This window comes from Fundulus heteroclitus, unplaced genomic scaffold (assembly GCF_011125445.2).
Source record: "Fundulus heteroclitus isolate FHET01 unplaced genomic scaffold, MU-UCD_Fhet_4.1 scaffold_217, whole genome shotgun sequence".
NCBI classification, from domain to species: domain Eukaryota; kingdom Metazoa; phylum Chordata; class Actinopteri; order Cyprinodontiformes; family Fundulidae; genus Fundulus; species Fundulus heteroclitus.
Window position 1 is genome coordinate 215,828 of NW_023396629.1, and position 65,576 is coordinate 281,403.

The window sequence follows — 65,576 nt, forward strand, 5'->3', positions numbered from 1 at the left end:
CAGTTAATATTTATATATTTAATATTCATTGTGTTGGATGTGGTGTTAAAGGCAAAGTGAGCAAACATCAGGGGACATTTTACCATTCTTCTAAGCCAGGCTTCAATTGGCATCTGATCATCAGTTCTGGAGTTTCATACAAACAGGAATCACCAGCGGTCCGATTCTATCAGTTATCCAATCCAATAATTGCAGTTTCCTGAAAATCTGTAATAAATTTGAAGTCTGTAAGAATCGGAACAATTTCCCAGAAAATGTCCTGATATGCTATTTTAATGTCCAACAGAAAGAAAACACTCTTATTTTATAGTCACCTGAAGTAAACTTTACATGCGTCCTTAAGGAAATCTCCCAAAGTGATTTGACAATAAATAGCTAAACAAATCAGAGCAGAGTTATTGGTATGTGAAACATGAATCCACCCTTGTGCTTAATTCCCGCACACTGAGGAAAACTAGGTTTCAAGTAAAAAAAAGTCGGATTTGATGATTTATTGTACTGTGTTCCAGACCGTACCAGGAACATTTAATTGGCACTGGAACAATTGGAACAACTGGATTAGATTGGATCCAGAAACAAATCAGTACACAAAATACTCTCTGTATAAACAGCTAGAGATGAAAAGGGGACTGTCCAGGGCACACATGAAAACCGAAAGTTCAGCTTAGGGTCCAAAAAAGTTCATGCTAAGACGACCCAGGAATGCCAGTAAACTAAAAGCTTGTGTAAATGTCCTAAAGCTGCTTTAAAAAGTAGAACAACTGCCAAAATGTAAGCAATTAAATAGTGTCGAGGCAAAATTCCCAAACACTGTCATTCTGAAACTGTAGAAGGCTGAATCAGCTAACATCCTCTTGCTTCACATATTACACATCATTGTTCATAGCAATAAAATGAGCCAAAACATTTTCACTTACTATGTCTATCTTGGCATATTTTGTTTTTCTCTGTTAACATAAACTACCACAAGCTCACTTTTTTGTATCCAGCAATCTGTCTCATGATGACAAAGCTTGTAAAAGTATTCACACCTTTGAACATTTCCAGATCTTGCCACATTACAATTAGAAATACAATGTCTTTTTGTGGTATTCAAGTAACAGTGTCACGATCTTCGCACTAGTGCTGGCCTGATTCACCATCTGACACACCTATGCAGCTCCGCCCGTTCTCATCAGCCTTCACCAGATCCATCTGCAACGCTGACTATATAACCAGCTCTCAGACCAGTCACTAGTGCCAGATTATTATGCGCCACCGGTGAGTTTTAGCCAACGTTTTCTGTTACCTGCCTGCCAGCCAGTTACCTGGCCTGATTCCGCCTCCTGATTCTCTGAGCCTGCCTAACCCCTGTCGGTCCTGATTATCTGTGCTACCTGGTTTCCTGACCTGTTCCTGTGCCCTGACTCTGCCCCCGGATTGTGCCTTGGATTTTCCCTGGATCTCGGATCACCTGGCTCTGACCTGGCATCTGCTCTCGGACTTCGGACTCTGGTCATTCCCCTCGATCATCCTGCCTGACTCTGCCATCACGGTTCTGACCCTGTGCCTGCTTTTTGACTGCCGAGCTCCTGCCAGTCCCAGGAGTAAAACCCTGAGAACTTCCCCGACCGGACTCCAAATTGCATTAGGGCATCACCAGCAACATTCCCCACCAACGGGAGCCTGCATTCACCTTCCCAGCTCACTCCTGGATAGTGAGAATGGTGGTGACCACAAATTCAGTGACTGTTTCAACCCGCAAGTCTCTCTCTGGTCATTAACCTACTGTCTCTGTTTCCTGTGGTTCCGGTTCCTGACGCTGGTGATTCACCCGCAACCTGCAGCAGTTTACTTCACAATAAATTGTTAAACGCCATTTGTTTATCGTCTGGTTGAATTCTGGGTTTCCTGTTCCAAGTCATCACAGACAGACCAAGATTAAGTAATAGTACATAGTTTTGAAGTGGAAGGAAAAAAAGAATACACACCTTTTAACGGTTTTTACGAATGTAAATCTGAAAAGTGTGACAGGAGTTTATGTTTAACCATCTGGAATCAATACCGTGTAGAGCCACTTTTTACTACAATAAGAGCCACAAGCTTTGGAGGTACGTCTGTACTAGCTTTGCACCATAAAAGACTGAAAATAACGCCTGAGCAAGCAGACAGCAAAAACGAAGACGACATTGCATCCAATCCTAATGAAATACATCAGATCTGAGAGTTTATATGAGAAAAAGTAAAAAAAAAAAAAACCTTAGTAATGGGCAGTCGTTAAAGTCATTAAGCCAGCAGATTGAACGGAAACTGGTCCACTCCTCTATAACGAGGAGTCGTCAGGGTCGTTATTGTTCCGCCAAGCCGGGAATGTTATCATTCCGGCAAGCCAGGCCAATAACGACCCAAACGACACCTCATTAAAGAGGAGTGGACAAGTTTTGGTTCCATCTGCTGGCTTAATGACTTTAACAACCACCCATTACTAAGGGGTTGACCTGTTTCTGTTGAATTTGCATGTTGTCTAAGCCATTACAAGGCCGTTGTTTGGGCAGTAGTATAAAGCTTGACACTTCACATTACTCCAGACTTTTTGAATTGAGAAAGCTTCCTGGATAGGAAGCGAAATGTCTTCAAACTACGGAAAACACGTCTAGTTGCTTTGTTTTTAATTTTTTTTTGGAATCCCCCCGTACAGATAACTAATACACAACATGATCCTGGTGGGAAACTGTTTACAGAAACGGTTTGGCACTGGTGGAGAAACATCCATCAGATAGACCCCAAACCAAACACACAGTGGATGGTCATCTTTAATCTTCAAGTCATCAAGAAGCAACAATAGCTTGAGAAAATTGGTGAATACCTTCTAAAAGCTCAAAGTAACATGATCTTTTACCTGCTTTGTTTCAGTTTTTGTAGCTGTTTACTTGATGTTTTCCTCTATCTAATGAATGAAATTGACAAACTCTGTTTAATTTAACAGGAGCTTGTTATCACAGCTGCCCCCCCCCCACCCTTTGCACAATAATTTGTCCAAATCTCCAGTCTGCAACCAGTTAAGCCCTGTTGGATGAAGCTCGCCATTGTGCAACCCTTTACTGGAAAACCCTGGGAAATAAGGGTGCATTACAGTTAATTATTCTGCAAACAACCTACTGCTGCTGGTTTTTTTTCTCCCCCTCAACTCACACAAGTTTAGAAACTAACTTTGGATGAGATCCAGATGACATGTTCTAACGGTGCACAGAGAGCACGCTGAGAAACCTTGGGAGAGTGCAACATTGTTCTTCCAACAGGATTGTGAAACCTGAGATTTTACCTTTTTTCCCCCCATCTTTCTTTTTTACCCACACTATATAAACTGACACCGGCCTGCCTTAGTTTATGGCATGAAATGACAATGCAAGTGTGTTTCTGATCCAGCTGATTCTCATTTTGACATGCTCCAACACAAATAACTGAATTGTTTGATTTTGATTCCAAAAAGCTAAATACAGAAACAATCATTCTGGGAACGGCATCTGTGTTCTGTTCACTTTCTTTGTTTTATAGGTTACAGCATGTCAGAAAAAAAAAGCAACAGCAAAGAGTTTCTCAACACTCCTGTGAATAGAGGTATAAAAATCCCCCCCAACATATAGTCTGTTATTGATTTAGTCTGGTGCAGCTCTCTGCACCTTGAGCTCCACCAGGGGGCGCCTGTGTGCTTTCCAAAGCTAATACTTTTATCACTGGGAAAATGAGCATTTCTGCAGAAACTCAGTGAATTATGAGAAACGACATGGAGCAGAGAGCAAAAAAGTGCAGGTCTAAGGTACTGTAAATGTTCTAGGTTTTTAAACTTACCCAACATAGCTGCTTATTTAACTTAAATGTGAGGGCCCTTAAACAAGCAAAATAACTGTAAACTCATCCTTACTTTAAAATCCTTAAAGTAAGGAACTCTCGTAGGAAAAAATGGTCACCAACAGGCAAACTGCAAACATATTTTGTTGATTAAGTGGGAAAGTTCTCTTGATTTGCTGCGTCGACCCCTGAATAAGAGAGCAGTCGAAAGGAATTGGTTAAAAAATGTAAAAACACTTCAGAGTGACCCTTGAGATAAATAAACAGAAAACATAGAGTCACGTTTAATTTACCAAATTGACCTAAAATAGTTCTAACAAGATAAAACCATGAATAACACAAATGTCTTTAAGATCAAATAAAATAAATAAAAAATGCAGAGTTTGGATAACCTGCTTAAAAGTTTATGAACAAGTGATAAAATAAGACATAACTACTGATATTTAAGTTATTTTTCCTGCAATAAATTGATTTATTTTTGACTTGACTCAAAGATGACCGATGCTGCATTATAAGTGAAATAAAAGTTGTAAAATTATTTATCAGGACAATTTTTTAAAATTAAAAAAGCAAAACAAACGAACAGCCCCTTGGACGGGGTTGTGTACTTTTGAAAGCCCGCTGTAAAATTTTCAATCAAACCACCAAAACATCGGAGCGTGACAGGTTGCACTTACATTTTCATAATTAACAGAGAAAGAAAAGTTGAGATGTAAAACATTTAATTGTAATGTACAACTTTTACTACAGTTTCAATGGAGTCTCAAAACACAACCACGGTCAGAAATGGAAAGTGAAAGTTAAAGTGGACCCTTTGATCAGCTTAATGATTCTCAGGAAAACCAGAGCAATCTGCACTCCATTATTATCCCTGTTTTAGAAATACTCTATTTTTTTCCCTCTAATTAAAAAGCTTGGATGCATTAACATGCATCAGTGGCCATGCCAGACACAACAACACAAAGGAAGCAAGCTTTTAACATTTATATGAACTGCATCTGAAAACAAGAAAAACTGGGTTGAAGTTCTAAATTTCTTTTTTTTTTTTAACCTTTTTGAATCGTCTTATTGAATAAACCTTACACAACAGAAGGCTGACTGTGAGGTGCCAGATCCATTCAGGAACATTATTATAAGGCTCTCTAAGTCTTTAGGGAACCAATAAAATTAAACTTTTGAATGAATTCAGTTTGTGCTTTCTCAAAATGTTCTGAAACAACTTTTTTACATTGTTTACAGGCCTGCATTCTCCTCTGTCCAAAACTGTCTGTTTCTCACAGTGAAAGAGTTTGAGTATGCCCACAATGTTTTGTCATCCTTCTGGGATTTCATCGACTTGAGAGTGACTCAAACACCATGATGCAGAAAGACCATGGAAGACGTCCTGGAAGGTAAACCAGTACTAAATACTACACAGAACAAGCTACAACGAGTCCCTTTTATGTGAATTTACCAGAAGAATTGCTTGCAGCATAATGTGAGACTTGAAGAAAAACCTTGTGAGAGTAGCAGCTCACTGGAACAGGCTTAAATGCCTTCTGACCTGGGAACATCTGGATGTGCCACATAATAAGCTGGAGAGGGTCAAGGGTTGCTTGGGACAGGGATGTCTGGGTTCTCCTCCTAATCCTGGACAAGCCATGTATGTATCAGTGGTTGGAAGTAGGTGTGGATCACCTTGTTCTCGGTATTTTTCACCATTTTAACCTTTTAAATTTTTAAATTAAGCCACAACTAATAAGAAATATGACTAGAACACCAACATAAACTTTGTTGAACCTGAAACATTTTGCTGTAGAGGAAATTCTGAATATTCATAAAATGTCAGCGAAAAAGTATAATTAATATGATTTTACTTGAGTCCCCCCCCAGCAATATTCTTACATATTTATTAAGGTCTAATGTTAAATAACAAAGTCTCACTAGATAATTTGCACAACATCATCGCTGTAAATGTTAAGCTTCTATAATCACGCAGCATTGTTCTGACCCTTCTGTCATTTATGATCCACTGATCTATTTTTTTTTTTTCCAGTGCGAGTCTAAGAGTTTGAATGCTGGGGTAAAATGCAGAAAAGTTCAGGGGAATGAAAACCCTCTCTTCTTCCGCCTACACGGAGGCCAGTACGTTCTGTACGGACCTGTGACCTGCTGCTGCAATTCATCCCAGATCAAATACGAACCGGGTCACCAGCTCAACTACTGGTTCAAGAACGAAGGGCTTTAATCTCACCCACAAATCTGATCAAATGGTATAAAGATAGAAAAGCATTTATGCCGTAGAGAACAAATTCTTCAGAATATTTGCGTATACTTTAATGACGTGTTGATTTTAACATTGATGCAGAAGGAAAAGTAATTCACCAATTAAAGAAAAAAGTATACACATTAAGTTATTCTGTGCTTTAAATAAAACTAATGAATGTTCGAAAAATTCTTGAAAACACGTTTTCTTAGAAATTTCAAAGGCTATTCAAGCAGTAGCAGTTATTTCTTCTCTACTCGTGTAAAGAGAAACTCTGTTAAACATGATAGTGTTTATGCCTGGCACTTGAATGACGGCTACAAACCCCGAACAGGATCCGCCTGGTATCCGACACTGCTGTTTCCTCTGTTTGAACGGACGGAGCCTGCAGATGGATGGCTCCCGGACTCTGCCCCTGCGAACACGAAACCGCCGGGCCAGCAGAGTCACCACGAGTCAGCAGGATGTTGACATTATTCAGCCCTCCGACAGGCCCGTGCAGGGAGCCGCTCTCATCAACATCACTATTAGATGTTGACATGGAAAGCTGAGCCATCAGAATCTCTGCAAAGTGTCCTAGAATGTACGCCATGCACTTTTTTTGGGGTGTTTTAGTACTGTCCACAGTCAGTGATTGATGTTAAGGAATAAAGAGCAATACCGTCTAATGCACAAAATGTAGGAAGGCGACTTTGTTTCCCCACATCATTATATTGTGGATATGTTGTCAAGGGAGCACCTCGCTTCTCGCCCAGAGACTATTTGGAAAAGCCCGAGTGTCTCCTGTGACCCTTAATAGGATTAAACAACGATAGAAAATGGTTCCTGCAAGGCTAAAAACCATCAAATGTCAGATTGTCTTCGAAGCTCAGCCAATTAATTCATAAATCTCAATTTTGAATACTTTTTACCCACTTAAGTCTCAATAATCTTAGTAACTGTGCATAAATACAGTAAATACAGTTACAAATGGGTAATGGTTATTCAGGGGCAGACAGAGATCAAAAGCGTGTTGAAAAGTTAAATATATCGCTTACCTCTTTTTCCAAATTTATTCATGTTACAACCCACAAAATGTGTTTTATTGGGTTTAATTGTGATGCAGTTGAAGGAAAGGGATACTTTACAAATAAAGATTTATGTGTGGGTAGAACGCAATTCACCCAATATGTGTCAGCAGTGTGCAGATTCATCTCTTGCTGTATAGTTCCAGCAGGAAGTCCTTTGGGGTGTGTCTTTACCAGGTTTGCACATCTAGAGACTGAAGTTTCCACCTATTGCTCTTGGCATAACAGCTCAGGTTCAGTCAGGTTGGATGGAGTGCATCTGTCAACAACAATAGAGCTTTTCTTATTGTTGGGCCAGACTGCTGAAGTGCGTCTTGACAGATTCTGCTCCTGGAGATGTGAATCTTTGCAGCTCCTCCAAAGTTGCCATGTTTTTTGCTGTTTAGGCAGAAGCCCAAGTCTTGGCAGGGTTGAATTTGTGCCATACTCGCATGGTATGTTATTTTATAACTTACCCTTTCTTTAAACGTCTCTACCACTTTCTCACTGACCTGTTTGCTGTTCTTTTCCTTGTTCTTCACAAAGGTTTTTGCTCACTCGTGTTCTCCATCAAACCTCTGTTGGCTACCCAGAATAGCTGCTTTTATCTTAATGTAATGGTTTGCTCTGGATTATATTTAGGAGTAGCAAAGACAAAGTGAACAGCGATTACACATGTTTCACATGCTCTTCAGATTTCCTTATTTAAAAAAAAAAGAAAAAAAAGTGAAAACTGATTTAGAGGGGAACTTATGTGCAGAGAGCGAATAAGAAGAGTATTTGTGGTCAAAAAATATGAGAGAGTTTTATTAAATACATTGTAATTGATCTTTATATGTCTGCTTTTATTGAATATGAAAATTATATTTGACTATAACCCCAACACTTGAGTTTGAATTATTAGAAAAAGCTGGAAAAAGCTGCAGATAGTGGGAAAAAAAATCCTGTTTCTGCAGCTGGTCTGAGTTTAGATATCAAAACTAAATGTTAGGGTTAGGAAAACATCAAAGATTGCTTCCCTATCACTAACATGTCTCACATTTCTTCCCAGGAAACTTGGCACTGAAACAGCTAATACTCCTTAACAGTGGCTTCGTGTTACAGTAAAACTCATTATTCATATCACTGAGCAAAATAAATTGATTTTTGTTGAGCTTCAGTTTTAAACGATGGGATGAGGCTTAGCTTTATTGCGTAATACCTCGAAGGAATGTTTTTTTGTTATTTCAGACATGGTGGAAAAGAAACAAAATAAGGCAATAAAAAAAGCTTATCTTATTGAAATCATCTTTATTTCAAGCAGCTGCAGGCAAACACTACTTCCACCTTAGAAATGAACCGGAAAAGCAAAAACCAAGCAGATTCACAAATGATTTCATCACAACAGCGACTCTCATAAAGGTTGAAGATTCAACTTGCAAATCAAAGAAGTTGAGTAGCAAAACATGTTTTTAGGACACATACAACCAAGACGCTTGTATTGTGCCAGTGAGTCACAATAAAGAAAGAAAACAAATTATGCATTCAGGGACAGAGTCGTCCTTAAAAGTGCAAATGAGCAAACATTTCATTTCTACGATCAAAGGTAGCAATTTACTCTGCGTGTCCACAACATAAACAAGCACACACTCTAATTACCTCCTCATAGAAAATAATGTAAACACACAGATCTGGCGTTCTCTGTTTGTAGAAAACAAGGAAACAGATTTCCACAACGCAATAATTTCTTTTCCAGCCAGGACATGGAGCAGGGAGATCTAGAGCTGCATTCAAAAGCTTCAATGTTTGACTTTAAATTATCCCAAAAATACTCAAATTTACTGAAAAACTAGTTCACTTATAGACATTCCTTCTGTCCCCAAGCCATACCCGTTTGCATAAAAACTATACAAAACATCTATAAAAAAAATGCCATCGAAACAGAAATGTTTTCATGCTACGACAAAGAGCTTTCCCGTAAACCCTTAGCAACACAGCACAGAGGGGAAAAGCAGAGCTGCTTGTAGTCGTGTCATTGTACACACACGGATTAAACTCTAAAAACGGGGATCATTCTTGTTCCTTTTAGTCGGAATCATAAATAGAGTTGTTCAGAAACCATCACTGGCCAAAATTATCTGGGGCTAGTCCTATTTCCTAAGGAAAGAAGAAAAAAAAGAAGAAGGTCTGCACACCATCTGTGACAGAAGGGGGATAACGAGGCCTGATAGAGGCAGTAATCAGTTCATCAGTGGCTCGCACCCAAACAATGTGTGTGGGGTCTGGATATGTGCTTCAGTTCAAGGCTTTTCTCTGCACAGACACCGACATCGCTTCAGCAGCAGTTGTACACGTGTGGTGAACAGAAATCTTAAATGATTCAATTCATTAGCTTGTAGACAAAATGGAGGCAAACGTGTGATGAGTCATGGTGAAAAATCACACGAGCAAAATGCAAAAAAAAAAAGGTTTAACATTTACAGTTAAACAACTGGACTTCTATTTATCAGAATAGATGTCCAGTTGTATTATTTATTTTTTTGGATTGATCATGATCTGGTTGACTGAGAATCCTCACCAACACGCGAGCAAATCGCTTTGTTGCAAAAAACAAAACAACAACCAAAAAATTATAAAAACTGTTATTGTAGATATTGCCTCACAAACGAGAAACAGCAGGACTGATTTCAAAGAAGCCAAAGTAATAGAAAACATGTCCTCAAAAACTAGAGGAACTTTTCAAAATAGAACTTTCTCTGACAAATCTAAAAAGTAAAGGCTTTTCTTGCTAATCTGAACAAAACACACTAATCTCCTGGCTGCACCAGAGCTCAGCTACAAATTTCATAACATAACTCAGAAAATAAATATCCATTTAACATGACATTTTTCTTGTTTTTAACAACTGAATAATATACTGTAAACATTTTTTTTTCCCAGGAATACATTTCAATAGATATATTTCAACACTGTTAAGATGAATCACATGTAGACCACAGTAGAATAGCATCCAAAAGCTGTAAAGGATAAAAAGCTAACACAATCAAGAAAAAAAACTAAAGAATGAATGAATGGCTAGTTTAGACATATTAATGCTGTAAAATTCAGCTATTTAAAAGGTACTAGTTCATCTACTCAGTTTATATTCCTAAACATATTCTGTTTTTTACTGTCACATAATGATGTTTTCCAAAGATAATCGCTTTTAAGTTTTACTTCTACATGTATTTATTTGTTTAGCATTTCTCTTAATTCTTATATACCATCTTACAAACGTGTTTTTAATGCCTATCACTTTTGTAAAACTTTAAAAAGAATTAAATATTTTCATGGGACAACACTGAAGGCTTCTGTCAGACCTGTCAGAGACTAGGAGGCAAGGCCGCGCCGTCCTTCCTACTTCCGCATGAATTCTTTATTTAGGTCTAGGTAACTCAGGCGAGGAGAGCCATCAAGATTCAAGAGTTTGTGAATCCAATTTGCAGGCTGCTGTCAAAATACAGGACAAAGCCTGTCCGGTCGGGACGCCTCAATTTGGCTAAAATATGGAACATCTCGGCTAATACGGCACAGTTGGCTACCCTACTGAGGGGTGTACTAACTTTTGTCAGAAACTGCACACATATGGTTAATTTTATGCTGTCTCCCCCATTTTAATTTCAAAATTCCATGTATTTTTTTTATTATGAGCCAAGCTCGTTGCTAAAGCTAATGGTGCTAGGGGGCTGACCTGGTTTTTGTTTGCTAGTTGTTTTCTATTTGAACATAGATTTCTAAATACTCCATAGGTTAGACACACCAAGTGGAATACTCCATTCAGTTGGAATTGGAAATTAGATTTTTTTTTTTTATCAACAAAATGCAATTTAGATGAATCAATTCATAATAGTGATGATGATAGCAGAATTAAACTACATAGTGTTTTTATTTCTCTTGGTGTGTATCTAGAAATCAGTCACACAGAAAGCATCTATTGCATCTATGTGTGATTATGTTACTTCTGTGTTCGACCGTATAAAAATCAGTTTATGATTTTATCAGCATGGGTAGTGGGTAGCACTGTTGCCGTGCTGCAAGAAGGTCCTGGGTCTTTCTGCATGGAGTGTGCATGTTCTCCCTGTGCTTGCATGGGTTCTCTCCGGGTACTCCGGCTTCCTCCCACAATCCAATAACATGACTGTTAGGTTAATTGGCATCTCTAAATTCTCCTTAGGTGTGAGTGTGTGCGTGAATGGTTGTTTGTCCTGTTTGTCTCTCCGTGTTGCCCTGTGACAGACTGGCAACCTATCCAGGGTGTACCCCGCCTCTCACCCATTGACAACTGGAGATGGGCACCAGCAACCCCTCACGACCCCACAAGGGATAGATGTGTCGGAAAATGGATGGATGGACTTTATCAGACTCTATTGCTAAAAGCTAAAAAAAGCGTCTGCTAGTAGCTAACAGCTAACGTCTGCTAATCTGATCCCTGAGCAAAACTGCAAAGTCCTAGTTGTTTTAAATTTTTTAAAAGTAACAACTGTAAATTGGTTTCAATAAAGTTGCAGATGAGAAAAAACAAAATACATAAATATGGTTAGGCACATAAACAACATGAAGTATGGGTACTTACTTTTGAATGTTCATGAATTACTCTGTTATCTTGAGATAAACAATCTTTTTTATCCACTTAACCACAATGTTTTTTTTAATTAAATTTTTTTATATTTTATTCTATTCTCATCAGAACAATACACGTTTTTCTATCTCCAGTTGAAACAGGGTTGTTTTGAGCTGTTGCACACAGCAAAAACAGAACTAAAAATAAGTGCAATGAAATAAGTTTATTAATCCTTGATTTGAGCATGTAAATTAGATTATCTGCCAATGGAACAAGGGTTTTGCACTTAAAATAAGAACAACTCATCTCAATCATCTTATTTCAAGTGCACAATAGCTAATTATCTTATTTTAGGGGTCAAAATACTCATACTATTGGCAGATCATCTTATTTACTTGCTCAAATCTAGGACAAACTCACTAATTTCAAGAAAGCTTTACTTATTTTCAGTTCCGGTTTTGCAGTGCGATTGGTGCATTTCTAAGCAGCCCTTTCTCAGCTTTTGTAGGAATTAAACTAAAACGCGTCGAAAGTTATTGTTCTATTTACAGTGCAATTTATATAGGTGTACGTTTATCCTTGATTTGAGCAAATTCAGCCCTACATAACAAAGAGATCAATGCATTTGTGTCCTATTCAACAGCTGCTGCTGATGTGCCCATGTTTAAGGCACTTAAAGTTGCTCCAGCTGACGGTTGTGGATACCTGGAGGAAATCCCCCAATTTTTTTTAGAAACATGATGCACTGGAAAAAAAATAATAAACCCATTGAGTTAAACTTTCCTAGAAAAATAAAGAGTAAATCATTCTGCAAATTTATTCTTACCGACAAGCACGTACAAGCACAGAGGTGTCTGCAATATTCAGAGCATCCACAGGGACACACAACACGGTTACTCATTTGAAAAGTTATTTTGAGAAATGTGTGGGTCAGCGTCGGCATCTCCTGCCACTCCGACAGAGCAGGCTAGACTTGAGGTTACATGAGGCTGCCAGTCTAAAAGAAAGCCGCCCTAGGCAATCACCTCCCACAGAAGTGTAGTGCATTCTTTGACACATTTTCTTCTCTGAAGCCCCAGGCTCGGAGCTCAAGTCTGTCCTCTTCTTCCTCCTCCTCCTCCCCCACTCTGTCGTCTTCCTCCACATCCCCCTCCTCAAACAGGCTGGGCTCCTCCACAGAAGTCTCCATGTTTGGGTTGTACCTACCGAATGCCTGCGCCTCGCTGTACTCATAGATGGTGGGAAGACTGCTGCGGAGACCAAAGCGGCGCCTCAGGGCCACGAGCAGCGGCTGTGGGACGGTGAAGACGTCCACGTTGTTACCCATGTCGATCCAGGCCAGACTGGGGAACTTTCTGGGGTCCTTCACCGTCTCCGTCAGGTCTTTCAGTATGCCGGCTGTCAGGCGGTTGCCGTTGACAGCTAGCGTGGTCAGTTTGGGCAGGCGGCTCAGGCAGGGCAGCAGCAGGCGTAAGCTCTCGTCCTGCAGCTCGGTGAAGCTCAGGTCCACAGCGGACACCGCCTCACTACAGGTCTGAAGGTAGAAGGCTACACGGTGGACGTCACGTCCAGACAGCGGTATCCCCGACAAGTTCACCACATCACCGGACAGACGCTTCTTCAGGGTGGTCTTCAAACTGTTTGAAAAAAACAAACAAAACACAACATCCAAAGCTTATTAGGTCTCTGACGCACAACAGTATTAAAGGTATTAATTCTTCTCCACGAGCAGTGAGTTATCCAAAGACAAGCAATCTTTAGTTAATGATAGTGAGGTTATTGATTTTAAAGGGTCTGTTATAGGGTGCCACACAATCCACAAGAGCAGAGTGTGCATCTGCAAAGTGTGCAGAAAAATGAACTAAAAAAAGTAACGGCAAACAGCAGCAGGGCGAGTTAAACAATCAATAATGTGCAGAAGAGAATTTGCATTTAAATGTATGACTCAAAGCCACTCGCATAACAAATTGTGTCGCCTGTGCTGAAAGTCATCTGTGGAAAGGCAGCAGCTGTTTTCTGGCTTGAGTGTCACCTCTAAGCCAGCTGTATACTCAGAAAAATAAAAATAACCAGGGGAAAGGCAATAAATCTTAAAGAAATAAAAGCAGCTGAACAGAGCGAGGCAAACCTGTTTTCATTAGTCACACAATTGACAGAAGGTTTCAATTTAACCTCATACCAACTTTAAGTGTTTTTTTTTTCTAAAAACATGGGATCAGAAAATAATATTTTATTTTAATTATACCTAAAAAATGTGTCATTTGACTCTGTAAGAAACTTAAGCTGAGTTAATTTGTTACTTTCTTTGTAAAAATTCTCTCTTCGGGTTAAAGTTTATAAAAAATCATACCAGTGACAGAGAAGCCTTAAATGAAGACTCTGATTACTACTTTACAGCAGAATACTATTTTATATTCTGGAATTCTAAATACTTATCATCGGTCCATCGATTTTCTATACCTGTTTAATCATATTTAGCGTCGCTCAAAGCTGCCATTTAATAAAAGGATGAATTATTCCATGGGCAGGTTGCCAGTATGTTCAATCAGTTTGGCTGACAGGCTTTAGTTGGAGCTTGTTTCAAGTATCCTGTTGAAAGATAGCTGCTAACATATGTTTTTCTTACATTTATGCTTTCTCTCATCTACCAGAGGCCAAAAGGCGCAGAAATGTAATTCCATGGCGTTGTCTTAAGACAACAAGACAGCGTAAACTGCTACAGGCTTAAGCTGTTGGAGGATTTTGCACTTTTCCTCATTCTGCTGTTTTCTCCTACTACTCTCCATTTATGGATTATTTGCATTTACTGCTGACATCCATTTCCTGTTGTCTCAATCTGCTGTTCCTTTTTCATAGAAAGTCCTCCCGGTCCAGTTATTCTGTATTTATTTGAAAGGAGTAACTAATGGAGCAGTGCTGCTATTAACCGTGTGCGCTCTTTGTTTGTCTTTCTTTCTGCACCACTGCTTCGGTGGATGATCCTTTATACTGAGCCTGGTTCTACTGGAATTTTCTTTGTGTTACTTCAGTGCTGCAAGCCCCTTAAGGGTATTCATTCATATCAAACACAAAATCTCACTTTATGTTGATGATCTATTATTACTGTTTTCAGTTCCTCACAATCTGTGATGTCATTACATAGCTAGAGTGATTACCCCCTCAACCTTTAATTGGAAATCAACATCATTTGGAAAGCACAAACATTTGCTCAAAGGAAATATTACAAAGGTAAATGTCCCTGAGAATCTGAGGCTATCCCATTGGATAGTTTTATCAGAAACATTAACGCGTCTGAACAGGTTTGGAAAGGTTCACTGGACGTCACACCTTGAAACATCGGCTGCCAGCCAGAATGCAGCTGGTGGGGGTTGTTTAATAGAAAATAACAGGGGAGTCTTTTTTTTTTTTTACAAAAGTCTGTGTTGCTATTTGCTCTGCATTTTTTTCTACTAGGCAGCTAATCCCCATTCCTTAAACAACCAGTCACAATCCATTCCTATTGAGTTTTTCTCTCCTTTCTGGTTTTGATAAGCCTATAGTTCATGCTGTAATCTGACATTCCCTCAAACTGTAGTATAAGGTCAGGAAACATTGCAATCCTTACAGTTTTTGACTTAAAAGCCAGGATTATCTAAGGAGTTGTTCCAAACTTGCACCTGGAATGACATATTTCAGGGTTAGAAATATAGTCAATCTGAACCACCCTAAAAATCGGTTTATACAGAAAAAAAAAACTAGCATCATATGAGCAGCTGTTCAAAAACTCACTTTTTAAAGGCCTGCAGCTCAGGTATTTTCTTCAAACCTCTCCTTCTGACTTTCCATGTATGCTGGCCACCGATTTGGTTGACCTTTAACACTTTACCTGCTCTCTTTTGGTAGATGAAAAAGAAAAAAGGTATTACTTACATAAACCATTGCCTGTTCTCATTTGGTATCTTAAACTGCTGTCCTGCCCAACAATGTTCACTGGCTTTCAGACGTCGTGTCTTGTCTCAGTCTTGAAAAGACTCATTGTTCTATTCAGAATCAAAGGCGACAAATTTGATAAGATCTTGCACTTTCCTGATATATTATTCCAAGTCCTTGGCTGCATGATGTGCCTGCAGTATTATAATCTGGTCTGTTTCATATTGAATTGGGTTGATACCTTCTTTCAGCACTGGTTCATGGGGATACATCTATTGTAAGTATAAAATTGGTGTCAAACTGTAAGAACTAACATGTTTTGTGTGCATCTGTCAAATAACCATTTTCTTAATTTTTCCAATCATTCGTGTGTTTTCTCTCTTTTGTACAACTGTCCTCTGGTTAATTTGTTTTGTGTTTCTGGTTAAAATAAATTATGCGGAGTAATTTGTTACCCCGTGTTTGCTCAGGATGAGAGTTTCCTGCGAAGTCAACAACTTGATACAAATGTCTGGGCTTCCAAAGTTAACTTATTTATTTGGCAGAACAGGGCAAACTGACTTTAAATGTGTATGCTCATCACACTGAATTGGACAGCATATAATTGGATCTGAATCTGACTACATATTAGGATTGCATATGAATTGGATTGATATGGATCGAATTTGGACCTAATTGGATTGGATACCACTTGATAGAAATAGGATCCACTTGTCATGTAAAGTGCGTTGAGATAACATTTGTGAATTGGTTTCATAAATATGAACTGACTTAAAATTGAAAGATGAAGATAAAAGATAAAATTGAAAGATAAAGTAAAGTAAAATCGGTGTTATAGTAAGATGTAATTTTGACCTAGAAAACCATGTTTTCTCAAAATAGTTTTTACACCTACGCTAGAAATAAAAAAAATTTCATCACAATATCCGGGTGTGTAATCCGAAAGGAGGAGGACAGGAGAGATGCAATATTTGGTTGGAAAATTTTAAATTTGTTCCTGTTAAGCCGGGATTTACAAAAAGTTTCAGCCCGCAACCCCCAAAATAACAGAGCCAGAGACTGGTGACCCCCTTTTTAGGAGGTGGGATTTCTTTTTCATTTATTGGACGTTTTAAGAGTAAAGTCTTCATGTTATGGGAATAAAGTCGTAAGATTATGAGAATAAAGTATTATTTTTAAAAGAACTCTTAGGCAGTCTTCCCCTTGTGTTCAAATAAGGAATATTGAGCATCTTGTAAAGTGTTACTTTGGTATCGGTTTTACAAATAAGAAAATACTAAATGTTCTAAGCACATCAACAACAAATTATCTCACTACCCCCAATAGGTGACTTCCCGGGGGTCCTGACCCCCATTTTAGGGACTCCTGCTGTAGAGCATACTCACAATAGATTTAAGCCATTACTTGGAGTCTCAACTGCCTTTGATGCTCACATATGACGTTACTTTCTAGTGGCTGAGGTATTAAAGCTCACGGTATAGTGTGTAATCGCAAAGAAAAAAAAGGGTATAGAAATACAGGCTAATAATAATCAATAACTGCATAGTTTTTTTGGGCATGATACAACATTCGTATATTTTTTGAAACATGCTGCCCAACTTATGAACATAAATCAGGCCTAGCCTTGACTTGTGAAATTGATCCAAGAAGATTTTTTTAATGGACAATTTATTCATGATTTAGTAAGGGTAGTGTTTAGATATTTAGACAGGTTGGTTTGCAAAGCTGTTTAGCCTTATTTGCTGTTAACAAAACAGTCGGTTGCAACTAATTCAAATGAAAAACATCACAGAGAAATGAACCCATCAATAAATGACTGATTTAGCTCACTCCCCAGTGTCACGACTAAAGAATAAAACTGGATGAAACACAACGATGCAGCATGCTATAATCATCTTGACCTCTTAAGAAAAAAAGTATTCAAATATAAAAGCAGTTTCTTGTCTTGAATATAACAGAATATTTTTCCAATCCTGATCTAACATTCTCATCTAACAGTAACAAGGGGAACAATAAGTGTATCCCCCTGAAATAAGAAGAAAAAAATAAGATATTTGGTGAATCTATCTCACAGAGGAATATTTTTGAAAAAATGTCTCATTTTGGATCATGTCTCACTGCTTCTGCCCACAAAGAGCAGTCTCAAAAAATATGGTCTGTGTAACAGCGTGGTTAAAAATGTATAGGTTAGCTATGAGGAAGAAGAAACCTCCTTGTCAGCGCTTGAGGCACCATTTTAGACCTCTTTGTTTGGACTTGGAACATGTCAGAGGAAAATCATCTGCCCAACAAATGAAGAAGAAGTGTGGGAGAGTTTTTTTTTTTTTTTTAAACCGGAAGATAATATATATATATATATATATATATATATATATATATATATATATATATATATATATATATATTTTTTCTCTCTGTCGAACCTGTTTGGTTTTCCCTCGTCCCTCTGCCTCATCGGCCACAGAGAGGATTTCTCTGAGGTCTGACAGAGAAAAAAAAGAAAATATTATCCTCCAGTTAAGGAAGGATTCTCTCTGCATCTATCGCTGCTCCCTGCTCTGTCAGGGAGCCTCGTAAATCGACAGGCTTTGATATTTGCATCTGTCACTCCCTCTGCTTGGTTAAGCGAAAGAAAAATATCTATGGTGCAGCGTGGCGGCGATTGGATGGATTATTGATTATTGATTCCAGAAGCAGGTTATATTTCATCCTTTCCTGCTTCATGAGCTGAGAGAAGCTCACTATTCATCACTTTGATGCTTTTACTTCTTTTTTACCCTTATTTCTTTTGTCTTGTGTGGTCACATGGTCTGGACTTGATTCGCTCTGTTATCGTTCTACCCTAACCTGTCATAAGCTGTGAGGCACAGGTTGAACCAACATCCAAAAAAAAAAAAAAAATCCAAAAACTTATAGGCTGACACGAGTACCACAGAGCATGGAGCAAGATAAAACAGCAACAGACAAACACTAATGGATGGTGACATACCTTCTAATATTTGCTAAGAGAAGAAAGTATCCAGAAAGGTACCCCAACAAATATCTTTAATATGGCCACCATGGACGAGTGGAAAGTTTTTTTTTTTTTAATGTCTTTAACAATATTTTGACACCTGCGGTTCCAAGTTCATGTGTCAATTATCATACACAATTAATAGGTCATAACGGGGCGTCCTTTTTGCCTGAAAATAAACACACACCAAACACTTTTTTGTATTGATTAATAAGTTGTTGTGTTAATATTTTAAATAAGGAAGTGTGGTGCAGCAGACTACTTGTTAGTAGCCCTAAAAGCCTTTCAGTTTAGAGTTTTGACTCCGAAACAAAAATTTGCCTAAAAGGTAAAAGTGCTTGAGCTCAACGATCAATCTGTGGCTTTTGTTAATCAGATTCATTGAGTATAATTTCAGAATGTTGCGCATTGTTGTCACAGTAAGTTACATTTCTTTGGGTGAGGTCAAAAATCTAAATAGCAACAAAACATAAATAGCATTCATGAAGACAGCCATGCGAAATCCTAAAACAACTGCAAACTGGCTTATACTTACTTCTGATGCAATCACATAGAAACAAATAACTCTTTTGTCAAATGGAAATAAGAGCCAGGATTATGTACAGGAACGGTTCAGCACTTGTTTGACACAATCACAAATTGGGTCCCAGGCAGCGTTACGTAACTCCTGATGAGTCTTACAGTAAAGATCAAGTTGACATACGGACTGCGCTCTGCTGATTTGCACTCAACACAGCCTGCACTTAATTTAATTAGAAAAGGATTAATCATTTAATTAATTAGTTCTGACCTGCCCTTAGAGAAACACAGAGAAGGTTGCAAGAACATTTTTTGAACCTTGATCCACTCTGTATAGACGTAGCAATTATCTCGCTTATGTTTTGCTTGTGAATTTTGTGATTCTAAGAAGCGTTTAAATTAGTTAGCTATAGATCAATACGGCATTACTTTCCCTTGATTGACCGTGGCTGGTAATGGACAAGTCAAATACAGAAGAATCAGGTTTCAAAACTGAAAACTCCCAGTTTTTAAGTGAGTAAGTGGTAGCCTGCTGGTTAAAGCAGGGCACTTGTGTCCTGGCAAGGCTGCAAGTTGAATTGACTGCCACTCTGGTTCCTTGAGCAAGGATGGATTAAATGCAGGGGACGGATTTCATTGGAATGTACACATTTACGATGAAAAATAAAGATGACTTAAGAGCTAATTGCCTTAAAAACAGTTATCTGCTTCGCTTTTCTGTTCTGAGTTTAGAATACATCAGACAAAGGGGGAATATGATCTGCACAACTGCTAGCACTGATGCCTCGCTGCAAGAAGGTCCTGGGTTCGAATCCCAGTCAGTGCTCTTTCTCATGCAGTTTGCATGTTTTCCCCGTGCATGGGTCCCACTGTCCAAAAACACAACTGTTAGGTTAGTTGGTCTTTCTGAATTGTCCTTAGGTGTGTGTGTGTGTGTGTGTGTGTGTGTGTGCATGGTTGTTCATCCTGTGTGTCTCTGTGTTGCAGGGTGATGGATTGGCAACCCTTCAAGGGTGTACCCTAGTGTTAGTAGTAGCATTGATGCTGCTGATTAGAACAGGTTAAAATGGATCTCTGGACATTGCATTGATGATCAGATGCTGCCAACCTGCATCCTAACTTCCTATCGAAAGACAGTATAGGACCAGCAGGAGTTTCATGCTATGCCAGATTGTTTATCCTCCTTGTGTCTGAGAAATGGTCTTAATCCCAGATTCCACATCCTCCATGCTTGCTCCGTTTCCATTCATGTGCGATCGACGGAGCAGCTGCGTTGTAATGTTAACGCGTGAGGATGGTTCCATATTCTCCATGTTGATGGACCCGCTCTTCATCATTCACCGGCAAATTACAGAACAACTCCAATTTTCTGTTGCATCGGTTCCAAACAGGAACAAGAACACCAGCAACATCTGGTTTGTCAAAATTAAATAGTACATACAGAGAATGTCAACAAATTAAAGACATTTTTTATTATTTAAAATAAAGTTAAGAGTTTTATTAAATTATCAGATGCAAACCATTCTTTTAGCACCATATAAGGAAGCAGATTCCTCATTTCAGCATTTCATTTGAAACGTGGTAATCTTCTCCAAATAGATTTCCATTCTGCTTGTAATGACGATGATCGCACGTGCTCTTCTCGGGCTTCAAGAAACTTTGGAGCAGAGCTAGACGGAGTAACCGCAGATATAGCAGCCGTTGCTTTTCACGGACTCAAGGAAGCCGGTCTGGAACAGAACGGACACATACAGGAGCGGAGGATGTGGAATCTGGGGGTCAGAAGGCAACTTATCTTACCGTAATTCACCTATTTGTCTGTCCTCAGCAACACCTTCAGTCGCAGAGCAGCTAAACAAACCACTCATCTACTGTTATATGTCCATCTATTAGCTCAGCCAACAGTATTTCCTCAGTGTCAGTAAGAACTCTTCAACTAGTAAGAGCAGCTCATTATACAACCCAACCCTGATCCAACCTCTAGAGATTGACTAATTCCCCTCTCTTCTCATTCAAACCATTGCACAGACTACTGATTACGTTCACTGACTTTTCTCAGAGACATCTGCACATGCTTCAAAGTTTACAGCAAACTTCTTTATTACCCAAGGAGCTCAAATAGATAAGTTACAAATTCAAACTTCACGAACACATAAAATGGGGATTTTGCATTGCTTTCATTTTATACTGGATTCAAGAATACAACAAGAGATAAGGAACCTGCAGCAACAACTTTTCTTCTATGGTCATTTATACTTTTTTGTTTTGCTTTAGAAAATATGAATTGGTAGGTCACTCTTTAAAGGAAACCATAAATTGGTATTGGTCAATAAAATACTGATCGGTAGGTCTATCTCAAACCAAATGTAAGGCAACATTTAGATGTACATTAGTTTTGCTTTTTTTTGTTACATTTAAATGTTACAGATAGTTAAGCAAAATGTTATATCAACTAAACATAACCTGAATTAATACAAAATGCTGATTTAATTTAAAAGGAGGCGGTGTGGGAGAGGGCTATCCAAACTACCATATGTGAAGCATATAGGTTGTTTAAAGGTAATGAAAGAATATCTCAATCAGATATAAGTGCAAACTTTGACTAGGCCACTAAAAAAACTTTTTTAGCGGCTCAGAGGTGGACTTTGTGATATGCAAGATCATTGGATCAACCTCCTGTTGTATAACCCACATACACTTAAGCTAAGATCACAAACTGATGACCAAACAATCTCCTTCAGGGGTTTCATTATTATTTAATAGCAGCAAGTTGCCCAGGTCCTGATGAGTTGGGTTGGTCTTTGTTATGTTTGGCTGGTTTTGCGTTTCTTAAATTAGTTAGGTGTTGTGTTAGTTATTGTCTTGGTTGTTATTTGGTTTGCCTTGGCTTTGTCTGTTTTTGTTCACCCTGGTTTAAAACTTGTGTTAATTTAATATAAAAAATTGCCTTACAGACGGCGTGTCTCGCTTTTTTTTTTTGTCATATTCTCATGAACCAGGTCATGACGAAGCAAATGCTTTTTGGCACTCAGGTGACCAAACAAACATCATCGTACTTTTAAGCAGATTGGTGGAACCTATACGTTTATAGAAACTGGCTCTCAAAGTTATACAGATTTTTTTATTAGATTGTTTTCCACATTGCATATGGGTTTCAGCATTAACATTTTACCAGTCAGCTTCTGAAAGTGCTGGGAAAGTTGTCAACATTGTCTTGGCATGCTCAGTCACTCCTATGAGAGTTTTCTGTGCCTCTGTGTGTTTTACCGCAATAAAACTATAAATCAGTTTCAATTGACTTATTAATGGAGAGGGCTCCCTACATCTGCGGCTTTTCCAAGTCACCTGTGTGGTTGTGTGGTACGACCAACCTCAAGAGCCAGGCAAGACTGGGCTGCAGCTGAGTGGGTGGTGCAGTGGGAATGTTATATATATAAAGTGTTTTTAATGAGACAGCACAGATAACTTCAGGCAGGCTGGAAAATCTGCTGCCGCCAGGCTTCATGGACACAGTTCCACCCACAGGCTGTTTAGATGCCTGCATCGCCAGAGCCGCAGTACGTTTTTTTTTTTTTTTTTTTTTTTTTAATTAAAGCCAAGAGATGAACTACATCATGGTTCATCTGCATGAAATAATACCAGCAGAATGTCTTATCTGCAACATGCCCCTAAGCAGTGGTGCACACTGTACCTTTCAAAATTCATAAAGATTTCACTTCTTCTCGTTTTGTAATGTTCTAACCAGCAACTTCCTTGCATCATACTTGTATTACTATGTGATACACTAACACCAAGCAGTGGAAAACAGTTAAGAGGAAAGAAAATGACAAAGTTTTTAAAAATCTTTACAAACAAATATGTCTATTAAAATATTTAAAAATACAGCTGCTCAGTGAAGGAAGGCCTCAAGTGTTTTTAGAGGACATTAAGAAAACAAAGAACAGCATAGATGGGTCAGGGATAAAGAACAAAAGATATTGAAAAAACAAAAAGGAAAAACCTAAGAAGTTCCGTTTAAAGTTAAATCTCTATGTAAGGAACACAACAAATGTCTCGTGGAGGGTTGTGCTGTCAGACAGGATTGTGCTTTTTAGTATACACGCAAAACGCTGTGTGTGGTGAAAAAACCATCACCCTGGCACACCATCTCCACCATTATACATGGTGGTGGAAGCATCATGCTATGAGGAGGCTTTTCTTCCGCAAGGTCAGGGAAGTAGGTCCGAGTTGATGGGAAGATGGATGCAGATACATACAGGGCAGTCCTGGAAGAAGACCTGGCATAAACGGAAAAATGCTTGAAACAGAGTTGGAGGTTAACCTTCCAGCAGGATACTAAACATTTACAACACTATGCAAATCCATGGTAGAACGGCCTAGTCAAAGGCCACTATAGAATCTATGTCAAGATTTAAAAAAAAATATTCTCAGATGTTCTCCGTCCATTTTGACAAAGCTTGAGGTATTTTCTAAAGAGAAACAAAGAGGAAAAATGTGTCCTTCGAAGTGCAATGCTCGTCTTTTAAGACAAATCCCAAAGGACTTACAGCTATAAATCGCAGTGGAATGAGGTTCTACCAAGCATTAACATAAAAGGAGATGAATACAAATGGAGGTCACAGCTTTCCACTTTGTCTCTGCAAATGTTTTTTTTAAAAAACATTTTTCTTTTTCCTTCCACTTCACAATTATTTGCTACTTTGAATTCATGTGTCATATAACATTCCAATAAAGGTTGGTTGTAATTTGACAAAATACTAAACAAACACTTTTACAAGGCTTTGCATATCCTCAGTCACAAAATTAATAAACAAAAAAAAAAAAAAGACAGCTTGAAAAAGTTGTTTACAAGAAAATAAGTCAAGGGAAATCCACGTATCACATCAGATGAAACTGATGCAACCAGGCAGGGATCTAATAAGAGCAAAGTCTCATGTGTCCAGCCATTGGCTGTTTAAATGTAGCTCCATGTAGACTGTCTAATTGCTTTTCGAAGCCTGTCTTTCCTCTGGGATGTTGTTAACTTTTATGCACTGAACAAGGGTAGTTTTCACTCCATTGTTATGTAAAACGGGAGGGAGGTCATAAAACATTTTCAGTTTGTGATGCTAAATTAGTGTTCAAGCAAAGACATCAAAATATATTAGAACTGTGTCGCCTAAAAAAGGAAATTTAGAGACTGGCTCTAAAGCAACAGTTTTCTGCCAATGATTGATTGCCTCTAATTTGAAGCACATCACTATTGTGGGTATTGAATCTACTTTGTGTTAATCCTCTTTATTGGGCAGTCTGACATCGTTGATATATTTATTCAGACATCTTCAGCTGCCAGCAACTGTTGCACATACTTTATCTTAAAACCGAATGTCAACATGTTCACATCGGCATAACAGCGGCTGTTTGCACCTTGGTTTTATAGACTATTCACCTTCTATGTAAAAGCAGATCTGTGCACTTATGTGTTATTCATCCACAGAATACTGTTGTGGCCCTCTGTTAAAGGGTACATCCATTGATTTCTGTGTTCAGCCTCATTTTCCAGCCCATGTTCGGAGGCTGTGCGTATCAGGTTAGCCGCCACTCAGTCTGGCTGGGTCCCTTGATGTTACAAAATATAAGTGCTCGTCATTATTCTCCTGCCTCTTTGCTTTACCATTTTGCTAATCAATTTCCGCTTGAAAGCAACCAACACATTCTCTGCCCTGAACAAGACAGCACCGGGGGTGGAAGAGTGTTTTTTTTTTCTTTTTTTCTTAAAAGGCCAATGGGGTTAGAACATGTAAAGTCTCCCATAATATATTCTCACAAGAAAAATCGTCTTAGAGCCACTTAATATTTTGCCACTTGGATGAAAGTGAAAAGTAAAAGACTTGTTACCCGTTTTCCCACTTTGAGTACATGTTCCCCTCAGTTTGCTCTCATGAATGAGTAAAACTGTGAGACACCGAGAAATTTTCGAGGTAATAACATAATTTTCCTACAGATTTAATGTATGAATGTTCAGTCTTTGGCAACGTAAATCTAAATGTTTATTAGATTCTTTTCATGCTGTTTCATTTGGTACACTTTATTACATTTGGAAGACTACTTTGGACTGAAGGTAATCTCTAGACGTTTTTGGTGAATAGGGCTAAATAAAGCTGTAATAAGAACTTTTTTGCATATCATTGTTCATATTTGTTTTTTATGAAACTCAAAATCTGGTTAAGAAACATCTGTGGATTATAAAAGAAATATAGGTTGATTTGATGTAAATGCTAACTATTTGCGCCACATGCTATGTGTTTAATGAAATTATTACTTTTTTTTCTTGACAACAAAGTTATTGTACAATGTAGAAAAGCAGCAGCTTCAAAGTATCTATATTGATGTATTAAGGAACCAGAGTTTCTGCACAAAACTATACTGGCAACCCCCCAAGGGTGTGTGCTTAGCCCACTGATGTTTATGCTGCTCACTCACAATAACAAAACAATAAAATGTTAAACTGTTTATTATATATTGGTCGATATGATTGTTCTACTTCATTTCTTTATGAACAAAGTTGAAAGACTGAATTGTCATATTTCTAATGTGTTGAATGTAATATTCCCTTTCTTTCTAAAAAGTTCCACTCTTTAAACTAAGCTAAATTGGTCAAAGGCACACTGTTGACCATTAAAAAAATTATTTAAACTAAACAGAATATGTCATACTGTAAACAGTGCACCAGGGAAAGTACTACTTCTACTCACAAGTTTGATTGGCCTGACCTGGACATCTTCAGCATGTTAGTGATGAGAACCACTCATCCACATGCTAACACACAGATAAAACAGTTTAGTATTATATTGGTAAATGTATAAATTATGGCTGCAGATCATTTTTTTAGTTTGATTAGGGGTCAAAGTTGTCAAATCTAATTCGATTTATATGGTCCAACTGAGGTCAAAACCACAAAAAATGGAAATAGGACATAAAATATTTAGAAAAAAACAAACAAGTAAATTGACAAATGCGAGCATTTTAATTACCATTTGTCTTCGTAGTTTATAAACATTCTTAAATACAATGAGAAATGAACTGATAGATAATGGTTTAAGTACATGGGCGTCCAAAATAATCCACCACAAGAGTACAGCAAGGAAACACATTGGTGCGAGTAACTGGATAACCTGACAAAGAGCTGACTGACTGAGAGATATTTCAGCTGGAGAGTTGATTACTGAGCGAGAAGCAGGTGGTTGATTATAAACTGGGGAAAGCTTTGAGAGAAGGAAAATAACTCAAGTTGAACTGAGGAAATGGGAGGGTTGGCTGTTAAAACACATAGGGAACAAAGGAGCCGAATATAAATGCCAAAATAACGCTGAACACAAAGTCCCAAAGATCATGTCATCCTCAGGAAAGCATTGAAAAAAATACATTGTTGTATTATCATATACTATTGTTACACAAAATTCAATGATAGTTCAGCTGAGAGGGAGAACTTTCTGTATTAGCAGTTAAAAGTTATTTCCCGCTGAGCATGCAGACAAAGATTCGACTCATTTTAAGAGAATGAAATGAAAACACTTAAAAAACATAACAGATTGCAGTTCCACAGACCCGTGGGATGGACCAGATCAATGTCTGCTTCATCAACGCTTTGCTCTTGACTTGTTTATTCCTCAGATCGATCTGTACTGTTTCGCCTCCAGGCATCTGTATAATGTAGGGGCTGTAGTCGGTCTCAGGCATAGGAAAACGCGCATGGCTCTACAGTATAAAGTCAACTTTGAGCAGAGAGGCAGTAAATGGCATGCTTTCTATGTTTCTGTTCTGCATGTCATTATTGTGCCTCGGGGCAGTTTGAACAGGATTAATGAGAGTTTTCCATAATTATTCTGTGCCGAAAGAGAGCTACACTTGCCACTACACCAACAATATGACCGTCAAACTGATGGTGTAGCGCTCGAGAAATGGCTGAAAGCATGAAAGTGGTGTTTTTTTTTTCTCCACCATCTAGTATCCTGCAGTTCCATGGGGATAATGGCACATTTACTGGGAAGGAAGAAAATAGCCTCAAAGCTCATTTGGATTTGGATTAAATTTCAGTGAAAATTTAGCGGATGGGCTGATTAAGGCTGCTTCTATTGTGCATCACCAATGAAGCAGCTAAAGGCTGTGCAGTGCTTTGATATCCCAGATCAGGCTCTTATTTCCCGAAAAACTTGTTTTTGGCTTCTTTTTTTTAATGAAGGGGGGCATTGGAGTTATAATGCAGTGAACTGGAGTGAAACGGATGTTCCCTTAGCAAAAAAAAAAAAAAAAGGACGAATAAAAAATTAACAAATCAAAAACAGAGGTCAAATTGTTTACCTAAACTGCTGAAGTTAAGTCCAAATAAACGTTTTGTGCAGGTTTGAGAGTGGAGTCTTAATTGGACAAAGAAAAACAAAAAAGGATTCGAGGATCTATTGCCAAACGCAATAAACCTTCCATGGCTTTCAGCTATTCCATCTTGCAATTCTCAGGGGCTCTTTGCAAATAAATGCAGAAAGCAAGTCAAAGTAGCAGAACACATAAAGGTATGAAGGGGTGGAAAGATACGAAAGGATACGTCCAAAATGACATAACCATCAAAATTGACACAAGCATCCCAGAACTGTCGTGATACAGACCAGACTACGGCATATTTTGCTTTATTTTGCCAATTGTAACACAACCTCCTTTTTACAGTAGATATCATAATGCAGCTTTGCAGCGTGTAAAATGCGATGTTCACTCCTCAGGCAAGCTATAAATTCACCTCGGATTTGATTTGACGTGACGAACTGAATGTTTAGGCGAAAGGAAAGCAGCGACAGAACTCATTGCAAAAACAGTTTGGCTTACATAACCGTATATCAGAGAGCCGCGCGCCTGTGTCTGACATGGTACGTCAAGCTACAGTTATAAAACCAGCATTAGAGCGAGCAGATCCCTTAACTCAAAGCTGGTGGCTTGAAGAATGTAGGAGATCCACATTAGCATTAAAGGAGTAAAACTTGCAGATCAAAATCACAGCAGCTCTTTTTTTTTTAACAAGCCTCAATCCTTCAGCAAATAATTAGACAGTTTTAAAATACTGCAAGCTTTTTAATCCCGTTTGAGTCAAAAAGTTGTGTCAGACCATGTGTTTACTAATAAATGCATTGAATCATTCTAATTATTTCATTATAGCTGTGTGGCCTGAGGACAGGAGCTACAGATAATATTGAGTGTCTCTTCCTTCCTCCCACTCATCCTGCAGGATCTCAGCTAGTTCTGTGGGAAGCCCTCAATTATTCATGATGAAAGATGGTGGCTGGATCTTTACGTCTCTATTAAAAGTGGAGGTCAAACAGAAAGCAAACTGAACGGACTGGATGCAACATGTAGTAAATAGGATTGTTAATCTCTCAATAGAAACATGATCAGTAACAGTATTTGACTCCCATGCTAAAGTGCACATAATCTGTAGTCTTTACCCTGAAATCCCTGGAAAGTCTTAGCTACAGAAGCGACGCTCTGAACTGCAAAACACCCCACAGGGTCACCAATCCACCAAACACATCACCCAAAACCTAGAAAAAACGTTTTACGACTGATAGTGAAAGTTATTTTATTTGCAAACGTGATCAATTAAAAAGGCCAGAAGTATGGGAACTCCTTGAGCTCTTGTTGAGTCAGTGTATTTTAAATTATATAGAAATAAGACTTAATACAGTAAGTTGGTTTATTTTGTGTCTGTGATTTGTTATTGACACATTTGTGTACATTGATAGTCTGTAGGGCAACTGTAAGAGAGCATATGGATGCAATTCCAATTCTGTATGTACCTAAAATGCATAATCTATCAGTTATTTTTACTTCATTTATTGTTATTTCGTCCTTGTTCATTTAATTTCTCAGTCCAGAAACCGACATGATGTTGTTGCAACGCTGACATCAGTGTGCAGTGACAAATAAACTTCTTATCTTATCTGGGTGGATAAATGGATTAGACTCTTCTCCAAAGCACCGATCCCATCTGTTAGGTTAAAGAAAAAGCTGAGGCGTAAAGGGAGGCTCTCGATTTACTGATCTGTCTCCACGTTCCAACTCTCAGCTCTGGTTATGAGATTTGGATCATGGCTAAAAATGGTGATCCTGGATACCTATGGCTGAAATGAGCTCAGGGATAGGCCGAGGAGGTCCATCCTCCAGAATGATGGGCAGACATGATAAGCAGCAATACTTAAGTAGGCTGTAGTTTTATACAATGCTCAGCTGGTACAAAGGAGCTGCAAGTTTCCAAAGAAAATATCTCCCTAACTATTACACCTCCACCAGCAGCCTAAACCCACCTTACTACTGGTTACACAACTTCTGACCAAACTTTATGAAGGTTTCAGCTGAAATCAAGACGTATCGGTTGTTTTTCAATCTGTTAGTATACAATTTTGGCCACCCTGTGCAAATTCTAGCTTTATTTTGCTGTTTTAGTTGCCAGGAGTGGCACCCAGCTTCGTTTTTTTGCTCCAGTAGATCTTCATCTAGGTCTGACGTGTTGTGCGATTAGAGATGGTTTTCTGCATACCTTGATCATAAAAAGTTATTTCAGCTGACGGGGGTCGTTTTATCTTCTTCATCCCAATCTGTTAATTCTCCAAGCCATTTGTCCTCCATACAACCTGTGCTCACTAGATATTTTGTCCTTTTGGATCATTCTCTGAAGACCAGAGGAATGGTTGTGCGTTAAAGTCCCAGTGGTCGGGAATTTCTGTAATATTCAAACCAGCTTGTCTGGTGCAAACAACTATGCAATGTTCAGGTTTATTTAAATGCCCTTTCATAATATTTGGTGCACTCCATGTTTGCCTGAAAACAGCAAAAATTGTGTAAAGCCAGATTTCTGCCAAAGCTGAATGTGCTGTTAAGTCAGATATGCTATTTACAATTTGACTTCGGCCCAAAACAACAACACCATGCTGTCCATTACCCCACATTCAGGCATCTATTCCAGCTTATACTGCCAGTGTTTATTTATGCGACATGTAACTGGGAATACCCAGAGCATAATTATAAAGTAAAGCGGTACTCAAGTGGTGTTTGAAATGCAAAACACCAGGCTACCCCAATCCAAATTATTCCTTTCTGGGGGTGAAAACAATACAGTGAGTGGGCAAGCGAACAAGTAAGCATTTCAAACACAGCGACTGAGTGATAAACAAGCTTTGCGTTCGTCCGTACACAGCTCCTCACTCCTTGTTCACTGCTTGAAATCTTACAATTTTGGCTGAACACACAAGAAAAAACTTCATATCAAAATTGCAACCCCCATTAATATCCAATTATCAGTAAGTGATTATCATGGCAAAGGTTTGTCTGTGTCAAAGGCAAATGTCACAAAAGTCTGTGCACAGGAACCCGTCCACATGATATTATCTTACAGAAAACAAGTATAATCAGACTACAGTCAGAATATTCTACCATACATTTAACCCCCTAATTATTCAGATCTCTGGTAATTTAAAAAATATATTTTACTTTCAATCAACACGCTTGTTTTTGATTGGAAATGAGACAGGCAACCATCAAAAGATAAAACAATATAAAAGCAAGAGCAATATTGCAAAATATAATTTATTTGTGTTATTAGAATATCAGAATACCATACAATAATCAGTGGAAAAAATTTTAGCGGCACTACAGCAATCAAACCCTTTCCCATAATTGTTTCCTCTACTATTTTAACTGTTTATCTTTGATGATAAGCTTCCCCCAGAAACATGTTGGTAAAATAAAAGATTACTTTAACCTAAATCTACCAGGAGTGTGGATAATCTTGGGATTAACTGTATTAAAGGTTCAATTTTATAGGAGGAAGTAAATGTTTGCTTACTGGTACTACATACTGTATATGTAGCATGAACCAACCTTTGTACATTGACCTTTTTATCTTGAAAAACTCTTTTCCTAGGTTTAGCTGAGTAGCTAATCTCATTTTACAGGCTAAATATACCTTTACTTCAGCCAAAACAATCCATCTTCCTTAAAGCATATAGATAATCTCTCATTATATGATGAAAGATAGTCTTTCATCATAATGAAATTATTGTTTCCTTTCAATGAAATAAGCCGCAATTAACCAATGCAAGGTTCTGACTAAGAAACTGTGTTAATCCTTATAAACTGTTAAATCTTTTAAAATATCTTCAATGTGCAAAGAAACTCTTAGCAGACGCTTTGTTTTAGTTCAGAGAAAAATGCTTTGGATAAAAATGCTGCATCTGAGAGGCTCTCTGGCTCACAGAGTGAGAACTTTATCCAATTGGCTAACTTCAGCCTCGCTTTAGCTCACTGGCTGGATAATATGTCCCAACCCCCACATTCCCCTAAAGTCTGCTTTTGATTTGCTGATCAGCAATGGTTCCAATGGGTCGGGTGAGCGAGCAGTCCTCACAACCGAACTCTCAGAAAGAGTTCGTCCACGCAAGAAGCTTGACCCGGTTAACTAGGCTTGATCATCCCGATGAATGGACTGAGCTGAAATAACACTTTTAAAGAAATAGCGTCTCATTCACCCAACTAAATTAACAATGCTCACACATTCACACATCTTGGTTGTTTGTTTAACATTTTGTGTCATGCAAACTTGTCATATTATGAATAAAATCTTACATGACCTGTTTTATTTGTACGCTTCCCTCATCTCTTAGACATAATGCTCAAGACTTCAATAACTTTTTCTTAGTGCACCCTCTTTGCATTTATGACCCAATTTCGAAACCCAAAGTGAAGATCCTTCAGGATTTTTAAACCCGAGGCAAAAAAGACTCCCGCCGCGACCGCTGTGAGTGTAGCAGGCCTGTTCAAAATATGTCTCCAAGATAAAAAGAGAGTCAAAAGGGGGCCAAATATCCACTCTCTGATTCTCTCTGTTATACATTTCTTTGTAATAACCCTCTTATAACCTCATCTAAACAGTGTTTCTGTTTATAACTGAGAATTGGACATTTTGATAACTTTTAGGTTTTTAGACTATTGTTCCATTATGTCAGTCAACAAGTAGTTTGTGCTTCATAGTTAAAATTGCCTCTGTTACTTTAGTGTTTACCTGTTTATTAGTTATCTAGATGATCTAGATTAGCTTCATTTTGTAAGTGATGAGCAGGTACTGATTAATATAAGACATAAGATTTCTTCCTATGTACTGTAGTAAACATTTTCCATGTTTCTCTTTCAGTAAAAAAATAATAATAAGAAATCTCAGCTTCATGCTTAATTAGAAAAATCAAGGATGCTTCAGAGGAAATACATTTTACTGATAAGTCACAAGACTTCCTTGATACCAATAAGTGGTGAAAACTGGTTTAATTACAAATCTTGAACTTACTTAAAGTGATTAAGAGTCGCTTTATCTTCTCTGGCCCTTTGGGATGAGTTTTTGTGCAGCTTATACATTTTCAGTCCATTAAAAATTTAGTATGAGCTAGGTCACTATATGACTATACAATTCAGAATGGCAACAAATAAAGGCCGCAGATTATTAAACACCTCAACTTTATTTATTTATTTATTCTTTTGCCTTGGTAATACTTCATTTGCTCAACAGGGAAAACAATACATTCTTAGAGGTTTGAAACTCAATGAAACCAATGTTTTTTCTCATCATCACCTATAGTGCAATCTATAAGTTAAACCTTAATTAGGTCTAAGTAAAAAGTTGATTGAAATAACAAAGAGAGGAGAAGTGAATTTGAGTTTATGTAGTAAAATGGGCAAAGCAGGCTACAGATAAACAAGAAGTAGAACTGTGACACTTCATTTATAATTACTGAAATGTCGGTGCATAGGAGGCAGACATACAGCGATTGAAGGGCAGCTTTAAAATTTACCACAAGCTCTCAGATTAGTAATAAGATGTCTTATTGCTCAACTAGATATAACTGGTGGATCTGCTTGCCAGGGGATGACTTTGAAAAGACATGACACGGTAAAGTCTCCCACAGGTCTTTCATCTGATATGCTGGGGTTTGTGTGGGCTTCTGATTGCACTATATTTCATTAACTTTACTTCAGCAGTTGGTTTTGATGTTTTCCCAGACTTTAAAGCCATAACAAATTGGGTTATTGTGACCCTTCCTAACTAATAAAGGAGAGTTTCGACAACAAGCCTCCATTTCTGGGCAACCACTGACAGACACCATGTTAAACGACCATCTTTCTTGTAGAGTTGGTCTGTGAGACGTGTTATAAAAAGCAAAGCAAGATAGCATTAAAATATTTATCAAGTTTTGTGATAAAAATGTTGTATCAAGGTTAGCTCAAGCCTGAACTGAGAAGTTCTTTGGTGCACCAAAAATTACAACCCAAAAATTAATGAATCCATCTGTTCTTGTGCTGATGACCCATGTTTCTTAAAGACCATATGGACTTTGGAAGGGGTTATTTTTGTCACAATCCTAAGGTGTTTGGTTATTTACTAGTTTTTAGGGTCCTTGGATTGTGCATCTTTCAGTTAGAGTTTGTTTTGTGTATAGTTTACCTGTGTTTCATGCCCTTCTAGTTTCCCGCCTCCCCTGCTGTGTGTATTTTTGTTGATTGTTACTCACCTGTTTGTTATCCAGTTGATTACTTCTCTGCGTAGGTTCCTGTTTTTGGTTCGTTATTTGCGGATCCTCTGTTAACCTACCTTTTTTAACCTTACCTGAGGTCCCGTCCTGTGTTCTGGCCATTAAAATTATTAACCTTTATGATGGCTCTGAGTCGCCTTCGCTGCTTTGTGGTCCTCGACAACCGCAAATCGTGAACGTTGTTATAGAAAAAGATCGCTTTGCAGCAGGTGGTGCTTATTTGCATGTTCTTGATATTGAAATAATTTGTTTTGTTTATTACTTTTCAATAATTGTTACAACACAATAAATGACCTGCCTGTAGTGATGTGTAAATATGAAGTGTAATTGTTACATTACTATAGACACGAGTGATTTTATGCAGAATACAAAATCATGAGGATGTGATGTTAAATGTTACCAGTAGGGGTGGAAATTAGCTCCCGCCAACAGCGGGAGAGTAGTGAGTAAATCTCACCTTGGCCGTTTGAAAACTGGAGGTAAAGTAATACATCATCCGCATAAAGACTAATTTATGCTCATTTTCATGCTCTTTATACCTTTAATGTCTTTAGTTTGTCTGATTGCTGCTGCTAGTGTTTCAATAAAAATAGCAAACAATGAGGGGGATCCTTGCCAAGTGCCCGTCTGGAAACAAAAGCTGGAAGATGTTTGGTTATTTGTCCTGACACATGCTGTTGGGGAACAAGTTTCAGTCTCTACAATTGACCTGTTGAGGGCTGTTAGACTGCTAAATCTAAAAAAAATATCTATAAAAAGAATAACTCATTATTGGTGTTTCATTGATGGTAAAAGACAGTGGAGGCAAAAACACATCCAGAGTCGGCCTAAGATTGTTTGGGGTCCTGTGATTGTATTTGAGGCCCCATTTCCATTTTAGGTCCTGATAAGCCAGCCCGTATTGTTTCTTTTAAAATAACACATGATTTAATATGTGAAAGGTGGCTTGTTTTATGTATTGTACGTTGAATAGATCTAAATTTGACGGTTTACTCATAAACAGGACCGGCCTGAGGAAAAAAGCAAACTTTGGAACCTCATTAAATGTGAGAAACGCACAAAGTTTAAAGCTAACCTTTCTTAGGTCTGAGTTCAGAAAATTGATCATGGACACGATTTCTAAATTAATCATCAAGTACTAACCTTTTTTCTGTCAATGCTTAAGTTTAATTCAAACTTCTGATCAACCGAATAGTATTTTTCATGTATTATATATAATATTGTTGCTTACCAAGTTGTGAAATAAAATTTCACAACTTTTCTGTTCCACTTGACTGTATGGGTCAGGAAAGATTACTTAAAACAGTATGAATATTGAGGAAAAAAAACAGACTTAACCCAAAATTGCTTGAATTCACTCTCTACACACTGAACTTACAAGATCTTACCATTTAACCTAACATTCATGTTTTTGGACAGTGGGGGAAGGTAAGAGTACCCAGAAAAAACCCATGCACGCGCAGGGAGAACATGCAAACTCCATGCAGAAAGACCCGCTGTGTTATGATCTGTGTGGTTTTAGGAGGACCCAAATGCAGACAGGATGAAAGTAAGGATTTCATAGGGGAAAAAAAATCAAAAATAAACTTACAGAAGGTGAAATGGTAAAACTAGGAAGAACAACGAAGCTACGAAGAATGGGAAATTAAAAGGAAGAAAACCATCATGGGACAAAGAGAACCAGTGAGAAAAGGAGGGCTAACCATGAGGGATGAAGAACAATTCAATTCAATTTTATTTAAATAGCGGCAGTTCACAACACATGCCATCTCAAGGCAATTTGCAAAGTCAATTCAATCAAATCATCCAGACAGACTAGTTAAAAAATGTTCTATTTAAGGAAACCCAGCAGATTGTATCGACTCACTGGTTTGCAGCATTCACTCCTCCTGAACAGCTGAAACTAATGAGAACATAGGAGCTTAGGTGACACTGAAAGGGAAACAGGGAATGAATGTAACAGGAAACATTACATAGATTCAACTAAGAACTAAACCCACTAACTAATCCACAAAAGTATGACCTAAAATGGTACAAACCAAAACAATAAAACAGAAACCCAAAAACACAAACACCTGAGTATAATAAACACAAGGAAATAACTAAAGGAAGCAGGGTGTCAGACACCTAATAGCAAAGAAATAGTCAAAATACAAACACACGAGAAAAGTCAAAGTCCAATCACCTGGAGATCGTAAAGCTCTGCTTCAGCATGTAGCCCAACTGTTAATGAATTACTTCAAAAACACAGCTACATACTAAATAAACTGCTTTACTGCACCTGCTGCTATATTACCACACCTCCAACAAAACCAATCCTCCAGCATCTCCACCAGCAATAAGGTTGATATGTAACCACGTCCGCCGACAGTGGGGGACAAACGGGTCAGTTGTCCCGGGCCCAGGACAGAGGGGGGGCCCAAAACTGACACTCTGACCATTAAAATGCTCAGAGTGTCAATCAGCGCGTGCGCTGACTGCAGCAGCTTCATGAAAGTCTCTGCGTCTGTGTCACGGCACTTTGCTGCTCCCCCTCCCTTCACATACATGGCTCAGTGGCGCCAGCCAATCAGCACGCAGGCTCAGCTCAGCTCTCTCTCCACTCAACACACAAACAACCGCGCTGCTGATCAGACTCGGAGAGAGAGAGACCGTAGGAGCGGAAGAAAATGAAGAGGGAAAGAAGCGCCGTTTGGCTCTATTTTAATACCTGTAAATGAAATCAAGCTGTATGTTTTGTAAAAAGCCGGTTAAATTAAGTGGAAACACAATAAATTTATATAAGCACGTGTAAAACCATGAGCAAGAAAACGTCGATGAAACTTCTCTCATTGCCCCAACAGACCCACAGACTGACGTCACTGACTTAGACGTCTTAGTCCTCCAGAGAACATCCAGGTAGATAAGAGTGGTGATCTTCAGCAGCAGTTCATGTTAACTTTCAAAGTACATATTATATATCATATGTTACTGGCGCCCATACAGAAAATGTAATTAAGACCTTGAAAGAACCCAGTACATATATCCTATTAAAAAGTGTTATTTAATATAAGATTAGCTAATCCTTTATTTATCCCACGACAGGGAAATTTATAGGATTAAAGCAACAGGCAGGTGCACAAAATACAGACAAAATTACATAAGGACTGAAAGATATAAGAGGTGGATTTGAAAAAAAAAAACCCTCAACATAACATTATTTAATTGTAATAATAAAATAAAAATCACAAAACCCAAAAGGTCAACAGTTTCATGATGCATCAAGCTTAGGGACTGGCTAATATACAGCAGGTCAAAAAAGGCCATATTTTGGCTGCAGTGCTTGCTGTTCTCTTATGAAGAAAAGATCAACCAGTGCACTAAATTCAATAGATGGGTTGAAAATATCCAGTATAAACTACAGAGATTTCCAGGGCATGAAGTATACAGTTAAGCTGACTTTTTTTTGGTGTGTGTGTGTGTGTTTGTGTGTGTGGTGGCGGCAGGTGTAGAGGGGGGGCCCAAAAAGACTGTGTTGTCCTGGGCTCTAGCAAAGCTGTCAGCTGGCCTGTATGTAACAATGTGTCGTGATAGACAACCCTTTCCAAAGAATTTACATTTCACTTACTGTTGAATTAAATTATAGGAGATAGTTAAGTATTAGCTTCATTATTCTTTTAAATGGCCGAACTACAGAGAGAAATACACTGATATGCGGTAGTTAGGAATAAACACTTATTTATATGGAAGGTGTCAGCAGCTCAAATTGGTATATTTTTAAATTTCTTTAAAGCATAGTTCTTTTTACAGAATTAGGAACAGGGCTTCACAATATGTTTCAGTTAAAATGTATTGTTTTGCTGCTGGTATTTTGTGTAACCAAGGATACTATTGTTTGGGGCGCGTCAAATTTGGACTAAGTGTTAAAAAATATTTAAATGTTCACGCCCGATTAACAGATGTTACTGATGTTGAGAAACAAGATCTTTTTAAAATATATATATATATATATATATATATATATATATATATATATATATATATATATATATATATATATATATATATATATATATTTCTGTATCAGAACTTTTGCATTTTCAAAACCTGTTTAGATCGCAGTTCTTCAACCTCTGTCAGCTTAACCTGAGCTACTGGGAAACTGTTTCTGCCTTGTTTACTGTCATGATCAGGCTTCATGAAAACCAAAATGGCAGCCTTCACGTTATGAGCTGTGGGAGGAAAAAAAACCTCCTTTAGTCTCAGCAATGCGAGTCTGGGTGAGTTATCAGGACAGCCTGTCAACTCTCACACACAACTAATGGCTCCTGGTCCTAACAGCCACAACTCGTTTCACTCCCAAGATGATAAAAATAAAGATTTTACAGATCTTGACTATGAGTGGACTTAATACTGACTCAGATACTAAGAGTAAGAATAAGAATTCCTTTATTGTCCTGCAATGGGGACAATAAAGGAATTCCGGTGTGACAGTGGCAAATACATGGACAGTTGCACACAATTATTAGCAATGAGAAAAAAAGAGAAGAAGAAAAAAAGAGCACACCGCTTTGATCTAAAATTAGCTCTAAAGATACACCAAGAGTAGAAGATAAGGGTAAATACCAGAGTAAAATATTGAACAAGGGAAAAAAAAACCTATTTGACATACTGCGACTTTGTGTCGCTACTACTACCCAATGTGCAATGGGACCTAGAAGAAGTACTGCTTTAACTGTGTTGTCTCATCGTCACGACTCATAATGTCCATAATACCTGCGGCAAACTTGTGTTGTGCTATAAAGACAAGTCATGCAAACACATCTACAGTCAGAGTCCAATAGCTTGAAAATGCGCTGTAAAGCCAAACTTTATCTAATAAAAGATTTGAGGTTTATTAATCTGATTTTTCAATACTAATCACAGTAACATTAAAAATCCTCATGTGGATTGAAGAACACCGTATTTCTCTGAAACCTTGTTTGTGTGCTGCAGAAAAAAAAAACCCAAACAACCAAAAAACAAAACAACCAAAAACATTGCCTTAAGCGCGACACACTCGCACAGCTTTTTACAGCGTTGCAGAAGCAAAGCAGGGCTCGGTAATAAAGCCTGAGTTATGATTTATGAGTTATCTCTGGGACATTTGCGACCACTTGCCTGTATGTCACGAGAAACAATCCAATCTGAGACAAGAAATGGAGAGCAGGCTCGGCACTTATTAGATTGACTTCTCAATTTCACTTTCGGGAGAAAATAAGATTTAAGCCTTTACCATCCAAAATATGAAAAAAAGATCAATTCAAAGTGAAGCAGGAGGAAAGAGGGGGGATGCGTGACTTCTCATCTGCTACCCCCCTCCTTCCCTTTTTCTGCTCTTCTTCTGACAGTGCCTTTCCTCAGAGCATTTCCCCAGAGCCTTAGCCCAACCTGCAGAGCTGCCATGTATGGCAACTGTTGAACAAAATGGGCTCTTACAAGAACGAGCCAGAAAATCAATGCAAGGCGGAGATTTCTTTTAAACAGCTGGAATAGAGGTCCAGAAACAAAAAACAAAACAAAACAAAGAGAGCGGAGAAAGGCTACGCAAGGATCTGCAAGGTGAAAAGGAGAATCCAAGATAAAAAGCATGCACTCCCCTTAGCCGCGTTAGGTTGTTTAATTTCATGCGAAGGCATTTGGGTTTTCCGCATTGTTTTTCATACTCGCAGGTATGAGTCCAACAGTGAGACGCTGCTGCTGTTTGGATGTTTGCAGTGGAGGCTGTGAAAGACGCAGCACTTGCTAATGAGCATACAGGGAGGCTTTGCCTTGTTGTTTTCTTGAATGTTATTTTGAAACATTGCAACAGAGAGGCAGGGGCGGGTAGTTAACTCAAGCTGTCAGAAAAAATAAATCTTTCAATCTGGGTTAATTACTCAGGGAGAAAGCCTCATCATTACCACTAGAGATGTTATTTTTCCCCTCCTTCTCCTTGTTGAGGTACATATTATTTCATTCAAGCTGGAATATCTCAACTGTCAGCACTAAATGTCAATGTTTAGCCCATTCCAGTCGTGTCCTGTTTCCCACCAAAATTCCTGTTTGAAACATTTTTACATTTCTCTTTTGGCAGCATCCTACATGCCAAAAATGGTAGGCTTGAACAAATACTTTGATCTTCCAATAAGGAAAAAGTCAGGATGTATTTATTTATGTTTACATTTTGCAAAGGATTGTGAAGAACCCGATTTTTTTGCATATGTATAAATATCTAATAATTGGCTAAATTTACCTCTGAAAATATTCAGCACCTACATTAGTTTCCAGGGATACTTGTTGGATGCTTTGATTAGTTATTCAAACATTGGAAAGTGTTTTAAAGAATCTAATCAATGAACTATTTAAGAACCCAAGACTATGAAACCTCTGTTTTATTTTTTTAACAGTTTTTTTTTATTTATTATTTTACCATCACACCGTTGACATGTACAATTAGAGCCAGCAAATCCCAAAATGTGATGGCAATTACCCTTCTGTGTCAGGTGGGGGACTAAATAAAGACAGTAGAGCCATGCAGTTATTGAATTAAAACAGTTCAAACTTTACAAAAACAATCATGATTACAGATGACCTCTTTCAGCCTCGATTTGCATCTGCATGCTTTCAGAGATTTCACATTTCATCACAGGCCTGTTTGGATCTGGGATCTAATATATTAAGTGTAAATAACACAAAATTGTGGGAAATTCTTACACACAATGAAATGTCTTCTCACTTGCAATTCACTAAACCAGTCAGTATAATATAATAGGGGAAACCGAGGCTTTAGGCCCTTATTGAATTCCCAAATTAAATTCCAACCAAGCAACATGTTTTTAGATTAATTCTCCACCACACACAGCTCAAAGAAACTCGTGCTAAGCACATTGCATTTTGTCGCACTGTTTGAAGCAGCCTGTTGTCTGAAGCAGCCTGCTGTCTGAATGAAATGTGTCATCTTTTATTTTTTGTATTCTTAAGTGAATTAAATGGTTCATTGTGGGCGTAAAAGCAATATTTTCCAATTACATTTTATTTATCCATCCATTTTCTTGTTTATTTCATTGGTTACAAGAGATGATGACAGTGATTCTACAACCCATTCACAATAACTTATAGTTTGCGATGGATACGGATGCATTTTGTTTAACATCAATAAGCACAGAAAGTAAAAAAAAAGAGTGTTGTCTTTTTTGTTTAAATAACCACAATGTCCTAATTTGTAGTTTGATATGTTGTTTTACACATTTTGTTAGGTATTGTTCCTCAACAATTCAGAAACAAATGGCACAGTGCCTTGTAAAATTATTCATACTCGTGTTGCATCAGTTTATAACTACAAACTTCAATTAATTTTATTGGGACTTCACTAGAAAGACCAATTTCTTTTAAAGTGCAATTACAAAGTGGAATGAAATGAGATTGTTTGACAAACTTTAAAAATACACATTTTGAAAAGTGCTGTTTTTTGTGGCGTGTCTCTTTAAATGTTTAAAAATGGAGACTATGATTTTAAACCATTCAGCTACGTAAAACAGGTTAAGATCAGATTGGATGGAGCTCATATGTGGACAATACTTCTGAAGTCATGCAACAAATTCTCAGTTAGATTTAGGTCTGGACTTCAGTGGTGGCTGGTGATAGAGTTTTCTTTCATGGGACAAACTAGAGGTCGGGTTGTCCGCCCTCCCCAAGGTATTTAAAGCATTAAAATGAGGAGGCTGTTGAACTAAAATAACCCAAAATAAACTCTCAGTGGGATGGGAATGCTGAAAAATCTAATGTCAGACACATTTTATGAGAGAACAGATGTAATAATCACTTTTTATTTTGTAAATCATGTTTACTACTGTATGTCTAATTATTTTTACTGGTTCCCCCTATTGATAGGCCACCACTGCTGGACTTTGACTGGGACATCCTGAAAAAGGAACTCGTTTCATCGGAGTTCAGCCTGTATGCTTAATACTGTTGCTCAGTTGGGAAGTCAACCTCTGTCTCAGTCTCTTACAGGATTCCCCTCGAAGAAAACATGTCAGTGGATCCATCCAGCTTCTTGTCCACTCTTAGCATCTTTCCTGTCCCTGCTGAACTAAAGCATCCATACAACATAATATCGCCACATTGTACCCAATGACACTGTGTTTGTCATTGGGTATTGCATGTTCAGGGGGTGTACAGTGTCCACAAAGTGCTCTTTTTTCATTTTAGTTCTTTGATTTCTTATAATATGTTGGAGTTCTGAAAAATGTCGCTGAATGAATCATTCATCTTAATAAATATTTGACTGAAATGAGGTAATTTCACCTTTTACCAGACTGAAATGCTCATCAAGAAAAGAGATATCTGCTCTTTTCTTTAGCAGGTTGGCCTCCGAGGGGCGACCTGATTTATTTCTTTTTTAATTAACAAATGAAGGGCGTGGCTGGATTTGTCTCTGTTTGGTTTAAACCTTTGAAGTGGAAGGCTTGGTTATGTCAGCAGAAAGGTGCCATCACAGAATTAAAAATCACGCTTACGTAACCCTGACAGACTCATACAAGCTCTAACAGAGTGGAGATGAGTGAAGAAATAAGCATAAAAAAAAATATAAGCTTTGAAGTCTTTATTAGCATGGACCTCTCCATTGCTAGTCAAAGGAAGGCTTGTGCCTAATATCTCCTGCTGTCACAGGGTAAAAAGTGGGGTACACTCCTGGGTTGCCAGTCTATCGCATACCACATGATGCAATTAGAATAGATAGATTTGACATTGACATATTCAAGAGACTAAGTTTATAGGGGTTATTGCCAATAATAAGTTAAACTGGAAACCAAGCATTGGGTTGCCAGGATGCAAAAATGTCAAACTTCATGCTAAGAAAAATACTCAATATCTTCAGAGGTGGATAGTAACTTGTTACATTTACTTGAGTAACTTTTTGAACAAAATTTACTTTTATGAGTAGTTTTACTGCATTGTACTTTTTACTTTTACTTGAGTAAAAGTATATGACTCAACTATCGCTACTCTTACTTCTGTAAAATTTCTGGCTACTTGACCTGCTGGGAGTAACTTCACAAATAAAGAACATACTTGTTTTAACCAAACGTGGACTAGAGAGACAAAAAGTTAGAGTTTATGTTAAAGTGAGACTTCTTATTTGTACACAACCCTTATTTTAATGTTATTTTCTATCTACTGAGCTCATTGAGCCATTTCGAGGTCAAATGAATGTACAGTAAACAGTGGATATTGTCATTGGAAGTACTTTGCACTGTTCTAACATACTGTATACACATTAACTGCTGTAAGCATTGTTTTCAAGTTTAATGTTGAAAAAAATATCAAGAAAAGTTTTTTTCTGCCTGAATTTCTTATTTTTCAGTCATTTTATTCTTTGTAAATTTTTCCTTTTCGTCTTTGAAATTCCAGAATTTGCACATAACCTTATATTTTTGTCTGTCTGATCAAGTAATTTACGCTGTTATGATTAGTTACTCAGCACTTGGGTAGCCTTCTTACTGAATACTTTTTTACTCTTGCTTGAGGAATTCCTTGGATGACTACCTTTTACTTTCACTTGAGTAAGACTGTGTTGAAGTAGTGCTACTCGCATTTGAGTGCAATTTTTAGCTACACTACCCACCTCTGAAAATCTTAATACCGTCCTCAATATTCATTACAGGATTCTTTGTTGTAAAGATCACAAAATATAATTACAAGGTAACTATATTTTCACAGTATTAATTGTGCCTAAACCATTAGGTTTATCTCAGAGGAGTCCACAAAACTACTTCTGTCCATTGAGGATTTATGGAGGTTTTACAAGGACTTCCTATTGGTTCAACTCACTGCATGCACCAAGGCATGCACAATATTCCAGAGAAAGAATGACAATCATTCATTGCATACATGTTTTTTTTACAATGGATGGTGTGAATCAAATTTTTATTTTTTTTTAAGGTGGGGTCAATCTATGGTTTAGACTTGCACCCCTCAGTGGTGCACAGGTTAACTTCTCCTTTTTGGTGTTGATTAAATCTTTTTTTTGTCTCTCCCCAGTGTTAACCTCATCATATTGCTGCTGTGTGTGTCTTTTACCAGACAGGCTGTGGGTGCTTCTGCTGCTTTGTGTGCGACACCAGATGCTGCAGTGTTTTATCAGAAGAAGCTGTTGAGCTCTCACAGCCTACGGCCTTGAGGATGACCGTTGAAGCGCCTTCGCCTATCTGTCTGTGTCAAAGCTCCGTCTGGCATAATGCAGCTGGTCTCTAAACAAGTATCTGGATTTCACATTTTATTAAGCATAAATGATTTAGGTATTTTACTTTTATTAACTCAGAGGTTGGATTTCACACTTCAGGTAGGTGCTTTAAAACCATTAGCTTCAGCCTCTCAGTTTTCCATTGGTTTAGTGTCTTTTATCTATCGTTTTATATGGTAGTAAGAACATTGTTAGAACTATAAAGAATGTCCATTTTCACGTTTTAGTTTTTTCTTACATTAAATGTTTTGGAGGCACAGTCAGACCATCGTTCTAAGCAATATACAAGATTTCAAAACAGAGGCTACATTTAGACATCACTCAATAATAAGTCAATATGTAGCCCCGTTTTAGACCTAAATTATTCCCAAGTCCAAACTGTGTTTGATCAAGTAGTTTAGCCCTGATAACTTTACATCCCACACAAACTGAAAATTTGAAGGAAGCACAGCTTGAGTCTGTAGATCATGCAAAACTGAAAGCATCAACTGGAACCGAAACTCAGCTTTACATAAATGATGTGCGGTCTGAACATGTAAAAGTTATTTTTTCCCTCTTTTTCGTTGAAATATTGCAGTTATAACGCCAGCAGATTGTTTAACAAATCTTTGTCTTTTTATTTGGTGAAAGGTACATAGGGAGAGAAAAGTAAATTTAAATGCATATTTATATGCAGTCACTGGAAAAATGGTTTCTCTGCAGTGATGGGTAAACCAGCATAAAATCATGCCGCTTCCACAGAGCAATCAAAATGATCTGATTAACTGTAATTACTAGCAGGAGATCCAGCCGTTTTCTGGGCTGACGCATCCAGTGGTGCATTGACCCAACACCAAAAAAGGAAAGATGTTAGCAATAACCGAAGCAGTTGTTACTGCCGATTAATCAGGAAATGGTTGAAAGGTCATTTCAAAACTATTTTCCTTCAAGTTCAAGTTTCTTCAAGGTCACTATTCTGCACTGGGAAGGATTATTCACCAGTGAAAAAAAAATTCTGGTCATTGTCAAGCTTTCCAGTATATGCAAGAAAATTCAGATTGTGCAATGATCTGAAATTTTACAAGAGTAGAAGTCTTCAAAGCGCTCAGTTAGTATTATAAGTGTTAAAGTTCAATAACAGAACAATAATTGGATTCAATTTAGATTATTTATAAAGCACAGATTCACAACAAATGTTGTTTCAAGGCACTTAACAAGGAAAATTTTAAATTAATATACATATGTCAATTCAATGTAATCATATAGACAGATTCAAAGTGAATTAGATTATTCCAATTAAAACCAGCATATATTATAAAGTCACAGACTTTGCAGCAATCCCTCCTCCAGAATGAGGATGGAGAGACAGTGGACAGTGGACCGAGTCAGGTCGTTAAAGATTGGGGCTTGTTTTTTTGTTCCAGCCACATTCATGACCTGTCACGCTCACCTACTGTGCCTTACAAGTCTTTCTAATACCAAAGTTTTCTGAAGTCAAATGTTAGGGTCATCTGTCTAACAGAGGAAGCCATCAACTGGACAATAGCCTCGCAAAACATCAATCTACAACTGTACGGTTGAAAAAGACACAGATCAATCTGTTGTAATGCCCGTTCAAAGTCCACACATCATTCTGACTGAAATGGAGGGACAGCACCTTTAAAGGGCCGTTGATAAATGGATTTCTGTAACCTCAATGAACAAATGCAATGTTCTAATTAGCCTCTCACGACGATGTGAGAAACTGATAAAGTTACACAGATGACAACTTTAAGAGTTTTGATTCTTTTACTGTCACCGCGTGACAGTAAAAAAAGCGGTGAAATCTTTTTTGAGACAGGATGGACCCAATCAATATATACCAGTACACTGCAAAAATAGAACTAAAAGTAAGTAAAATTTTCTTGAAATTAGTGTATTTGTCCTTGATTTGAGCGGGCAAGCTTACTGTATTTTTTGGACCATAAGGTGCACTAAAGGCGCTCTTAATATTCTTCCCACGTGTGTAATATCACTCCGACCCTTCACTTACACAGCTTACTCCTGAGAGGGAGAGCTATCCGTCTCTGTCGGAAAGGACAGAGTAGTTGGACTACACTGCCCTGTTTCTAACATTAGGCCAAAATAAACTTCACTTTTACATTGAATTAACTTACTAAGTTCATAGTTGCTAGGGCGTACTCTGGGCGCGGGCTGCCTAAAGGCTCCCACATACTCGGGCGTACTGTACGCATACTGTCAGCTGCGTGCTGACTCACTATGGACGTTTTACCCTTCATAGTCGAGCGTACTGTTGCCTACATTTCTTGTGGCAGATTCCTACAATTCCCACTCTTTCTGCCAGTGGGACGAAGCGGCTGAACGAATGGTAAAATGTGTGATTAGCTAGCTGAGCACCTAGAACCGTTTCCTTTCTAGTAGGCTCCCATCGCACACCTGTCAGTGAGAACAGAGACAGTGATGCTGCGCGTCCTTGTGACCTCCTGCTTGGAACAGCTCAGTGCATAGAGCTTGGTGTGACATATAAAACAATTCGATGTAAAGACTTCTTGTTGCTGATACGTTTATAGTGTGATACGTACCTGTATGCGCAGAGTCCACCTTGAGTATGCATGAACCTCTGCGGAGTGAACTACACCCGAGTATGTGGAGGCCTTTACATGAATGCACTTCTAGTTTCGACATTACAGTCAGGCAGTCTTGTAGACAGCTCAGGGGTCGTTGCTTACCAAAGTCATACTTACACATTTTAACAGATTTTTGAGCACATTGTATCACATTTAATCGGTTAGAAAGGTGCACCATCAGTTTTTGAGAAACTTTAAGGATTTTACGTGTGCCTTATCATCCGGAAAATACGGTAAATGATCTGCCAGTGGAATACGATGTTTGCACTTAAAATAGGAACAACTCATCTCCATCATCATATTTCAAGTGCATTGTATCTAATTATCTTATTTTAGGGGTAAATATACTAATTCCATTGGCAGATAATCTTTTTCACCAGCTCAAATAAAGGACAAATACACTAACTTCAAGAAAATGTGACTTACTTTTAGTTCCCTTTTTGCAGTGTAGACACAACAGACACTTTATTTTTTCAACTCAATGGTGGTCAAAGTCTACAAGATTCTGAATCAGCCCCAAAACTAAAGGATAACTTGCCTCTTAATACTTATACTGCTGATTTGCCAGACTTTTAAAGCTAAAATCCTTTTGTTGTAGCACCTTTTTTGTGTAATTTCATTGGATTTGCTTGTTTAAGTCATTCATTCTATTTTGTTGTACTAATTTTATTGATCAATGCTTTTTCACTGTGTGTTTGTAATTACCCTGTAAAGCATCTTGATCAACTTTCCAATTTGTGAAGAGGACCATGGTGCTGTTTCATGCTTTAGACATAAAATTAACATTAGCATTTTGAACCATGGATTGTCTGACTTTTCCTGTCAGTATATTGTAAGTGACTGAACAAGATCCCATGAGGGATGGGTTTAAAAAAAAAACAAAAAACTTTGCATGAATCGTAATTTCCAAACTAGACTGTTTTATACACACAAGTTTTGACGTACTTCCCTAAAAAGCCCTGATACTTCTTAACTAGCTATAATTACTTCACAGCTCAATCCCTCCCTGAGAGGATCCTACACAACAAGCTGCCAACAGAATATAATACGGGACAGAGCTAAAACCGTAGTTTAAAAAACAAAGAAAACGTCATATTAACATTGATTGTGCATGGACTTTGCTTGCACCATCTTACACATTAGAATTAATTAATTTTGTGTTTTAGAATACTGCTGTCATTGCAAGAAAAAAAACTTTTATCAGTTCTCTAATGTTGCCAAGCTAAAGAGCTAAAAGTGTTGGAGGGAAGGCAAGCGTGAGAAACAGCCACCAGGCAAAGCAGGGCTAATGTTTAATTAAGGCAAAACTGGCTTGATGTTTAATTAAGACAAAACTAATCCATCCATTCTGACCCTTGAAGGGATTATTTTCAAGCGAAGGAGTTTTGTATTTGATGAGGTTTTATCTTTCAGTGGTGACTGTTTGGTCATTTTGATTTGTGCACGATCGCCTTGAAGCTAAATCAAGTGGAGAGACTTTTCCAAAATGGCAGAGGACCGGGAATCCCTCTGCTGCGTTCGCTGTGTCGGTGAATGTGTCTTTTGATAAATAGCAACACGATGTCTCACTCTCTCTCTCTCTCTCGCTCTCTCTCACTCACACACTCAAGCACCCACCAGGCCTGGGACTTCCTTCTGGGCACGCTCTGCTTAGTCCACTTGGAGTGAGGGGTCAAGTGGTAAATCAGCTGCCGGCAGATCTTGTTGGTGGATTTGATTGACTCAGTCTCCTGCAACACAGACACAGAGAAATTCAACTGAACCGTGTCACTCATGACATACTAAACACGTTTGAGACTTTACAGTTGAAACCAGATGTTTAAATGCATCATACAACAAGACTAACTTTTTTTCTCGATAGTTTTCTGGAATTTGGCCCCATTCCTCCAGATGGAAGTGCTGGAACTGAGTCAGGCTGAAGCCCGCCTTGCTGACACTCTTTTTCAGCTCTGCTCGATGATTTTCTATTAGACTGAGATCATGGCTTTGTGATGACCGAACACAAAAAATTTCACTATGTTGTCCTTAAGCCTCTTAATGTAATTGTAATATGGCAACATGCTTCGGGTCATTGTCCATTTGGGAGACCCCTGCAGTCTCAGCTTTAAGTTCCTTACCTTTGCCTTGAGAGATTAATTCAACGTCTCCATTTATGTTTCCACACCTGTACCTCACAGCTGGGATTTCAATCAACATTTCAAATTCAGTTTCAGACAATTAGAGTCTTTGTCCCTGAGTGCATTTGCAAACTGGAAACTGACTTTTTATGTTGCTGTTGGAATAATTACGTCTTCCCCGAGGTCAACAAAGGACTCGTTCACATGGGAAAACAACCCTTTCTCTCCAGTCAGCATCTTCACTGGGTCTTTTGCTTTTGTTCTGGGGTTGATTTGCACATTTCACATCGGAACATGTTCATCTCTGAGACGCTGAAGCCGTCTCATTCCTGAAGAGTATGATGGCTGGACATTCCCATGATGTTTATTTTCGCCCATTTCTGTTTGAAAAGACAAACTTGACACCTTCAGGAATCTGAATTTTTTTCTTAAGGATGACCCTGACTTGTCGAGGTCGTAGGGGCATGGTAATCTCAGTTTATGTATGACAGAAAGTGAAATTAAAGGGAAAAAAAACATCACGTGTCTTTATATTAGAAATATCAGGATTCAAATTCATTTTAAAATGTAAAATAGCCTCAAACACTGGATGTTTTGCTGATCCTTCAAAAACTAAATGCTCCTCAAGCCGCTTCAAACATTTCATCCATCAAATAGGTCATCAAAGAGTTTAAGTGCAAAAGGTTGCGCTGAACAAGGTGCATCTAATTACTGCTGCAACTCGACAACAAGAAAAAGTCAATAACGTCAGAGCGGGGGTGAAACAAAGACACGTAATTTACCCAGAGGAAATGAACCGCCCCTGCCGCCACTTCTTCTGACGGCGTACAAACTGAACAGGCTTCACGCCTCAACATATTCGGCCGCTTGCATGATTAAGCATGATGTCACAGGAAAGTTTTCTTAAAGGATGGATCCACACAGCCAATCGTGTGAAATAATCCGGTGAGTGGATCAAACCAAAGCATGCACTGAATTAATTCACCTTATACTGATAACACTTGCATCAAAACACTTGAAGATTATTGTCTTTGCTCACAGTATGAATATTAAGTCTATATGATTTCCAGCATGGTGGAAATTATTGGTCACAGAGGCAGCTGTGGGGCCCTGAATTCAGCACGCAGCCTCTCTACATCCTTGTCACGTTTGACACAGTATCTCGCCACGGGTCGGTGGCCAGTCTGGAGCACACCGCTGCAACTCCTTCACTTTTCTTCCCTGACTCCTGGGCTTTTGTTTCCAAAGCAAGCAGGCATAAAACTGGACTTTCTTACAGACTTTATCATTGGACTCCTGTGATCTTATCTTAAGACTTTTTAATTTTTTCCTCGAAGAAATAACATCTCACTTTAAAGAAGAATGCAGTGGCTTCAGGGTTTTTCTTTGTGTGTGTGGTGTCTTTACAGCCAATCTGAGCAGCTGTACCTCTGTTCACATGCCTGAGATGGAAATGTATCTCGAATTTTAACGGGTCTGATTGGTATGCTGTGCTGCAAGTGATTGAGCTGGCTGCCAGTCTGGACAAAACACAAGTTATTTCTTAAAGAATCGGTGGCTCCATTTTTAGTTTCCAACACAGCAAAATGAGGCTGTGTTTTACTTGATACATATATTTCAAATGCTGGATTTCTTTTGCAACAATTAAGAAAAAAAGATCTTCAAATATATCATGGCCTGTTTTTTTGAGGAATTAGGAGGGTTTCCTTGTTTTGTCTCTCCACTGGCCCCTGGCCACTTGTCAAAGCCCTCAAAGTGCCCTCGCTGTTGGTGCCAAACCGCCTTTGACCCAGTAGCTCGGCGGCCAGGAAGCCTTTTGACTTCAACTCAGCAGCTGCCCATTTTTTCCCAGAGCAAAGAGAGACTGGAGCACTAAAGAGGGTCAAAACAAGATATAATGCCTCTTTTTGTCCCCATTTTTCATCCCTAATTGTCACATCAGTCCTCCAAGACTCATTTTGTCATTAAAGTGAGTACAATTTAATGATTCACGCATTTAAGAATAGCAGTTCTCCTTTGATTGCATTGTAGTGGCTATCTTTTAATTTTACTTTTCTATGGTCCACAAGCTTTGAAAACTGACAGCATAGATGCTTTCCATCCAATACAACTGAGCTTGAGATATTTTGCAAAAGAAGCATGGGCAAAAAATGACAGTCTGGTATAAATATACCCTAAAAGGCTGTAAGCACTTTCAAGTTATAGTGGATTTTGAGAACACTGAAGTGCTTTTAATGTCTTTCTGTTGGGTTTCTGGTCATTTCTTGTGTTCTGTTATGTATATTATAGTCTAGATACTTGTGTTAGTGTTAGACTATCTTTTGGTGAGTAAGATCCCGTTCAGCATGTACTGCATTCATTCTGTGTTTATTAGTCACATTCCCTCAGTTTCCCGGATCTGCTGCTGCCTTAACTATATTACATTCCTCTGATTAGTCACTCATGATTCCCTTTTTATTTATTGTTCTTTCCCAGTAATTATGAAACGGTCTGTTTCCTCACCTCCTCGCTAGATCTTTCCTTCCTCAGCAGTCCTCCATGCAGTTTTTCCTCAGTTCCTGTCATCAGTGTTTGCCGTTTGTTCCCGAGTTTTGTAGGTCTTTGTTTCAATAAATCTCTGCTCCATCTAAATGAGACTGCCTCTTTTTTTATAGCTGCCTTTGGGTCCATTTCCCCAACACATGACAAAAAATATAGATTTTTATGTCACTGAATGAAATAAGCATTTTAGCTTAGTGGAGAAACCTCTATTGGGAAGCAGAGCCGTGCAAAGATTGTTCTAGTTGGTCACCAAGGTTGCAGACGTCTGAGGAGGAATTTGGTCCCTCTTCTTTGCACACAAACTGCCTAAATCCTCAAGGTTTTTTGGCTGCTGCTTGGTAACTTCAAGCCGCCACACACGCTATAGATTTTCTGTAGGACTGTGACCTGGACACTCCATGATTTCAGCGTGATTCTTCTTTAGCCACTGCTTTGTTGCCCTGGTGGGATGTTGGGAGGCATTGTTAGCTGGAAGACCCATTCACCCATCATCCGTGTTCTGGCTGAATCTTACTTTTTACATTACATGACTTGGTCACTTGGACTCTGAATATAGAAAAGTCCTTCTGCATCCTTACCAGTAAAAACAGCCCCAAAGCAAAAATGCTTTTCACCTCCGTGCTTCACTGTTGGGACAGAGTGCTTTGGGTCATACTTAAAAATGAATTTCCCCCCCAACATAGTGAGTCGAGTTGATGTCACAGAGCTTAACTTATCTGAGTTCTAAGCCTTCCCTGGAGCATTTAGATGTCCACTGCCCGTACATCCGCCTTCTTCATATGGGTGCTGACTGACTTCAGTCCATCACTGTGCAGAGCGTTACTGAAGGTGTTGTTGAGGACTGTGGTTCCATTTACCTTCACTCGTGTGTAGTTTTATGCTAAACTTTCCTCATGACCATGCTCACCTCGTGTGTCAAGATCCTACATCTAGCCCCAGAACGTAAGGGGATTGATGCTCAATTTGTTTTTCTGCAGATATTCGTTGAACCAGCACTTTTCACCCTCTCACCAAGCGTCTCAGTGATGGTCTTGTCGTCCGTTCTGCCTGTGTACAGGTATATTATCTTCTTATTGTTCTCCTGTGAAAGCTCTTCTGTCTTATCCACAGTGTGTGATCTTGAGTTGCTGGCACTGTTACCTTGCAGAAACAAGGGCCTAGGTTCAAATTCTGGGCTGGGGTTTGTGGGCATGGAGTTTTCTTGTTCTCTGCATGCATGTACGGTTTCTCTCTGGGTATCCTGGCTTCCTTCCATTGTCCAAAAACATGACTCTTAGGTTTATTGGTTGCTCTAAATTGCACATAACTATGAAAGTATGTGTGTGGTTGTTTATGCTGTATGTTTCTGTGCCTTGTCAGGACAAACCTTGCATCCCTTTTCAGAAATTCAGATTTAAATCCTGTATATAATATAATAAACGTTGGAAACGCAACATTTTTTCCATGCACAATTTTCCAGTTTTCTATAGTGATAATCAAATGCCAGACTTTTCACAACTGCTTGGAGGCTCTGATTATACAATAAATGCCCATCAATGCAACATATAAAAATAAAAACTGAACCATTTGGCTCGTACCCTTTTTGGGCACTGCAGGTCCCGGGCCAGACTGAGCAGCAGCTCGTGAGAAATGGGGTCCACCAGGTTGAGAAAAGCTGCGTTCTTGTATAAAATGTCGTTGAGTGATGATCCCTGCAGTCCCAAATCCTGAGGGGGGGGAAAAGAGAAAGAGATTAGAAAGTCTTAGCTGACTCTCTCTTAACTTGGACGGTCTTCTGATTGAAACACATCTGAACTCAATGAATTTTAACTGGCCATTTGAAGCCTTTTAGATAACGACAGATTGAAAATTGATTTCCAAGCTTTCCTTTAGTATCTCCTTTCATCTGAGCTTGTTACCATCTTGTAAGGAGATAAGGATTTCCCATCAGATTTCTGTGCAGCTCGAATACACACAGTCCTTATGTACATATAAAGATAATTCAAAAAGCTAAGATCCATTTGGGAGATACGTTTAAGTGAGAACAGATGCAATATTATTCTAACTTACTCATATAATACAGTTTTACTCTCTGGTGAAGAAAATTAAAAGCTGCTTTCTTTATTTCTTCGCTTCTGCTTTCAAAAAAATCATTGAAGAGGCAGAGCGGTTTAATAAAACCAGAAAGGGGGGCACATCTCCAGAGGCTGATGAAATTTCTGCCATCCTCAGACTACATCTGTTTACGCAGTAAATGTAAATACAACATACATATGGTGACGCTTTTGATCTTATACATAACATTTTAAAACGGGTTAAAGCTTGTGGTGTTGTTTTCCCATTTGAGAGAAGACACTGACACAGAACAGACGAGAGAGAAGACATGAAACAACACAATCAGAAGCGGAAAAGGTTTGCGGGAATTAAAGATGTGAGGAAATTGTTTCTATTTAGTTGTAAAGCTAAATTATTATTTTCTTTATCCGCTCAAAGCTAAAAAGGGGTTTCTCACCTCTTACATTATGGGTACAGCTGGTACACCAAACGTAAAGAAACAAGAAAGAACCGCTGTTTTCACCGGTCCATCATGCACTTGTTTGTGGTGAAACCGGCAGCTGCGGAGCTGCTGAACGCACGTTCTGTGAGCTGAAATGCTTTTAAAACGGCAGGCTGGAGGCTAAGGCTCTGTAAAACATCTTCAATATCTGCTGACTGCCATAACGCTTTGGGGCACAATGGAAGCAAAGACAAAAAAAAAAAAAACTCCCATCAGCAGTTTCTCCTCCCCCAGCTTCTGGGTTGATTTATTACAGCCGAGATCAGTGGGATTCCCTGATGCTGGAATATCCTCCACGCTCAGGGTGCCACATGTGTGAAGAAACAGGAGCAATGAGGATTATTAAACAGCGTCTTGTGATTATGTAAGTGCCTCCAGTGTGCCGTGCAGCTGCCGCATCAAATTCTGGTCGATTCACAGATGAAAGGAAACACTTGTTTTAAAATATACAAAAAAGAACTGATTGCATTCGCAGACTTTTCATTGTGAAAGCGTGAAATGTTCTGCTCTTTGTCCCCGACAGGATGCCTGTGTACTGCCCTCGTTAAAGCTGCATATCTTCAGGTCTGAATGAGGCGAGCATCTCTAAACCGGAGAACATCTTCCCACACACGCGGTTCATTAGAATCTAGGAACATATAAAGCCTAATGCAATAAATCCCGTCCCACAGGTTTCCGCTTCGATGAAAGGAATATGCGGCATTAGTCAGATGATGGAAGTTGCGTTCACCTCCATTTTTTATTGATTATGGTCCTCCGGTTCGGCTGGCTGATTAATTGTTCACGGCTGGATTGACTTACTGCTGTGACCCATTAGTTGATGGCATCAGGACTGAAGGTACAAAATCCAAAACATATGGGGCGTGAAAAGTACTGTTTAACGACATAACAGCAACATTTTCTAAAGAGTGTGAGATTTTAAAAAAATATTTTCAGTTGTGAGAAACACACACATGGTAAAATATTGGGATCACAGTCATAATTAGAATTTGAACATATGCTTAGGAGCAATATTTGATAGGATATAATGTTTATTCTTATGCATTCAAACTCTACTTGCTGTTTATATTGCCGACTAGGGTGGTAAGGCTTAAGGAGATCAGTGGAGAAATGGTGGCGATGGAAAAGAGGGAGAGCAGAGCGAGGAAAGGAAATGTTACTCGCAGTGAATACCAGGATCACAATATTCAACAATATTGCAATATTACGCATCCAGTAATATTGAGCAGCCCAGTGAGAAACTAGAGTATTGCCATTACTTTGATTAATCCTGCTAATCAGGCAGACGGCCTGAAAAATAAACCAGCCGTTGTCCTCTTGTTATATGTGCTACGACAAAAACGTGGTAAAATAAGTTGTTGCAATAAGCGCTTGAAAACTACTACATGTAATCCAAACATACTTTTGTTGACTTACCTTTATCCCTAACAAAATAACAATAAATCCATATATAAAATGACATCATAATAAAAATAAAAATCTGTTATTTTGGCAGCAGGAAGATATATTCTTGCATTCCTGTAAAAGAGAAAACAATTGCTAATAATTCTAATGAGACAATGATATTAAGTGGTTTGAAAACAACAAATGTAAGATTAAGTAAAATAAATAAGATACTTTTTCTTCATGTGAACTGTGCATTTTCACAGCTTACTTTAAGAAACAAGATGGATTTGTCTGGGGCTTTAGGCATATAAACACTTGTCTAGCCTTTGTTTACTAATTAATATCTAGAATAATCCCAAACTAATTAATGTAATGGTCCAGAAGTCATATGCCTGATGAAGATTTAGCGCTGTTATTGGTTCCTGTTTGCAATTACTTCCTCTTTGTGAAAGAAAGAAAAATGCTCCTGCATCTATCATCGCAAGGTGATTATCTCTGCATTCATCCATTCCTGGGAGGAAAAGCTGCCTAACTGCCAGAGAGCTGCAACAGGAGATCTACTGCCACTTTTTCACCCCTCCCTCCCCCCTCTGGAAGTGTTATTAGTCAGACACTTGGCTTCAGCCCAAACAATGTAGCAGTGCTCTGGCTTCACCTCGTCGAGCGATGGAGGGAGCAGTCGTGCTTCGTGAGCAGTTTAAACGTGGGGCTATGGCGATATGGAGACGTACAGTATATGAAACAGAAGGCAGATCTGCCATCGCATCTGAGATTTGACAGATTGCTGGGTTGCTTAAAATATATATATATATCAGCATGTTTTGCCTGCAAAACCTGTGCTCCCCCTGTGTTATTCTCCTATGGGTTCTAATTTTCTCTCTCTCTCACTCTCTTGCTTTGTATGAAGTTATTTCAGTCATGGTTTATGTTAAGTTCTTTTGACGGGGCCCATCTTGGTCAAACATGATTTCAATCAATCAATCAATCAATCAATCAATCAATCAATCAATCAATCAATCAATCAATCAATCAATCAATCAATCAATCAATCAATCAATCAAAAACAAGCAAGTTTCACCTACTGGTAATGAGTAAAGTGGTTAAACTGTGATTAAAATTACACTCAATGGATCGGAATTATAATAACTTCGAAGGGTGTTTTCACGCATACAGTTTGTTTACTTTGGTTCAAATCAGTTGATGAGCTTGTAAACTTCTAACTTTTTCACGTGGTTTGGTTCCTTTTGACGTCCCCAGCAGGAGAACCAAATAAGACAAACAGATGCTATGTTTTGAATTAGTAGAGTTAGTTCAACTTAATCATATTAGTTTGTGTCTCAGTACTATTTGAAGCAAAATTGTCTGAGAAGTAAACAGAACGATATTCAGAAGGTGTCTTGAAAGTTGCAAACGTCTTTTTAACTCATCTCGTAGGGAGCTGTGGGCTGCCATTGTGTGGCGCCCAGTCAGCATTAAGGGTCTTCCTCTGGGACCCAGAGTGACTGTCTGTGCGATTCGAACCAGGGAGCCTTCCCAAGGCGCCTTCCTCTAACCACTGGGCCACAGCTCCCCCTAAACCATGATATTGCATTTTCACATGTTAGGATACACACGTATTCACAGAAACAAAACAAACAAAAAAATCCAACCTGGATATAAACAGATTTGTTCCAGTTAAATAATAAGGATCATCGATCTCCACAAGTTGTTTCATCTCTGCCCTCAAGTCAAAAGCTTCACATCCTATCACAAAATCTGTCAAAGGTTCACCTCCATGTTAACTACTGCCAGCTGATTGGCTGGATTCTTGTACCTCTTATGATGTCATCAACCCAAATTAACACAAAACTTAATAGGCAGGGAATATTTTCTTAAGAGTACTTTAAAAAAAAAAAAAACTTGTATTTATAAAAATCTCCCAATGGAAATCCAAACTTCATTACCTAATTGATTTTTCTTGTTGTCTGTGAACTTTATTAATAATAATAATAATAATAATAATAATAATAATAATAATAATAATAAAACACTGGATACTTTGCTTAAGACAAGTGAATAGAAGTACAGGTTTATGCAGCAGAGATCCATAAAACAATCCTTTGACAAATCCACATTAAAAGCTTAGTTAAAGTGCTCCTCCTTGTTAGGTTTACAAAATGCATAATTCTTTCTTAAAAATTATTCAAACCTGTAAAAGAAGCCATGTTGAACACGATAGAAGGTAATGAAGCTTATAAATAGCTTTGTTCCAGGGTCTGACACTATGCATACCGTAATCTGCTGTAGAAGCTGAGAATTGTTTATGAAAATGAACAGATTCAGGTCCAAACAGTACCGGTTTTCAAATGCAAAGGTTTAGGCAGAAGGACAAAAGATGTAGGGGCAGTTTGTCGATAATCAAGAGCAGCAATGTTCAAAGTCTAAGATGTAGAAAGAAGCAGGTGATTTATTGAAAATGTTTCAATATTAACAAATCATTAACAGAGACACAAGGGCATGAAAATGGCTGGGTGTCGCTCGTGGATCAGTAGGGGTTCATTTGTTGATTGAATTGCACAGATTTCTATTAATTTTACAACAAACCTTTTAGAAATCTTGTTCATTAGAGTAGATAAAAGTATTCTGAACTAGGTTAGTACCTACAAAGATCTGTAGCATTGTTTACAGTAAAGAAACAATGGCGACATGTATGTTTTGAACAAAACTTATCCTGTGAAACATTTTTTTTCTTTTAAACCCATTCGTTAAGGTTAAAGGTCGCATTTAGTAGAAAAAAAAAATCACAACAACTCGTGACAGTTACCTTTCTCAGCAGTTTGAGGACTTCACCTGCTTGCTCCAGCTTCTGCTCCCGGAGGAGCCTCTGGATCTCCCGGACCCAGGCCACCCGTCTGACGTACGGGCTCTGGTTGGTTTTCCGCAGCATCCCCGGCAGCTTGTCGGACCTGAGCATGAGCGACGTAAACAAGAAGTCTCCGCCGCTCCTGGAGCCACTCCTGTCGTCCTCCCTGGGCAGGTCATTCCGCGGGTGTCTCCTGCTGGTCAATTTGCTCTCCAAATCCAGACTTCTATGTCGGGTTAACTTGGAGCCCATCGCTCCACGGAGGGGATGTGTCGGCGGCGGGGGGAGTGTGCAGCGGCTGGGCTTGTGCAACGCGGAGCCAAAACATCACACCTAAGCTGCTCCGTGGGGACTGGTCGCGCTTCAGACGTGCGCTGGAAAGTTGCAAAGCTGCTCAGAGACGTGCCGCAACAGCGCATAACAATGCGCTCTGTGTGTCGCCGACGTCCCCTGCGCGCATCTCTCCTCCATGCACTGCCCGAGCACTCTCGCATCCTTTGCCTCCACTCGGAGCTCGAGCTCTCCTCAGCCAATCAGACGGAGAGCTGCTGCTCAGCTTGGGAGCGAGAGTCATGCAGCAGGCTGTTGACTGTTGTCAGAGTCGTTTTTCCCACCTTATACCCCCGCATCATAAACACAGGCGCACGGGTTGCAGGCCAACACAGACTGGTTGTATACGCAGCAGAAGCGCAAAAGAGCTCGGAATAACAAGAAAACATATGCACTTTAAATGTTTTCATGTGCCGATTCAAAATAGTGTGGAAAAAAATATCTTTCCAATAGAAATGAACATATACGTTAAAAGTGATAACATCGTACTGCAAAGAAAGGGTCTGAGAAGCTGGAAAAGCGCCATGATTCTCTGCTGATTTAAATGTGCGGAGTTGATTTTCTCTGGATACTCCAAGGACGTGTCAAAAATACACTTTACACCTGCAAAGTCCTTTTTTTTGTTTGGTTTCTGTGTAAAACTCCTGGCTGCATTCAAATGCCCAACAAGTTTTTTTTTGTAACGAGGGGTGAATATGCAAAACGGAGAAACTTTTTTCCAGCGCCAATATACAGATGTTTTTTTTCTTTTTTTGTCAGCACAGCGCGCAGGATGAAAGAAGGTAAAGTAAAGTCCTTCATCTCCACCTGTTGCCTCAGTCTTCACAGGTGGCATGTAGTTGGGGATCTGGTTTAGTAACAAGTCTGCGTTCACCCTAAATAGAAGTAGCTGAAAAGGTTTGACTCACCTGTGCAACCAGTTTGTCTGGAGCGCTGGTAGTTGATGAGCTCCCATGGGCAGATTTTCAATTTATCTAAAATGTTTTCAGCAAGAGCTAAATTATCATTTACTATTAGGATTACAGCAATGGGTTTGAAAATGTGCTTGAATTAGTTTGGTTTGGATTTCGTCTAGCTTCCCTAAGAATCTTGTTCTTGTCTCGGTGTGCTGTGGTCTTGACATTGTCTCGGGTCAGCTTGTCTTGAGTCTAAATAGATACTCCACTTTGTTTCTGAAGATCAAAACGTAATTGATAAGTGATAGACAAAGACCACATGGAAATTGTGGTTGTGATACATCTTTTTTCACTTAAAAATATACAAGTGATGTCTGTAACTGAGTGATCTTGTTTCTTCTCACAGACCAAATTGCATGTATTTAAGCTCGTTACTAATAAAAAAAGAAAATACAAATAATAAACTTGAACTATTTTTGTTCATTTGAAAAAAAAAATCAGACTGCGTTCTATTTGTAAATCCTTAAATTTTATGCTATAATCAAAAAGTTCTGTGTTGAGTTTCTTGATGATCAGTGGACAAATGTAAAATGCAGATACTGATAGTGAGAAATCTGTCTGAAGTCTGTTTGATTCAGAAAATGTAAGTAAACTTCTCAAGAAATCCTTAAGTTGGTTTTCTTGTCATATTCCAATTGTCATCCTTTTATTTTAGTTTATTGTGATGTTTTCAAAAGGAGAACTATGGAGCCCCTAAAGGGACATGGAGGGAAAAAAAACTATTGCGAGATCTCGCAATAACTATTGCGAGATCTCGCAAAAGGTTTTCCTACGTCAGTGAACAAGTAAAGTAGAAGTAAAGAAGTAAAACAAATGACCTGATCCACACTCATTACTGGTTAGTCACCACATAGTTGTTTGCCAACCGCCATTAAATAGAAAAAGAAGTTGTAAACAGACACAAAACAATGGAGGCGCAAACACGTCATCCATGGGAGAAGTTTATTGATTTCTATTTTAGTACTTGCCTGACATATAAAGACATTAAATCCGTACTTGGCTACAGACATGGACTTAACATTAGTGAGAGACATTTTAAAAGATTAAAAGAAAAAGTTTTCCTACTTCAGTGAACCGGACGTAAAACAGACACACAACAGCGGAGGTGCAAAGTAAAAGGATAAAACCATAGACATAATATAAGAGTAGAACCCGCATTGACTGTCGCGGCGTAGGAATTACGGCCGCCATCTTGGGGCAGTCGACCTGCTACCCTAACCTGCTGATTCAAGCTGAACACACTAATGATACCTCAGCACTGGGCGGGCGTATTTTTGTTTAAATCGACGGACTATTGACATCAGGGCTCGAGGGCCAACTTTTCACAAGTAAGATTAAAAGATATCGGTTTATATTATAATGTTATTTTTCTAAGACAGAGAGATACAGGTCTACACGTTTTGTGACTTAGTCTCTCCAAACTTGCATCTACTCCGTGAAGGCATCAGACCTTATTATATATATATATATATATATATATATATATATATATATATATATAGATATATATATATATATATATATATATATGTATATGACGTAGGAAAACCTTTTGCGAGATCTCGCAATAGTTTTTTTTTTCCTCCATGTCCCTTTAGGGGCTCCATAGAGAACATACGTTGGACCCTGGAAATATTTTTTTTATATTATGTTCTTAAGTGATGGATAAAACACAGAAACAACTTTGTTTCATTAATTTTATTTAGTGTATGTTGTTTGGCCTACACAGTTTAATGGAATAAAACATCCTGTAATTTTTGTTTTCATTAAGAGAAGTTTAAAATTCTCTAAAAAAAGAGTCCTGCACCATGTCGTCGGAAGAAAAAGGGAAGATATGTGGTTCATTTTGATAATGTAGCTGCAGCTGTGTCTGAGTTCATCCTCAGCTGCTCAAGAGAGAAAAACAAAAAATAAAAATACATGGAACACAAAGCAAATAAAGTTGCCAATCAGAAGACAGAGTCCTGTCTCTGTTTCAAGAATCGCAACACATACAAATCTTAAAACTGAGGAATCTTTTCATTTACCAGAAACATGTACACACACACACGACTTTGAGGTTAGTTCTGCGACTGAGGTGGTTTTCTTTGGATACTCCAGTTTCATTTAGGTGGGCTGTGGTCTGCTCCACCTAAATGGGGAGGAATGGTGGCCTCCTTCCAATTCCTGGAAGTTTCATCTCTAATGACCTGTCAGGTCCGGGAACTTTCTGGCAATGCCAATATAATTTTTCTTTCTGAAAAATGTATACTCATCTCAATTATATCTGCAAAGAGGTTGGTTCATTTTGGCCCTCTGCACAGTCAATTTAAGTGAAAATACGATACTTAAACAGTTTGAATACTAATGTTTATACATGTTATCTGTAACTGTTCGCTCCACACACCTAATTTTCATCCAGTTTAATCGAAATACATTGAGAGAACATGCAAATAAAGAAACTGAGACTTTTTCTTTTTGTTTTCCAATTTATTATATGATGGTTTCTACGTGTATACTCCTAACATTTAATACTGCCAAAACACATGCATTTAGTAGGTTTAAGAAAAACTAGAAGAATGTTTTTTCTTTTAATAGATGGTAAGATAAACGGAAGTGTTTTCAGTCTTTCAAACTTTCAAACGAAAAAAATGACAAAATTCAAATATTGAACTTAAAAAAATATTTTCAGAGCTCAAAAAACAATTGCATATCTTCCCAAGGAGGATTATCATAAGTCTGAGTTTCAGAAAGGTTGGAGGAGGTTAGGACTGTAGTACTTCTATCTGTTGCTGTTTTGGCCACTCTCGTTTATTCTTAGAACACAGATAGGAAGATGAGTGGTTATGGAAGTACAGAAGGGTCTGTGGCATAATTTATTTGAGCGGTGGAAGAAAATAAACTCCTATATCAAAAGAAAGAGAACCTGTTTAAGGTTGAGTAATGTTTTTTGTTTTTCAGGAAGAGTGTAAGTTTCTCTGTGATTCTATCAGGGTCATATTTCTTGCTGACACAGTCACACGTTCTCTGTGTGGCTCAGTGGTTTTCTTTCTTGAGCTGAAAAACATGTATTTGAGATAAATGTTACACAGGACAATCATGCCCTGTAAGGGACATCTATCATTGAGACTAACAGAACAAAGTGAATTAAAGACTATATGTGTTTCATAATTTATAAAAGTTACATTGATCTTCCTCTGGGCAAAATCGGACACTCAAAACATCAATTTCATTTAGTTATATTTATTTTAACCAACATCATTCCTAATCAGACATTTCAATATGAAATAATTTTATATTTTTTAATCATTAAATTTTCATTTTTTTCCTATAATGTAATTCCATTTTCTGACCTAAAATGCCCAGTAAATGGGTGTTCTCCCTTCAGTCTCCTCTTCAGGCGGTGAAATGCATGCTCTACTGGGTTAAAGACAGGGGATTGACTTTTGCCGGTCAAAACCTTCCACTTTTCCCCCCCTGATGAAGTCAGGGGAAGTTTTGTTGCCAATGTGCTTTGGTCATTGTCCTGCTGCGCGATAAAATCCCTCCCGTTTAGTTTGGATGCATTTCTCTATAAATTAGACACAAAAAATGTTTCCGTAATACTTCAGAATTCATTCTGCTGCTATCATAATCAGTTACGTCATCAATAAATATCATAGAGCCTGTCCCAGAAGCAGCCATGCACACCCATACCACCCACCATCTGTGTTCCATAACTTTTCAGATCGTTTCTGTACTTTTTTTGCAAATTCCGATCTGACTTTATGTTTTGTGCTATTGATGAGGGGTTTGCCTCTTAGGGTATGGCCACAATGTTTCTGCTTCCTGAGTCTTCTTTCAAACAATGCATTGTGACAGCTCACCCCGGCAGTTTGGAGAGTAAAAGGCACAAAATGTTTTTGGTTCGGTCCTGACACCGTTGGACTGTGGGAGGAAGCTGGAGTACCCGGAGAGAACCGACACATACACAAGGAGATCATGCAAACTCTATGCAGAAAGATCCCAGACTGGGATTCAAACCCTGGGCCTCTTCTTTCTATCTATCTATCTATCTATCTATCTATCTATCTATCTATCTATCTATCTTCTATCTATCTATCTATCTATATATATATATATATATATATATATATATATATATATATATAATATATATATACATATGCATGCAGAAATGCAGCAAAGTTCAGGTTTTATGTGCTAGTGTCAATGACTAAAATCTTTCCAAAACACTTCACAAAATAACTCAAATGACAATTTAAGAAAACACATTTGCTTGTCCAGGTGGCCTCCCGTCTCTGAGCTTTGGGTCAAGCTACTTTGCTCTGCTAGCCGTAAAGGTCTCAAGCATTTTACAGCTGTCCATGCAGCACCTGTTCAACACCCCCCTCCACTTTTTACCGTCTTATTTTAGGGAAATATTGGGCCAGTGACCATGAAAGGTTTCCAGCAGTGCTATAATGATACATAATTGATAGTGTTGGATTACACAAACACTGACATCCCCTGTCTCTCTGATGCTGTCGGTCTTAGGAGTTTGGTCTGGCTCTCTGCACTGCATGAGGGATAAGCGGCAGGAGACGGAGGAGCTGAATAAATTCTGATATCAAAACAGTTTTGGCAAGAACTGATGACAGAGAGGGTCATTTCTTTTATTGTGAAGTACTTTTCTCATCCAGGGCAAAAGGGCAGGTGCTTCAGCACTTCACTTCAGTGTCTATCTGTGCTCATGGCTGACAACAGTAGTCTACGGTGGATTCATGCTTTGGATGCCCATACCTAGAATAGAGAGTTTAGTCAATCAGTTTAATCAATGAAGTTGAGTTGATCTTTGTAGGACATAACTGGCTGAAAGAAAAGAACTACTGAGCAAAAGCAGTCCTTTTATATGGTGAGAGTAACATTTAAACATATTCAAACAAGACTAGTACTCCAAATATTTTCACCAATATGCACAGCGAGGGAAGAGTAAAGGTGCTAAAGAATTACCTAAGGTCACTGAACTAAAGGAAAGAGTGGCATCCAACAATTTATTTAGGGATTTGGTATTGTCGACAATAATTGGGGAGGGCTTCGTAACAAATTTAAAAAATATTTTTGTTTCAACACTTGATCATATGCGGTTGGTGCTCTTTTTCAGTACATGATCCATAGGAAGAAAGAAAGCTTAATGTCTCCAGATTTATCTCTCGACCTGAGCATCCTCCATTTGCTCTGATTCACATAGTCACTCCAAGCTTTACAGGATACCTTTTGAATTTTAAGGTAGCCATGGCACAGGTGTGAGAATACCTAAATAACCCCCCCCCCCCCTTCACACCTCTCTATTGTGCACTGTCAAGCATAAAGCTGGAGTGATATTGATGTGTCTGCGTACACCTGCCTCCAGCGCCGGGGCTGATTTACAGTGCAGGCTCCTGCTTGCCTTTGCACCTATGTAGCACAGATGGATGTGTCAGGCTGATGTGATTTCTTTGTGTGCAGGATGTAAACTGTGTTAATAAGGAGGAATATGAAGAAACCCACAGGGGAAGGAGCAGACATTAAGGTGTGCAGGAAAACACTTCTTTGTTGGGAGTCTAGCGGTTCTCAAAAGTGTACAGCCCCTGCAAAAATACCAGAATTTAGTGGTGTAAAAATATCAGACTGAGATATATAATTCTCAAGCTTTACCCCCCCCCCCCCCCTTAATGTAACATTTTATCTATCAGATTTTAAATCAGAATTAAATCTGCAACAAGGGAGATGTTTCTTAGAATGCTGAATCAGCCTGGGTTCAAACCCATTGATTTAATGCCATATTAAAGCTAATTCTAAGTCAGCTTTCAGTTCAGTCAGACACTTTAAAATGTTCCATTAATGGAGGTGTTTTGAGTTTGGCATCTAGGGTTAATCTCATCACTCCATGACCATCCTGCCTAACATCTCACAGACTGATCAGTGCATCTTCTGAACATGTCTACCAAATGTCAGGTAGTGGGGAGAGGGTTTCCTGACCCCAGCGACTAAATGGGTGCATGAGGTGGGTGGAGGGGTCTTCAGAGAAACAAGCAGACCGTTGGTGTCAGGTCTACAGCAGCCGTTTGAAATGCATGGCCAGTCAGATGCTTGGCAGCTTAAATACCCCACCCAATTTGTGAGGGTATGCCTGATATTTCTGCAGAATGTTTGAAGATCACAAGTGAAGCAGCTGCACAAGTTGGATCGACTTTCTGAACACAGTAGCTGCAGGTGTTGCTTAATCTTCATTGTTCACAGGCTTTGTTGGTTATTTTGCTGATTTCTCACAGATTTT

The 65,576-nt window shown here is 38.5% G+C and overlaps 1 protein-coding gene across 1 annotated transcript; it reads right to left on the bottom strand.

The window, feature by feature from the left end:
• Positions 1 to 12,497: 12,497 nt before the first annotated feature.
• On the bottom strand, positions 12,498 to 58,774 carry lrrc75bb (leucine rich repeat containing 75Bb). Its single transcript, XM_036129778.1, is given in 5 exon segments — positions 12,498 to 13,335; positions 48,209 to 48,321; positions 52,827 to 52,955; positions 57,975 to 58,277; positions 58,280 to 58,774. Coding segments are annotated over 5 exon segments (1,389 nt in total). The 5' UTR covers positions 58,508 to 58,774; the 3' UTR covers positions 12,498 to 12,719.
• Positions 58,775 to 65,576: the final 6,802 nt, after the last annotated feature.